This window comes from Drosophila teissieri, chromosome 2L, assembly GCF_016746235.2.
Source record: "Drosophila teissieri strain GT53w chromosome 2L, Prin_Dtei_1.1, whole genome shotgun sequence".
Classification (NCBI taxonomy): domain Eukaryota; kingdom Metazoa; phylum Arthropoda; class Insecta; order Diptera; family Drosophilidae; genus Drosophila; species Drosophila teissieri.
In genome coordinates, this window is record NC_053029.1 from 25,907,212 (window position 1) to 25,979,300 (window position 72,089).

Genomic DNA, 72,089 nt, shown 5'->3' on the forward strand with positions numbered 1-72,089 from the left:
GGCTTGTTTCTCATACTATGTAGGTAGGGCAATACATTATATAAAAACCATCATGCGTCAACATGTGTTTGTGGATATTTTGGTGACGATGATGCTACCCTTTGCCGAATACTATCAACAAGACTATGACTTCAAGTACACCAGCGGGAAAGCCAAGGATTAGTTCCAAAATAAATATGTTCCTGTTTTGGAGTGGCCTGCACAGTCCCCAGGCCGTAATCCCATCAAAAATCCTTGGTCAGATATGAGAAAAGCAGTTGTAGCTTCAAAGCCAACTAACAACGAATAACTTTGGACTATAATAAAGGAGTCCTGGAGCAAAATATCCCTAAAACTGTGCCAGGACCTAGTTGATTCCAGGCCAAAACGTTGCGCTCCTGTTATTGGTAATAAAGGATACACTACCAAATATTAAATTACTGGGATGGGTGTGGTTTTAATACGCAAACATTTGTTATTAGTGAATTTGTTACTATCAAGTTTAAAATTGAACACCAATGTTTAAATTTTTCATGAAGTGGTGCTAACTTGAAAGGAGCACACATGCATAGATCAACTGCGGTCGATTTCGAGAAAGTAACGGTACAAAGCTGGATATTGGTCCAGATAAACAATGAAAGCCTAGATAGCGGAGACGTCTAAGAATAACGGCGCAAGAACGCCTATATAACCAGGCACTGCAAGCGGGACAGGACGCCGTCTCTAGGTAAGTACGCACTATTTTGATACATGGGCTGCTGGTATAAGTCCGAATGAACTGAGCAGGCGTACAGCCGCGACCGGCCAGGACAGTGCTAGCCCAGTATCTGTTTCCCATAGTCTGAGAACGGTAACGCTTTCCTCGCCACCTTTTTTTTATTTAGGTTTATTTATTAGATCTCCTTTACAATGGGACTAACAATAAGTATGTTGAAAATTAAATAAATTCTTAACTAACAGAAAACAATTTGGGGTCTAGTACTTATTGCTGAGCTTAATAATGTATTGTGTTGTAGGCGAGATTTGTTAGAAACGCTGGTTAGACCCCTGACCGAATATTTAGGATGCTCTTCATCCTATTCCGGTGTGGTAGTTCGCTGCCCATTCAGACTTACAATCCGATGTAGACAGCTTTCAAAAATAGTGCCGTGATAATCTAAATTTCTCCAAGTGTAAAGTTATGACCTTTTGTCGATTGGCGATCTTGGGTTTCTTCTGGTCCCAATACATGAATTTTCAGACCATATTTCGCCTATTGTCTAAAAAGTCCACAGTGGAAAAAGGAATTTGATTATCCTTACATTACTGAAAACTTATTAGTTTCGCATCCTAAAGCAATCATTAAAAACTTCTTTAACACAAAATTAGATCTTATTTTTTTTTTTTTGCTGACGTAGTGTTTTGTTTATTTAATAGAAATTTGCAAGACAAATAATAAAAATTAATTGAATAATTAATAATTAAAATTAATCGAAAATAATTTCAAAAGTGTGAGCCTTGTTTACTTAGTGGGCGTGACAACAATAGAATCTGCATAGCTGCATACTAGAGGGCTGCATAACACCATTCTCTTTGTTTGCATTTAGAGTACTCATTCGTTTTAGTAAGTATTCAGAATACATACCATTCAGTTGTCGCGATCTCTTTGCGTTCACTTCGTATGGGTTCGGAGTTTTGGGCACCCGAACGAAACGAAGTCAATGAATGCGCGCAAAGACTAAATGAAGCCAATGAATGTTCAATAGAAATTCAGAGTACTCTGAATTCTTTATGTTGTCATTGTGTAAAATGAGTTCGGACAGCGCGGAGGTAAGTCAAAGTTTTCTGTGTTTGTATATTATTTAATAACAGACAAACGTTCTGCCATTTCGCTTAACTCGGAAAATATTAATAAAATTATGTTTTTACACAATAACATTTAAAATATATATATATATATATATTTATATATATATTATATATATATATATTTATAAGATAAGAATATAATGTATTATCAGTTATGTAATAATATTAAAACACGAATTTAGCATCTTTTATTGAAACTCACACACACAGACACATACGCAGACAAGACATTCGAATCACCCATTCACTTTACTCGGTCTTAACTTCATTCGTTTCAGAATGTGCCGTTTGAATTGAATAAATTGAAGTCGGCAACGCGCGTTGACTTCACTTCATTCATTTGCAAACGCGCCGAATTCACTTTGTCCGTTCAACACGAATGTCTCATTTGCCGGTTTGAATGGTGTTATGCAGCCCTCTACTCAGGTTCAACTTTATAGCTTTTATAGTTCCCGGACAGACAGACGGACATGGCCAGATAGACTCGACATCGGCCTCTACCTATAACATACTTTTCAACGAATGTTGTAAACCCTTTATAAAAAAATGAACAAAGTAGTTCTTTACTTCTTTTTTTTTGGATTCCTTTGAAAATTCATATTAATTAATGATTATCAAAAACATTTTGTTGTGACTGGAAATCGCATTTAATTAACTTAATTATTCCAAAATTAATATAATTAAAATTTACTACTCCGCACACGTATACCTTATAATTTAATTCATTTGCATACAATTTTATTTACCAATAGTATACCAAAAGATTTGGAATAAATGTATATCTTATTTGAAATGTGAATTCTTAAAATTTTTTTAATATTTGCTTTACAATTTTTTTTTGATAATATTAATAAATTAAAGTGTGCAAATATTTATTAATGTGAATATTTAGAATTTACCAAACATTTAAAAATCCAAAATTTTGTATCTATCCTTCGTTGTACTTGATTTTTTTTAATGTGAGAACAGAGTTGTACATTTTTAACATATAAAACAAGAGAGAACGCTTTAGTCGAGCTCCCCGACTATTTGATACCCGCTACTCAGCTAGTGAAAGTGCGAAGGAGTCTTCACTACTGACAGTTTTTGGCGGTTTGTGGGCGTTACAGTGGGCGTGGCAAAAAGTTTTTTGGCAAATCGTTAGAAATTTACAAGACTAATACAAAAATGAAAAAATATTAAAACATTTTTCAAAAGTGTGGGCGTGGCAGCATTGGGCGGCTTGTGGGCGTTAGAGTGGGCGTGGCAACATGAATCGACAAACTTGCGCTGCGTCTAGTGTATGCTTAGTCTCAACTTTCCACCTTCCACCGACGCTCATACGGACAGACAGACGGACAGACGGACGGACGGACAGACGGACGGACAGACGGACATGGCCATATTGACTCGGCTATTGATTCTGATCAAGAATATATATACTTTATATGGTCGGAAACGCTTCCTTCTGCCTGTTACATACTTTTCAACGAATCTAGTATACCCTTTTACTCTACGAGTAACGGGTATAAAAATCCTATTTTCCACACAAAAATCCAAATTTTACAAATTCGTTTGTACACAAATTTATGTCTTGCAGTAACCTCTAAATAGCAAAAAAGTATTAAAATTTGGTATCGTCCGTTTTATGGTATATTTAGAAATGTGGATTAGCTTAATCACTTAAACATCGAAGAAGGGCTTTCCCTGCTAGTCTTAATAAATCACATTAAATTATGATATAATTTATAATTTATGATTATTTCTTAAAAGCGGCCAGCTGGTCATAAATACTTATTTTTTTATAATTTAATGTCCTTAATTGAATTTGTAAAGAGTGACGTGATTCGAACGTCTTATTAATATAATTCAAAAAGGTTATATTGATTATGACTATTAAATCAAAAAGAGCGTATTTGGTTTGGTACAATCGAGTTATTTTTTTGGATTTTTGATCGTCTAAATAAATTTATTTTAATTTAAACAAAGCAACTGCCATTCAACAAAACTTACATGTTTGAATTCATTGTTTTGGTAAACTTTTTTATAGATCTTAAATATTACGACGTTAATATCCCAATATTATACACGTTTTTTACATCAGGTAGCCTAAATATTAGTTAATTTTGAAATAAATAAAAAAATTAATGCATTTTACGAACATCACACATAGTTTTAGTTCCTATCTTTAGAAAATATAATATTTAGGGCAATTTTTCAGTTTCACACTTAAGTGAAAATTGTAAGAATCGAAGGTTGTCTCATTTTAGCAAGCTTTTTGTGTAAAAGCCCTAATCTGAGATCTGAGAAAATTACGATAAAAGTTACACTAATGGAGCAATTGGTTTTACTATATACTTAAATTCTTAAAGCCTAAAGCGCATTTTCTGGTTGTCGTTCCTTAAATTTTAAAGTTTCTTCGAAAATCAATGATTTTAGAGCATCTCGAGAAATGTCATCATTTTCCATATTAATCCGAAATGGCACTTCAGCAACAGGCTGGAAAAAGATTAGAACAACCTTTTATTAATATATTTATAGAGAACAAATCAACAAAATTAAGTTATTTATTGTAAGCCTTTTTCAGGCAATGCGATTTTACTGATTATAATTAAATGTTTAATGATTAGTATTCTTTTTATTAATACAGTGAACTATTCAGCGGCGATTTTGTATGCAGATTAACACGAGCAAGTCAGAGGGGTGCAACGACCCGCCGAAATGCCATCCAAGACATCCAAGATGTGCCAACAATAACATCGACGACGCTGAGCCAGCCCAGTAACGCATTTCGCTTCAGCGAAAGCGATGTGCAAGGGTCAGCGTAGTGCGAGGCGGGCATGTGCGCGATGGGTGACCGTCGAAGGCATGGAACTCCAGACGGCACGAGGCGCTGACTAAGCGCTCTGCTGGGTCCGCTGCCTCCAACCGAAGCCTTGGCGGCCTTAATAAATTTGATATGTGTTCAGTTTGTAACATACCAGAATTCAGAGCAGTTTGCTCTAATAAAAGAACCATTTAATAATACAAACGTATTTGGTTTAATTTGCACAACGAAAAGAGCCCTTAGAGCGACGTTTGTAGTCGTGAATAGTCAGCAGTTTTATTGACGTGGGCACAGTTTCCTGGTGGAAAATTCAATATTCTCCGCTACAAAAAAAAATTCAACTAATGTAACTTCTATATCTTAGAACTTATTTTTGTATCACACATGGCACTAGCCAACAATATATTATTCAATAAATGTATAATATGAAAGAATTTAGGATTGAATAAGTCGGTGAATACATTTCAATGGGAAGTCGAAAAGGATGACATAACTTTTGACCATAGCTCGCAAATAACTCTCAACCGTCTTTCGTTTTGCTTATGTTTGTCTTTGTTTTGGCGTTCGGTTAGCTGTTCTTTGTTGGTTCTTGTTATGCTCACTCAACAACAACTCAGAGAGAACGATCCAACTGAACGCTCGCTCATTGACGGTCAGCAGAAGAGCGAAAAACGAAAGACTCATCGTAAACGGTCTTTTGTCTTCAGTGCCTTTAAAACAAAGCTTAGCAACAATTTTAACATATTTATTAGATGTAAACATAAGATTTATTATTTATTCAGTGTTAAACTTTACAACTAGTACAGCTTCGTCGCTCGCTTAAAATGTAATGAAGCGCTGAAAACGTCCATGCATAAGGTCGAAATTTTCTATGTCAGCATAGATTTGGACCAGTTTTTTAGATGCAGGCTCTTCTTTAGTTTCGGAGATTGTCTGTACGCCATCCAAATAGGCGGAAAACAGAGACTTTTCTTTGTCAGCACCGTCGGATGTGAGTTCCTCCTTTTGGTCTTGGATATAAACCTAGCATGATGGCGCACTTTGCGTTGGGGAATGCATCTTAAATAAAAACTAAATTAAAACATATTTTTCGCAATGTTAGTTTAGAACATTTGTGAGTTTTTGACATGGACAATATACGTTGTTTAAACATTTAATAACAATTAACAACAATAAAACAGGACCTTCACTTTAAACACACTTAGCCTTACTTGTTTAACCTCAAATAAACGATATGCTATTTTTTCTAGATTTAGCTTTGCTAAACATTTTTGCTGGTTATTTAAGGTGTAATTGACGCGTGGATCAATGTAGATTGCAGCTAACATCGCATCAATTTCAAGTAACTTACATTCTCGAATTTTGATCTGTCCTAGTAATTTTTTTTAATATAAATTTGGTTGTTCTCGCACTTTAGCTTAAGCTTCTTTCATATTATGAAGAGTTCGCTGTATACTAATTTTTTAATCTGCAACTTTAAGGTCGTATGTGTCCTTGAACGCGTCAATATATATCTCACTTCCAATCCCAGTCTGCATCAATACTAATGCTAGGGTGTACAGCAAGGAACTCTTTTTAAATCTAACAATTTTAATATCAATAAATATGTATAGTTCCATCACGTATTAACATCGAGACATGGTTTCTTTTTTTTTACCTCGTTCAACCAACGTCTGCTCAGAATGAATATTTAAAAAATTTTAAAATAATATTAAACAATTTTAAGTTTTCACATACCTATTCGTTTCTGTACGCAATAACTTACAAATTTCGCGACATGATTAAACTTTTTCGCTGATCTCATCTAGCTTGTTGATGTCGATTGCGCACAGATGAAGTGACTACGCAGCACACCTAACAAGGTGAATATTAAAGGTAAATATATGGTATCAAGTTTATCCATCATATTTTCACCGTTAATGCCATCGCCAAAAAGAGACTCCAAATAATCATTTAAAATTTAAATAGCTTTTGTCATGTTTTTTCCATTATCCGTAATGCTGTGGTTATAGTTTTATAGTTATAGTTTTCAATAACAGTCATTTAAAAAATATTTTGCAATTAAGATATTACCTAAAGACTTGATCGAGAGTTATTCCGTAGTCATTTATGATCTCCATAACTTTATCATTAATGTACATTCCAGTGTGCGAATGACGAAGCTGTATCATACATAAAGTCTTGATGACGATCTCAGCTTAAGACATAGTAGTTTGTATCATATGTAGATTCACGCCCAAAATAGCCGTATCCATTCTTGTAGCAACATCTATTTTCAGTGATACAAGCTTTTCCCTGACAAGCGCTTTTATATTGTCTTTAATGGTCTGCTCTTTCGAGAAGTTATGGGATTCATCGAAAGCGCGTTATAAATTAGGTTTAATATCTGTCGCTATCCAGAATTAAAAAAGGCTTTTCATCGGTGGTCACAATCTTTATAATCGAAAAAATGATTGATTGATTTTGTTGAATTTCATCGTCTTCAATCTCGAATTGATTATATACTTCCGCATGTTTTGCAATTAACTGCCGTTTTAAATTTGTTGCGTGAGAGCCTGCTAACTTCACACCGCAAACATTGCACATAGACATATTGTCTTCTGCATTAAATTGAAAAAAGTGCCCGTTTTTGTTGTGATCGCGACCCATTTTTGGCACAAAAATTAAAACACTCGAAACGCACCCAATTGGCAAAAGCAAGTGTGATTTACAAGTAGACTGATCATTCGCATATACACTCATACAAATGCAAAAGACTGTTATATCCTTCGCTCGATGCAAAACGGTCAGCGAGTAAGCAGAACAGAAGGGAAACACGAAATTGGATTTTGGTTGAGCAGAGACCGTTCGTTCAAGAGACACTGGTGAACGGCTCTTGTCAGACTTTTTGCTCAAGTGGTGCGCAAAAAACAGTTATTTGGTGACTGCAAGAAACGGTCAACTGTTTTATGCGAACTCTGCTTATGACGGACAATCTTGACAAAAGAAGATCGTAACGCGCGGTCTGCGACGATTCATTTGCCACACGGACGTGTGAAGAGGAGGGGATATGGCCGAAACATTTCTCGATCGTTTTATGATCAGGCGACAGCTAAGCTCTTGGGGGAGTGAGGACTGATGACTGACGAACGGTACTAAGCAAATTATTTTGCAATCACTTCAAATATTTAGTCCATCTGGTCCCTAAGCATCGGATACCTCATCCTCTGCCCAAGTCCTTTTCCAGGACGAGAGCACTAATATGCCTTACAATGATCTTTATCTAAATGGGAGATAATATTCTTGTTATCATCCGTATAAATATTCATAGGTTAGAAGGCAAGGACAGAAAAAGTTCGGAGTCCGGGCTGGACTCCGGTGAAATGATAACCACTTTACATTACCACATATTGTAACCGGAAGAAACGCCTTTCCACTATGCATACTCCCGCCATAAATGAATCTAAACCCTCAAATTTATTGGTCCATAAAGGGTCTAAACCGCCATTGATTAACATTCTAATCCCACCAGGATAGCCATGGCTACTTTATTGGTTTCTTAAACTTCTGTTTCCCCTGTTACTACGACATACTGATTAGTACAGATCAATATGTTTAACCTCGTAAAATGACTTTTGACTTTGAATGTCATCAATTTGTTCTTTCAAAAATCCGTTAATCTATAGAGCAAGCCAACACAATAAAAACCGAAATACGAACGGCATCCCAATTTCTGGAATACTGCACTCCGATATTCCTTGACGGTGCACTGGACTTCTGCCTAGTCTGATTTTCCAATTCTATTCGTTCTTTACACGGCAGATATTAAACGAGCATTTACATTTAAGCAAAGGCACTTGTTGTAAATACCAAGTTTTTAACATCACTTTTTAATTTATAGTCATTTATTTAATCATTATTTATTTTCACAAACAAAATTTATCTTCTTCTTTCCATTGATCTTTCTATCCTATCGATCCTTCTCGATATGTAGTGGTGGTGGTATTGGCATAGTCACGAATCGGTCAAGCCGTGTGTAATCGATATACACGTGGGTGTAATACAAAATAATATATAAAGAAAAATGAATCAAGCGCTACCATGCTTCGCCCATATGGGGCGCCCACGGTCAAGAGAGTAGTCCAAAAAAATCTACTCCTGTGTAGATAAATGGCCTCTCTCATAAATTGCAACCCTGGAAAATGGCAGGATTGCCATTTGCGGTGGTTCCGGGACGGCGGAATTGTTTTGACATTTCTGACAAGATTTTCAGACCGATTTATATACGACACGCAATTTAGGAATGAAATAATAGCTTCGTATTAAATTATGATGGTTTCTTTTGTGGAAATACCTATAATAGCTTCGTATTAAATTAATGGTCCCTTCGTGAAGCATATGATGGTTTTTTTCTTCCTGATGTGATGGCGCTTTGGCAAAACAATTTGATTTCAGTTTTTGTTTATGGAATCTAACTGTCCTTGGGTGCGTAATACTTCGAAATCATTATTGTAAACGTTTAGTACGATTAGACAGCTCGGCAATACGATTTTTCGAATCTCTCTACGCTCGCTATCAGAAACTGGGCGTTCAGTGTGGGGTCTGGCCATTGGATCTTTGGTTGTCGAAGAAACAGTGGTCCATTAACCCATTCGGAGACGTTGGGTTTAGAGATGACCTTTGTAGCCGAGTCTGCTATGTGTAGTTCCATGCGTGGAATAGAAAGTGGTTTATGCGGGGCCACTTTGCTTTTTGCTACAACCTGCGATACCGTAATTTCGTCGCCCTTTTTTATGCGAAAATAGCAATATGCATATCCGAACTCGCTGGGGTCCACAAAAGTTTTTTAGTTCAATAGTGTCAGCTATATGTCGTGGAACTTGAATTGTTGCGATTTGGGAAAGCAGGACTTTCCTTTTCAGCCAGAACACAAGCTGACTTGCCGGTCATCTCAGCCTATTCCTGTATGCCAGATTTCATTTTAAGGCCAATGGTGAAGCAGGAAGAATCCTAAAGAGTTAAATATAGACATCAAGATTTGCAGAACCTCTCGTTTCGCTGGGGGTACTGCTTCGGAGAGAACGTTTCTATTCAATCGCACAAATCTAAAAAAATATTTAAACCTGTCAGTTTTCGGTTCCCAAGGCAAACCGAGGATTTTCTCCGGCAGTGTATGTCTCTATCGCTCACCTTTGGTCGCTAAGCTGTCTATGTCATTGACGTAGTGTGCTTCTGAAATGGCTTCAAATGCTGGTGGACTTATTAGTTTGTGTTCCTTCGCATTCTTATCTTGAACATAGTGTACAATGAATTGAGCACGGTATATTCCAAAGGTCACTGATTTCATCAGAAATATTCTTGGAGCTTGTGTTTCCTATTTGAACCAAATATAACGCATCTGCTTCTATGATTATAATTTTATGGAACATTTCAGCAATGTCTCCGCAAAGAGCAACTTAACTTCAATAGGTCAGAACCAGTGAACATGAAATTGTTGAAGGACTTTCGATAAGATTTAGTTGCTTCATCACATACATCACGAGTTGACGCTAAAAGTTCTCTTCTATGGCCAGAGACTCAAATATTGAAGCGAACTGAGTTTCTTTCCATCCTAGTGATTTAATTGGTCCATTGATTGTAATTGGTCCTGCATGCATAATGGATCCATAGTGCCTTGTATTCTGAAACGCTTAAAGAACGCGTCGTCCATGAGTGGATCCCACTTCCAAGAAAGCGTAAGTGTCGTCAGTAATACAGTCGTTTCGAACCTTAATGGGCACGATTCAAAAATATTTTAAACCGTTAGCGGACTTGATTCGGTTAGAAGTTACTATGTTGCTACTTTGGCTACCGTTATGAAGTAAAGGATTATGACTCGATTCACATCCTCCAACGCCACACGCCTTACTTGAAAGACATCATCTTCCGTGTGTTTCTAGGCACTTAAATCACAAGCGATTATCGCGAGCAACTAGTTGCTTTCCTTTATAGGTAAGATTTTACTTTTTACACTGTGAGAATTGATGCCGTGTACTTTGGCAGACAGGGCAGGACGTGTTTGGTGACTGTTCGTTCGATTCGATGTGTGAGTGTGCTCGTTATTTGGCTTTGCATATGAAGTTGAAACTACAGTGGTGGCTGCTTCGGCGATTGTATACAGCTGAATCGCTAAACGCCAATACGCTTGATACGGGTCCATATTTTTGGAGCATTGCCCAGTTCGGCTTGAATAGGTTTGGAAGCTTGTCGACTAGCTCTCTTGCAAGCATGGGGTTGCTTAAATGGGCATCGAGATGACAGGCCTGCGCAGTAGCATAGATGTTGCGAACTGCAAAAGCATAGTCAATTAACGAGTCCTTTCCTTGTTCACTAATGTCCTTCTAGCTATTCCGATCATTCGATCTAAAATTTGGGCAGGGCGGCCAAAAAATGTCCTTAGTATGCTGATAACCTCGGGAAACATTAATGGCAGTAAGAGCTTGTCTCCAACTAGGGCGTATGCTATTCCCTTCACTCTGTGCGGCTGAACCCTGCATTTAATTGTCTAATTTAATTGTCTCAGTAATATTGTTTTCTTAAGAAAACAACTATTTATTAATTTTGCCAATTTTATTATTATAATTCATGGACAATGCTCGGACTCACAGCTTTTTCGGAGAAAACGCGCTTTCTAATACTCGGATGAGTTTTCAGAATAACTGTTTCATTATTTGTGTATACGAGTATTGATGAACAAACGTGTCAAACAACGGGTCTTGATCTTATGAGTTGCGGAACTTAATTGTTCTAGACGCTTTTTATTTTCAAAACTATTTAAAAAAACTATTTTCAAAAATATTTACATTTTTTTCACACATGAGAAACCTAATTGTTCTAGACGCCTATACATATATTCTCCTCAGGAATTCCCGAGGAATACCTCGGGAATATCGAAAAATAAACAAGGTTTTTTTCCTAGGAATACTAAGGAAGTTCCTGGGGTATTTTGAAGATAAATGCAGGGAAAGACCTGGGAATACCTTGGGATTACCTCAGGACTTTCTAAGGATTTCCTTATAGTTTCCTCAGGAATTCCTCAAGATTTTTCTCAGGGGGTTCCTCAGGAAAACGCCTTGCGCTTTTCTTTAAATTTCCTCAGGATAATACATGTAAATACCTTTTAAAAATACGGGAAAATCTCCCAAAAAATTTAAATTTAATTTTTATTTATTCTTAATTTAAATCAATTGTTTTTCTGTTGTGAAATTACAGATATACAGATATAGGTTGTTCAAAAATCATGAGAGCGGATCCCTGTCAAGCGCTGCTAGGACGCGCAGGACAGGACGGCCTCGCAGATGCGCACTGCTATTTTTATGAACAGCTGTAAACAGCACTTTTTGGTTTAAATTAATTATATAACAAAAATTAACAACATTTTTAATATAAAATTGATTTGCTTTTGTTAAAAATAATCACAAAGTTGAAACAAAATGAAGTTTGTGAACATTCATTTACTTTTTGATATATAAAATTAAGTTTAAAGTTGCAGCTCATAAGCACTGCTATTTTTATGAACACAGCTGTACATACCAATCAAAACTGGAAAAAATGTTGGGAATGCTTTTAAAGCCTTTTCCTTTTGAGGCCGTCTATGTTATAGGCGCACAAGAGGTGTTCCGCCATATTTATCAATATGAATCACCTGATTTTTATACTTAACTTTATGAAAGTTTTAAAAAGCACTTCACTCGTGCCACAATCGAATGCAAATGCAAAGGGAATGGGAAGAAGGAAAACGAATTCGAAAATTCTGACAGGCGTATGATACGGTATTTTCGACAATTAAGATATATTGTATTTCGAATTACATAGGCAAATAATTAAACGCGGACGCTTTAGCGTTGTCTATAGCTACCGTTTAAATCATCAAATCAACAAACATAAATTAAATATACACTTAAAAAAAAGGAGAATGGTCTAGTCGAGTTCCGCTATTATCAGATACCCGTTACTCTGGTAGTGAGTGCAAACGAGAAATTTGAACATTTTCTGGAATATCAGTAAAAATTGGGGAAAAAATAATAAAATAAAAAGAAATAATAATCAAAATTTGGGCGTTTTAGTTTTGGGCTGTTTGTGGGCATTGGAGTAGGCGTAGCAATAAACATTTTGGCAAATTGGTAGAAATTTACATGTTTTGATATTTTTTAATGTTAGTCTTGAAAATTGTTCTATTGATTTGCCAAAAATCTTTTTGCCACGCGTTTACCAAAATTTTTTTTAAAGAATGTTCCAGCCGTCCGTTAAATTCCAAGCTCCAGCTCCAAGCAACACTTTTTAATTTATAGTCATATATTTAATCATTATTAAAATGTCACAAAACAAAATTTCTAAGAGCTTTTTAAATATCTTATTCTTTCCATTTCGAATGCACTACAACTATCCGAGCGATCCTTATCCAAATGTAGTGGTGGCCGTCCATTGGCGTAGTCACGATTCGGTCAAACCGATGTGTGATCGATATACACATAAGATTAATACAAAATATTAAATAAAGAAAAATGGCTGAACTTTGCTGGTAGCAGCCACTATCCTGAGAACTATCTGGGGCAAAATAGTATGATCGAAACGACAGGATTCATCTACATTCCATCTAACCCGTGTTCCTAACCCAACCAGCCTATAACGCAAAGATGAACCAGCTCAGCAATAATTATTAGAGCCTCTCAAGTTTTTACGTCAACATTACTATTAGATAAGGTTAGATACATGTCGACGAGAAACTTCTTAAACTCATTTTCTAAATGGCTTCTGCAGAGACCTAGATGTGTTTGTTCGCCATGGCTCATATTCCCGGCCAGTAGTATCGGTCTGATACATGGTTTTCTAGTAGTGGCATTAAGCAGTCGTCCCTTATAGACTTCGCGGTGATCTGCCTTAAGTCCAGGCACAGTTTCCACTTTCCTATTTTCATCTTTAATGTACAAGCTGATCCTTTTTATATCCCAAGGTCTTTATTACGGTATGCATGTAGCTATTAAATAGTTCACCAAACCCGAAGTTCGTCTGCTAGCTCGGCAAAGGAAACCAGCAGTTGCCGGTTCAAGTAAAACTCTAAAAAAAAACGTAATTCATTCCAAAAAATAAAGATGGCTTAAATTATGAATATATATATACTGTAATTGTATATTATATGTTTATAGCCTACATAGATTCTCGTTTATATCATCAACTATCAAAAAATGATTTGAGACACTTCAGAGAAAAGAAATTTAAAAATAAATAAATTTTTTGCAGATTAAATGTAGTACCTCATCTCCAGGATCATAATACTGCTCTAAATAGGGATGTGCAAGAGCTTCCTCGACAGGAATCCGTTTATGGGGGTTAAATGTTAACATTTTTCCAAGAAGGTCTAAAGCCAACGCATCAGCATTTGGAAAAAGTTTCGCCCAAGGTACATTTGGCTTAAATGGTAAAGACTCCAAATAGTTCCGTGCCTAAAGTCCGAAAAATTGTTAGCTATTTTGAACAACAAATTTATTTTATACTTGCCTTTTCATTAATAATACATTCTAAATCGTCCCGGGACGGTGACCCCAACACGCCAAGAATATGGTTAAGTTGATCCAGATAATGTTTTCCAGGGAATATTGGCCGATTACTTAACATTTCAGCCAAAATGCAGCCAACGGACCACATGTCAATTGATTTAGTGTATCCTTTTGAGTTAAGCATAATTTCAGGTGCCCTATACCATCGAGTGGCAACGTATTCCGTGAGAAATCCAGTATGGTCATGCTCGGGATCTGCAATACGAGCCAATCCAAAGTCGCAAATCTATAAAATAAGTGCAACAAAAATATTTAAGTTTTTTTTTCTTGTTTTGAAAGTCTAGTCTTCCAGTATAAGTTTAAGGAAAATTAAGCATCTAAATATAATTTTTAGTTATACGGTAGCATGGAAGAATAATTAATATATGGTGAATGTTGACCCATTTTTCAACCCGTTACTCGTACAACTCAAGGGTATACCAGATTTATTGTAAATATGTGATTAGAATCCTATATCTTCATTAGTCGAGTCGATCTGCCCGTCCTTATGAATATCAAGAATGTTAGAATCATGCATTTAAGTTTATTTTAAAAGATTTTCATGTCCACATTTTTAGGTCAATCGATAGAAATGGTCAATAATTTATATCGATTGAGCTAAAAATGTTTTTGTTTGTTGTGAATGCAGGAAATTAATTCGGAAACGAAACGGTGAATAGGCAACTGATCTATTTATTCCTTACCTACTTATCGTTTACGCTTAACTAATCTAATCTAATCGCCTTGGCGAATTCGCCCGTATTTCGCCTGGAGAAACACATAACATATTTAATTTACAGCGCTCAGTGCGATAACAGGAACTTATCCTGTGGAATACAAATCGATTATTTATATAACTATAATAATAATAACTATTAATAGCTATTTTAGCTTTCCCGCTAATTTAGCGTTTATCAAAAAATTGTCACTGTTTTGTATGGTTCTTTAAATGGTTCAGGGATATATATATATATATTGCTAAATTGGAGCTATTGGTCTGTTCTTATTACTAACAAAGTGCTAAAAAATGAAGTGTCAATCGATGCATATTTTTGACAAGAGTTCATAAGAAAACCACTGGAAATGTTTATTTCTTCGTACAAGGTACAATTAGATTTATATTTATTTCACTTGAAGCTATAGAAAAGTTGTGGACAGGTAGAAGAAATATAATCTTGCTGGAAATGTGCGGCCTTATGAACATCCGCATCTCCGGAAAAAAATTTAGATATAGTACAAATTACGAGATAGACAATTAAGCACCGCAAGTTTGTTTCAGAAAATTGCAAAGTCCAGTACTCACAGAAACCTGTATACATGGAACAGAAACCTTCTTAACTGAAAATATTTGCTTAGTCAGCATTTAGCTATTTTAAATGTTGTAGTGTATTGAGTAATAAAATCGTAAGCATTAACTGTGACCGCCGCCGACCAACCTTGGAAGCATTTGGTTGCCTACTACCAGATCTCCCATTGCCTCTAACATGCTATAAATGAGTTACAGATATCTAATAGTTTAAGAACTCTACTATAGCGTTCTTACCTTATTTTATTTTTATAGGACTGCATTTTTGCTAGTTACTAAGTAAATTATGTTCAGCTGCTTACACTTTTTTCCAAACTTAAATAGCTTTTTAAAAATATTTTAATTCTAAACCATTTAATAACACATTATTATATTCTTCATGCAGCCTGTAGCGTTAGTACTATTTCGGACTAATATGGAAAATATAAAGAATGGTTAGGAATTAAGGCTTTATGGATTTGCGGACGCTTTGGAAAAAAACATTTGCAACAGTAGAGTATGCTAAAATCGAAAACAATTTCCAAATTTAAGGTTCGGCAACGCATTTGGTTCTACCATCACTTTTGCATGGATTAAACAGATGACATTTGGAAATTAACGAATATCGAATATCCTGCAGATTTCGGGTGTAGAGTAATTAGGCGTCCAATTGATTAATAGTAATTTTTGGTGGAAGAGTCCGAAATAAGAGAACGCTATAGTCGAGTTCCTTCACTATCTGATACCCGTTACTCAGCTGGTGGAAGTGCGAAGAAGAGACTTTAGCACTGACAGTCTTTGGCGGTTTGTGGGCGTTAGAGTGGGCGTGGCAAAATTTTTGGGAAAACCAATATAAATTTGCAAAACTAATACAAAAATGAAAAAATATCAAAACATTTTTCAAAAGTGTGGGCGTGGCAGCTTTGGGCGGTTTGTGGGCGTTAGAGTGGGCGTGGCAAAAAGTTGTTGGCAAATCGATAGAAATTTACAAGACTATTACAAAAATAAAAAAATATTAAAACCTTTTTCAAAAGTGTGGGCGTGGCAGTTTTTGGCGGTTTGTGCGCGTTAGAGTGGGCGTGGCAACATGATTCGACAAACTTGCGCTGCGTCTATGTCTCTGGAGTCTGTATGCTTAGTCTCAACTTTCTAGGTTTTGTAGTTCCTGAGATCTCAGCGTTCATACGGACGGACAGACAGACTGACGGACCAAAAGACTGACGGACGAACAGACGGACATGGTTTTAATTATTGCAATCGTCTTACAACTGAATGTTTTAAGATGTCTGCTTACTGTAGGTTTTATTCCATCCTATGCGTCATATTCACCAATGCCTTAGTGTGTGATCTGTTCCGTAGGTAAGCAGCAGTATACACGGCTTCAGCCCAATACATTTCATCCAATGCTGCATTTACTATTATGCTGCAAGCAATTTTAATTAAAGTGCGGTTCATCCTCTCTGCCACTCCATTCTGTTGCGGTGTATTTCGAACAGTCAACTGCCTAAGAATTCCATTTTCTTTCAAAAAATTTTAGAACGCGTTATTAACATAATCATTTCCGTTATAACTTCGCAATATTTTAATTGTTTTTTCCGTTTGGCACTCAGCCATTTTCTTAAACGATTTAAAAATGTTTATGACTTCCGATTAATCTTTTTACTTTTAAAACACAGTGTACAGTATATGTTTTTTAAGATTTTTGTTTAATTTTAATTATGCACGTAGTTGTGTTAACTTGTGTTAAGTGCCCATACCGTTTATGCCATTTTATAAGTTTTTTTGATCACCGTTGCCATAGCATAACATGTAATTATCTTCTTTTGCTTTACACAAAAATAAAAATTATTCACCTTTATTGCCCTCTGCAAGTTTTCGTTGCTTTTATTTTTTACTAGCGCACAGTTCTATAAATAGCACTTTACAGCTTTGCTAAGTGATATAATATTACACTCTAATTGCGGAACATGTAGTACATCTTTAGAAGTTATAGCACATTTGTGTGTTTTCAATATTATGTTTCCACGACCTTCATCATTAACATATTTGTTGCCAGCGAGATTTATTTTATTAGTTATACATATACTTCGAACCGATCAAATAATTCCCGCCGCAGACATATGTGAGCCGTCGCTTCACTATCTAAACACCATATATTTTCATTAAGTGAAGGGAAAAACAAGATTTAGCATTCTCGTCTTTATATTTGTCTTCTCCTCTTTTAAGCCTACAATCACTTTAAAGGTGACACTTTTGGACCGTTGCCTATTTTTTAGCCCTCTTTTACTGTAATTTTTATTCGATTCAGCGCTCTAATTCTTTTTCACAAAATAGTTTTTCGAATGCGCAATAAAGGCTTGTACAGTCCCGTGGTCTTCAGCTGTCACATTTTTTTCGGCGCTCACTTTTTTTGAGCATCTTTTTTTCCAAACTTTTTAGACAATGGCACTTTTCTCACAGGTCCCGACGGCTGATGAATATCTTTTAATTGTATCCAGGTCTCCTTGGCAGATTAACATTTTGTGATGTTTGTAAGCTCACTTGTTTTAACCGATAGCGTAATTGCTGCTATGGCCTTTTCTTCTTTTAGTTTGTAATTCTTGTAATGCACCAATTCACTTTTCATCTGCACACACCACGAATCATAATTTGACTCACCCAATTTGTCTTTATATGTATGTAAGACTCATTTAAAAAAATATATATTTAGTTTAGAGACACAGAAATGATCGACTTCTCAAACATATGAGGACTATTTCGGACATATTTTCTGCAAAGGGTTTTGGGTCCATATCCTACTGAGCTTAAAATAGATAAAAGTACGCCTCACAATAAAAATAATTATGTTTCCATTTAGACTCAATGAACAGAAGAAAAACTTTTATTTGAACAGCTATGTATGTATATCCTCTAATATGTATTACATTAAGTTCATATACTAATTAGGGTTGACTAAAGTAGTTTAGGATTTATGTATTGCGGGTGCTAACACTACATGTATAAACATATATTTTTTTCAGGTCTGCAGATGACACGGTAACTAACCAAAGAGTAGCAATAAAGAAAATATCGCCGTTTGAACAGCAAACCTATTGCCAAAGGACTCTCAGGGAAATAACCATATTGACCAGATTTAAACATGAAAACGTACATAAGTACACATAAAACAAGAGAGAACGCTATAGTCGAGTTTCCGACTATCTGATACCCGTTATTCAGCTAGTGAAAGTGCGAGAAATTTTAACATTGACAGTTTTTACGGGTTTGTGGGTGTTAGAGTGGGCGTAGCAAAAAGTTTTTTTGCAAATCGGGAGATATTTACAAAACTAACAACAATTTTAAAAAATATCAAAACATTTTTCAAGTGTGGGCGTGGACGTTTTAGGCGGTTTGTGGGTTTTGCAAAAAACTGTTTGGCAAATCAATACAAATTTATAAGACTAATAAAAAAATTTCAAACCATTTTTCAAAACTGTAGGAGGGGCAGTTTTCAGCGGTTTGTGGGCGTTAGAGTGAGAATGAAGTGGAATCTTTATGATTAATCTTAACATCTTAACTTTCTAGCATTTATAGTTCCTGGGACCTCGTCCTTCATACGGATGGACATGGCCAGATTGACTGGGCTTTATTTATTTATATATTATATTTATATATTTATATATTTATTTATATATATGTACATGTATTTTATTATTTGCAAACGCTTTCTTTAACCTCTTACATACTTTTCAGCAAATCTAGTATACCGTATTACTTCACAAGCAATTGTACAAAAATCACAATCCTCAAACATGTGGAGTCCTATGCATTCATAACATCATATTTTTTTAAATCCTTCTGATTGGTCCCTTTCCTTCGTCGTACGTTCTGCTTACTGAATGCTGTTCCAAGAAAAGTTGTTTATATATCCATAGCTATTTTATCTACCCAATACCCAAAGTGTTTTACACTCCTAAAAATGCTTACCCGAAATCGCCCTAAAAATAACACTTCTTGCCTGTACATTCAGAAAACATCCCCAACAAGGAGCCATTACCAACATTCGCTCAATTTTTTCTTTGTTTTATGGTAGGTTGACTTTGAGTAGGACATTTTATGAAATGTATGTCAAATTTTCTTGCATTGGGGTTATTTACATTAAATTTAAAATGTTTCTAAATTGAGGGTAGTTTGAAAGTCCTGAAAAAAATGTTTTCTATATTATTCCCAAAAAAAACAAATTATTTTTTTTTTATATTTTTTAAGATTTATTTTTTGTTTTTAGCTTTAGCTTTAATTATATAAATAAAAATATATATTACACTAAAATATTTAATCATTAGGTTTACTTAACAATATAACTTATATTTTGTATTATTTTATATTTTTGTTATTGTTGGGGAAAATTGCAAAAGATGTCACGATGATAGAAAGCTGTAAAAGTGACGAGACATACATACATGCGATGCTCGTTTTACGAATACTACAACAAGAGATAACGCTATAGTCGAGTTCCCCGACTATCTGAAACCCGTTACTCAGCTAGTGGAAGTTCGAAGGAGACTCTTCAACAGTAACAGTTTTTGCGGTTGGTGGGCGTTAGAGTGGGCGTGACAAAAAGTTTTTTTTTGCAATCGATAAAAAGTTACAATACTAATAACAAATGAAAAAAAAATAAACACCTTTTTCAAATGTGTGGGCGTGGCAACTTTGGGCGTTAGAGTGGGCATGGCAAAAAGTTTTTTGGCAAATCGATGGAAATTTAGAATACTAATAAAACTTTCAAGCTTTTATAGTTCCTGAGATCTCGACGTTCATACGGACGGACATGGCCAGATCGACTCGGCTATTGATCCTGATCAAGAATATATATACGCTTCCTTGTGCCTGTTACATACTTTTCAACGAATCTAGTACACCCTCTTACTCTACGAGTAACGGGTATAAAAACAGGATATTACTTACATTTTTTGCCGTTTTTCCCCAAATGTTCATAGTAGATGGTCCCACTTCAACGAATTAATCGTTAAGAAGCTAAAATAAAGGTTAAGAATATGAAAACTTAACTTATTATATTTAACATACTATTATTCTTACATAAATAATCTTATTATTGATTTATTATTGATATACACCAAATTTAAAGAATACATATACTTACCAGAAGAAATGTTAAGGAAGGCTTTGCCTCCCCATCGTCCAAGTCTGTTGTAGTGTAATTGTTGTCACAACAATTAATGCGCAATGAACATTCACGAAAGTTTCACGAAAATGGAGAACGTGTTTATTGCTCTCTCTAAATGCTCTTCCTTTTTTATAAAAGTATTATTAAATTAAGAAATAAAAAATGTTCATGGCGCGTGTCTTGAATTTATATTCCGTATCCTAGCTTTTAGGGTGCGTTGTCCTGACTTTATGGTACTTTTTTTTTTAAAATAGATAATCGTCCTTAGTTTTAGGGCTTTATTTTTTTTAGGCTGATTTTCAAATAATGTTTTCAATGGGTGTAGAGTAAGATGCAAAAGTTGACCAATTCGAGTAGGCAATTTACTTATACGATCGCTAAATAGTACAGAACTTTGCAGATGAAGCGGGACGTTAGAAACATTTAAAATAGGTTTCTTTCTGAGATTTGCTATATTTCAGAGACACTTTGTAGTTGACTCCTTTGTATTTGACTAGCCCTGAATGTCCGTACTTAAATTATATGCGCCATATATGTTCCACATTAACTAGGTTTATTAACATTGCGGCCACTTTTTCCTTGGCGGCACTCTTCACTGTACTCGAAATAAATTATCTAAGTGTTGTTGCAACAAACATACTAAGAAATATTGGCCAATCTTGTGGCTGCTCGTAGAAAACGACATAAATTATTCTTTCTCTTTGATTATCACCTAATCCGATTGCCCATGTCCTTTGCTGGTCGAGTTTGCAGCGCCTGGGCGGCGCCAGATGTCGGTACTCCGCCTGGATACAGTCCTCTGTGTGAGGGTGCAAACTTAGTGATTTCGCCCTGTGCGGAACCAGCTAGCCACCTAGCAACGTCGAGATGCAAGCCTCCGCGAAAAGCGTCACTATGAGTCAATACGTGACAAGTATAAATGCTAGAAAGTTAAGATTAAGCAAGAAAATTCCAAAGACATAGACACAACGCAAGATTAAGCAAGAAGATCCCAAAGACATAGACGCAACGCAAGTTTGTTGACACATGTCCACAAACCGCCCAAAACTGCCAAACCCACAGTTTGTTTTTAAATATTTTTATTTTGTTATTCGTCTTGTAAATTTCCATCGATTTGCACAAAAACTTTTTGCAAAAAAAACTTTTATACCCGTTACTCGTAGAGTGAAAGGGTATACTTGATTCGTTGATAAGCATGTAACAGGCAGAAGGAAGCGTTTCCGACCATATAAAGTATATATATTCTAGATTCGTTGCAAATTATGTAACAGGTAGGAGAAAGCGGTAACAACCCTATAAAGTATGATCAGGATCACTGTCTGTCCGTTCTTATGAAAGTCGAGATCCCAGGAACTATAAAAGCCAGAAAGCTGAGATTTAGCATGCAGATGTGGCCACTCCAATGCCTAGAAACCGCCCAGGAACAGCCACTCCCACACCTATGAAAACAATTTCTATGGGTATTATAAAAACATGTTGGCCACGCCCAATCGAACTCTTATAAACAGCCCAAAACTGCCAAGTGAAAACTTTTGCAAAATGTTCTAATTTTTTTCGTTTTATTATTTGTTTTGCACCCATTGTATTGTACCCAAATTTCTATACCAATTTCTAAGCCAAAAACTGTCACGCCCACACTTTTGAAAAATTGGTTTCGTTTTACGAATTGTCTATGCCACAAGCTGTCGCGCCTACACTTCTAAAAAAAATTTTAAAAAAAATTTAAAAAAAATTAAAATTAAAAATTTTGTTTCATTTTATAATTTTAATCCCAATTTTTATCGATACGTCAGAAAAATGTTTAAATTTAAAAATAGAAGAGAATGACTCTTAAATACCTTGAACACCACAAATTTTGAATGCACGCTTGTGGAACAACCTTTAACAACCTAGCTGTTTCGTCTATTACAAATATGAACTCTATCAAATTGCTCGAAGTCTAAAGTAACTTCACACTCCAATCCAACCGTGTCCATTATGGGATTTGCTGGAAGTGAGAGTATTTGCCTGCTAGCATTAACTACTGCTTAATACTGAATATGATTCCCGCAAACCTGTATTATGTGATTACTATTTCTAAATTGGTTTAAAAAGAGGGAAGTGTAAACTGCATGGTATTTCACCTAACAAATCAAGACATTGGTTCTGTCTCACCAAATTCTCGCGTTCGTCCATGTTTATTTAATTAGCTCACGATATTTTTCGAATGAAAGACTCCACATTAAATGTTTATTTCCTCTCTTAGATATCAGTCTTTTTCTTGCTTAAATTCAAAACGATTTACACAAAATGTTGTATTAACTACACCATTTACCAGCTGCTTAGCGCTCTACATTAATATTTTTTATAGTATAATAATAATAGTTATTTACATACTTTTAAGTCGCACGTCTTGTTTAACAGTAAATTACTTGGCTTTAGGTCCCGATGCAAGACGTTTGCTGAATGGATGTACTTAAGTCCACGCAATATCTGATATAAGAAGTAACAGATGTGATCATTACTTAGCCTCTGAAATGAAAGCAAATACGGTTTTCATTAATACGAGGTAAAATAAATATATATATCTAAATAAAGCAAAAAACAAGAAAAAAAAGCTTTAGTCGAGTGCGGAGTAGATATTTAAAAATTTGTTTGGCATATCGATAGAAATTGGAAAGGAAACTAATGGAATTAAAGTAATCAAAATAATTTTTAATATTTATTTATTTATTTATATGGAAACACAGAACCTTGTCTGGCTCTTACAAATATATATTACGCTTATATCCTATTTAAAAAAAAATGTACAAGGTCTTTTTTAAACTTAAGTCATTTAGCTCTCCAACTAAAGCGAATTCATTAACCCCAAAAGATAAAAACTATTAATGTTTCCGTTCAATATATTAACAAACAGCAGCCCAGTTATTGAACGCCGATCCTCCACTGTCTGCGATATAATGGACCGAAATCAGATAATTGCAGGGACTGGAGTGCAAATTTTATAAATTTTTTCTGAAGCCGTTCAAGTCTATTGACATGCACAATTGGGCTCCAAATAATGGAAGCATATTCCACCTCAAAACGGGCAAAGGCAGAGTACACAGATAGACACTAGTAAGGATCTCTAAACTGCATTCATATAATTCATATGCATATAATTCAAATGCGCAGAAAACTGAAATTTCCTATAAAAAAAGTAACTTCCAGAACCAAAATCTCATCTAACAAGGACACAGATTCAATCATTATGGAGTAAGAATAAGCACTTCTTGACAAGCATTTGCTAGTTTGCACCAACATTGCATTTATATCTAAAGGCTGTTCATTTGTAGTGCACCATTTGCCAATTCGGTCCAAATCACACTGAAGCAAGAAGATGGGTCTAATAGTGTTAATTGTCATATAGCATTTGAGATCATCTGCGTACAGCAGGTAATTAGAGAATAATAAGCACGAACAAATATCATTGATACAAACAATGAAAAGCAAAGGGCCCAGAGAACTACCTTGGGGAAGTCCAGAAGAAGCTTACGGGTCGGTAACAACTCCACCAATCTCGACATAATAAGTCCTTTTTACTATATGATGTTATCCAATTTAAAACGGAAGAATGAATACCAAGCTTGGAAAGTTTGGTCCGTAAAGCGAAATGACAAACTTTGTTAACGGCTTTTGTTTTGTGTACACACCTTATTAACATGAGAATGGACTTTAAAGGCAACTTCAACATCACAGAATGTTTTTGTCAGTATACTTAACACACGTAATTCTTATAAATTAATAGACTTAGAAATTAATAGACTTAGAATATCAACCAATTTCGAACTATAGGGTTGTTCAAACTAACAAAGAAACAAGGGGCCAAACCGTCATGTCACAATTGTCTAAAAATGTTTCCCCACAATTTAGAACGCAGTTGGAAATGCTGTGTGGTAAATAAACAGATATATTTGGTCTGACAACAGAACCAGTATCGGCAACCAATTTATATAAGCATAAACTGAGATTGAAATATGACAAACCAGTCTACATAAAAAACAAGAGAGGACGCTATAGTCAAGTTCCCCGACTATCTCATACCCGTTACTCAGCTAGAATCTGTATGCTTTATCTCAACCTTCTAGCTATTATAGTTCCTGAGATTTCGACGTTCATACGGACAGACGGAAATGGCCAGATCGACTCGCGCTATTGAGCCGGACCAAAAATATATATACTTTATATGGTCGGAAACGCTTCCTTCTGCCTGTTACATACTTGTCAACGAATCTAGTATACCCTTTTACTCTACGAGTAACGTGTATAATTATAGAAATCATCATAGTCAGAAAGAGGAAATTCAAGCACTTGATGTCAGGTTTTCACAAAAATGGACTAGAGGAAAGTTTAAGAAATATATGTACCTTCATTTTCAACAACAAACGGTTCATACCATTTAAAGCGATTACCATTTTGTCAAAAATAGCGCCTAATTCCTTTCAAAGAATGATGACTATCCCATTTTCTGGTCTCGACCCTATACAAGCATTCGTCTATATGGATGATCTAACGGTCATAAATTGTTCCGAAAAGCTTATAATTAAGAACTTATCAGAGGTTTTTGACAAATGCAGGAAATACAATCTAAAATTACATCCTTACAAATGTTCATTTTTCATGCGTGAAGTCAACTTTTTTGGGACATAAATGCACGGATAGAGGAATATTCCCAGATGACAAGAAGAAGTTTGACATGATCCAAAATTATCCAGTTCCACATAACGCAGGCGTATTGTTGCATTTTGTAACTACTGCAGGAGATTTATTAAAAACTTCGTCGACTATTCACGGCACATAACTAGATTATGTAAAAAGAAAGTTCCCTTTGAATGGACAGAAGACTGTCAAAAGCATTTTTACTTTTAAAATAGGAACTTATAGAACCTACTATCTTGCAATACCCTGATTTTAGTAAGGACTTTTGTATTACAACAGATGCAAGCAAAACGGCAAGTGTCGAAGTTTTATCTCAAAACCATAATGGCCACCAACTTCCAGTTGCATACGCATCTACAAAGGGTGAAAGCAATAAAAGTACGACCGAACAGGAGTTAGCAGCAATACATTGGGCAATAACCCACTTTAGACCCTATATGTACGGTGAACATTTTACAATTAAAACAGATCATAGACAAGTCACATACTTGTTTTCAACGACTAACTCGTATGCGACTTGAATTGGAGGAATATTATTTTACAGTTGAGTATCTGAGAGGTAAGGAAAATTATGTTGCTGATGCGTTATAAAGAATAACCATCCAAGAAAGACATTACTGGTAATATAATGAAAGTCACTACACGATTACAAAGTAGACAATAATCCTGCGCAGGAGAAACAAATAAATCCGAGTTGTATACGCAATCTATAGAAAAGGCTTCAATGCCCAACGTATACCAAGTCATCAAGAATGACGAGGTACGTAATGTAGTGACCTTGCTTGATGATTTATATCATAGCTCGCAAATAACTGTCAACCGTTTTTCGTTTCGCGGTCTGCACTCGAACACAACCGAAATAGACGACGCGCGAGTGCTCTCGCTCTGAACAGAACTTTCGTTTCTCTTTGTTTTGGTTTTCGGTCAACTGTTCTCAGTCGCGTGGTTCTTGTTATGCTCACTCAAGAACAACTCAGAGAGAGCGAGCCAGCTGAACGCTCGCTCGTTGAGGGTCAGCAGAAGACCGAAAAAACGAAAGACTCATCGTAAACGGTCTTTTGTCTTCCGTGCCTTTTAAACAAAGCTTAGCAAAATTTTTTTTTTTTTGGCACAAAAATTAAAACACTCCAAACGCACCGAATCCACAAGCACGTGTGACTTACAAGTTGACTGATAATTCGCATATACATACACAAATGCAAATGCAAAAGACTTTTATTTTCTTCGCTCGTTGCAAAACGGTCAGCGAATAAGCAGAGCAATAGGGAAACACGAAATTGGTTTTTGGTTGAGCACAGACCATTCGTTCAAGAGACACTGGTGAACGGTTCTTGTCTGATTTTTTGCGCAAGTGGTGCGCATAAAACAGTTATTTGGTGACTGCATGAAACGGTCAACTGTTATTTGCGAGCCCTGATTTATATACAAATGGAGTTCTCGATCTATATACTTAACTTAACTTAAATTGACACCGTGGGAAAATATCTTTGAATACGTTTCAATTGATAATTTTAAAATAATGGTCAAAAAATTATTTAAAAAAATTAAGAGTAGCGTTACTCAACCCCGTGACCTTAATAAATAATGAAAAAGAAGCAATTTTGTGTACGCTACATGATGATCTATTTTAAAATGCCCGTATGATCTCCTACAAGCATTTCAAAAACCTTGGCCAAGGTCAAAAGGCAGTATTATTGGAAAGGCATGTCTAAACAAATAACAGACTACATCAAGAAATGTCAAAAAGCTAAAATAACTAAGCATACAAAGACCCAAATGATTATAACTCAAACCCCTAACGTGCTTCGACAGAGTGATACTGGATATCGCAAGCCATTACCATCTCCAAAGTTAATTGGAGACTTAACAGTCTCTAATTGACGACGACAACGTGGCACACACACGCGACACACAAAAGTTTTGATTGACACCTAACAATCATATTTTCCTGGCAGTATGGATAATGGAAAGCATTCATCAGATGCTGGGTGCAGATTTAAAGACTAAATAAGAAGTACAAAGGCATAATCATCCGGCAAAGCGGGAGCGCCCCAAACTCGACTTGAATACCAAGCAATCCGATGTGGGCTAAATTAATTATTCTGCAGCAATATCCATTCGCATTATCCCATGACCAAACATATCCAGTGTGTGTTTTGGGCCTCGAAAGCAAACCAATTAATCACTCACAGCAGTTCCTATGTGCGATACAATTGAACCGTTGAACCAAATTCACATTGAAGATATTTTTCGATCTGATAGCTTCATTGTTGAAGAGGCTGCCGAGCACTTGACTCTATACCAAAGTCGGATAATGGCAATGATCAATCACCCTCATTTGTCACTTGACTAAATATTTAGTTGCCATACCAATACCAAACAAAAGAGCAAGTACAGTCGCTAAAGTCATAGAAGTTTAAATAAATAAATACTATCTTATATATCGGATGATAAAACTGATTGGGTTTCAGTATTTCGTCTATTGTTTTAATACAACCACCTCTATGGTACATAATTGTTGTCCATATAAGTTGGTTTTTGGAAGAACTAATAACTTACACAAAAATTTTAATAGTAATAAATTTAATAGCATAGAATCGATTTATACTATAGATGATTATGCGAAGGAAAGTAAATTTAGGTTGGAAGTAGCATATAAGTGAGCTAGAACTATGCTTGAAGAGCATAATAGAATGAATATGAAAAATTATGATTTAAATACAAAAACAAGAGAGAACGCTATAGTCGAGTTCCCCGACTATCTGATACCCGTTACTCAGCTAGTTGAAGTGCGAAGGAGAAATTTCAACACTGACAGTTTTTGGTGGTTTGTGGGCGATAGAGGGGCGTGGCAAGAAGGTTTTTGGCAAATCGATGGAAATTTACAAGACTAATACAAAAAGGAAAAAAATCGCAAAACTTTTTTCGAAAGTGTGGCAGCTTTGGGCGGTTTGTGGGCTTTAGAGTGGGGCAACATGAATCGACAAACTTGCGCTGCGTCTATGTCTCTGGAGTCTTTATGCTTAATCTCCCTTTTATAGTTCCTGAGATCTCGACGTTCATACGAACAGACGGACATGGCCCGATCGACAGTACTATTGATCCTGATCAAGAATATATATACTTTAAATGGTCGGAAGCGCTTCCTTCTGCCTGTTACATACTTTTTAACGAATCTTGTATACCCTTTTACTCAACGAGTAACGGGTATAAAAATTGCTTCTTGTCTTTATGAAATACGATAGCCATATTCTTTATTTTACCTGACTTTTTTAAGCCTTGCCCTCTGAAAACAAGCAGGGGCGTGGCAGTGCCTTTCCTCAGTTCAACTCAAATGGGGTACGGAAGTTCTGCAGATCACTAGATCACACCATACCTGCCATGATGTCAATTTCACTAACGTCGATTGCTCAGACGCACCACCTTTGGCCAAGACTGCATATCTAAGTAAGCTAAAGACAACAAAGAACTGCTTTGCAACCCCTAACAAAGATCTTCATTACAACACGTCTGTGGTTGTTACTATCAGGACTCTGGATATTTTAGGATCTGCTAAAAAATGGTATAGTTAAGCAATCAGTCTTGCCGTACAATTACGCAATATGAGTCGAAGAAGCGGGTAATCGGAATTTGCGTTGTCTTCTTAACGAACAATCTCATACCTGACTGGGTTCTGAAGAGCATTCACAATGCCAACATAAGGGTATTTATAAAATAAAGAACGTTTTTTTTAAAAAGAGCATGCGATTTTTCGAGTCCAACCAAATGCAAAAATAATCTTCTACAAACCTGGCACAGAAAATTTGGTCGCTGTTGCGTTATCCAGACAATAGCTCAATGCCATAGAGGAGCAAGGGATGGAATCCTGTGTATCCACAATTCACAATAAATATGCAATAGAAACCACAGACAAACCCCTAAATTGCTTCCAAAATCAAATTATATTGGAAGAGGCACAGTCCAATGGGAAGCTCACCGCTATATAACTTGCGAATAAAAAACGACATCTAATCGATTTTTGAAGCAAAGAGTCTTCGCTGCCACAATTATCCCGAAGCGTGTAATTGTGACCTGCACCCACTAGCCATGAAGCAAGTGGTTCGAAATTTGCCTGCTGCAAAATTCCGGCCCTGTAAAAATTGGGTTACACATATAATTGCAGTCGAAGAAAAAAGGAGATGCTTACAATCGAGCAGAATTGGGCTCATAGGTCGAACGCGTAGGCGAAGGGTAGAACCCACGAACTCAATGAAGAAGAATTAAAGAGCGATGATAGTCACAGTAAGTAACCGAAAACCCGACGATCAATCTTAAAGAACCTAGACGCTGAAAGACGAGGGAGTCTACAAAGCTGAGGCCGTAACTGTGAGATGCACACAGTGGAAAAGACAATTCCCTGGCGTGATGATAAAGGAATTGGGGAGTCCTTGGTTGGTGTGGTGTCCTCTGATTAAAGCGATCATATCCGAGGTGCGCTTCGAGGTGTTTTGCAATGGTGGCTCTGGTTCGATGAGGCAGGGCGACGCACAGCACACGGCGAAGTCAATATCGGGAGCCCGAAACACCTCTTAAAGAAAACTGCCGATTAAATCTGAAACCTTGAGTAATGGTCGGGTAATCACACAAAAACACGAAAATTCCAACTCTGAGCTAGCCGGTCAGAAACTTGTAGGGGGCAAAACGTGGAAAAACAGTTCCTTACGCCTTGTAGAAAAGAGCTTCCATGCTCATAGAGAGCGTTAAAGGACATAAATACAAATGTTTTCAGATTTAGTGTTTGATAAATGCCAAAGACATGGCCTTAAATATTAAACTGCCAAACATATCCGATATAACTACTATGGGTTTCTAACAAATTATAATTAAATATCCTTACCTGTGTTTTAAGTAATTTATATAAATCAGTCTCCATTAAACACTGTACAATATAAACATCTCTCATTTGGTCTATGCTATCAACCCGAAGAATATCACGAATATCAATAATCTGAAATGAAACAAGTATACATTTTAAACACACCAAATAAATAAAATTAAAATAAAAACAAGAGAGAACGCTATAGTCGAGTTCCCCGACTATCTGATACCCGTTACTCAGCTAGTGGAAGTGCGAAGGAGAATCTTCAACACTGACAGTTTTTTTCGGTTTGAGGGCGTTGGAGTGGGTGTGGCAAAAAGTTTTTTGGCAAATCGATAGAAATTTACAAGACTAATACAAAAATGAAAAAATATCAGAACATTTTTTAAAAGTGTGGGCGTGGCAGTTTTATGCGGTTAGTGGGCGTAAGAGTGGGCGTGGCAACATGAATCGACAAACTTGCGCTGCGTCTATGTCCCTGGAGTCTGTATGCTTAATCTCAACTAGCTTTGGTAGTTCCTGAGATCTCGACGTTCATACGGACAGACGGACGGACATGGCCAGATCGACTCGGCTACTGATCCTGATCAAGAATATATATACTTTATATGGTCGGAAACGCTTCCTTCTGCCTGTTACATACTTTTCAACGAATCTAGTATACCCTTTTACTCTACGAGTAACGGGTATAAAAAAATGTCGATAAATGAAACTAACTTTGTCAATCTTGCGTTTGTAGGATTAAAGACAAATCAGAAATAGCTTGGTGCTTTATCATTACCGAGCCATTTGCCTTCACTTATGATTCCGATTCTTCTTTTATAAGGGGAAATATTTTATAATTTTGTTGATGCGCTCACTGCAGTATCTCAAAATGACGATGAACTTATTGTGAGCGGTTTATAGTTTGCCCACCAATTACTTTATTTTTGCCCACGTCCAGTTTTAAAGATATGAAATTTCAAACAATTTTCGAAAATGAACATTTTCTCTATTTTGCATTTTTTTTTTAAATTCCCACATTTGCCGCCCCATTAAAATTAAAAAAAAAGTTTTAGTTGTAAAGGTGGATAAGTCGGTCGGTCCTTTTCAGAAACGATCAGTCAAGTCGGACAGTCGTTGAAAGTAGAATACAATACCAATAATATCAATAAACTAAAACCAATATTTAAATAAATATTACATATATATAATTTGAAATTGAATTAATAATGTTTAATATTGGCATAAATAAAAAAAACTTTTCAGAGGCGAGTATCCGCCTTGTTTTTGATATGCAAAGACAAGAGCCCTCAGAGCGACGTTTGTAGTCGTGAATAACCGACAGGTTTTGTTGACGTGTGCCCCGGTGGTCCGGTGGTGAATTCGATATTTTCCGCTAAAACAATTGTTGTCTTCATAAAGCTTTTAAATACTAGCCTTTAATTTTTGTATTACACATGGCACTAGCCAACAATATATTAATCAATAAATTTATGCTTTTCATTTAACTAAAACAAAATGAATAGGTAAACATTTTCAAAAGGGGTGCTGACGCGGGAAGTGGAGTAGGTCAGAAATTATGACATAACGTTTGACGGACAGCCTTGACAACAATCCCTTGACTACGATTCCCGTATTGCGCGGCCCGCGACGATCCATCTAGCATGCGGACGAATGAATGTTAAGGTGCTTAAAAATCTAAAGGTTGGGCAAACAATGTTATTGCGATTTAAAAACAAACTTCAAAAGTCAACTTTTTGATTTTCAAACATTTTTGAAATTCCATATTTTCAAAAATTGCCGTGGGCAAACATAGGCGATTATCCGCCTTGTTTTTGATATGCAAAGACAAGAGCCCTCAGAGCGACGTTTGTAGTCGTGAATAACCGACAGGTTTTGTTGACGTGTGCCCCGTTGTCCGGTGGTGAATTCGATATTTTCCGCTAAAACAATTGTTGTCTTCATAAAGCTTTTAAATACTAGCCTTTAATTTTTGTATTACCCATGGCACTAGCCAACAATATATTAATCAATAAATTTATGCTTTTCATTTAACTAAAACAAAATGAATAGGTAAACATTTTCAAAAGGGGTGCTGACGCGGGAAGTGGAGTAGGTCAGAAATTATGACATAACGTTTGACGGACAGCCTTGACAACGATCCCTTGACTACGATTCCCGTATTGCGCGGCCCGCGACGATCCATCTGGCATGCGGACGAATGAATGTTAAGGTGCTTAAAAATCTAAAGGTTGGGCAAACAATGTTATTGCGATTTAAAAACAAACTTCAAAAGTCAACTTTTTGATTTTCAAACATTTTTGAAATTCCATATTTTCAAAAATTGCCGTGGGCAAACATAGGAGAGTATCCGCCTTGTTTTTGATATGCAAAGACAAGAGCCCTCAGAGCGACGTTTGTAGTCGTGAATAACCGACAGGTTTTGTTGACGTGTGCCCCGTTGTCCGGTGGTGAATTCGATATTTTCCGTTAAAACAATTGTCTTCATAAAGCTTTTAAATACTAGCCTTTAATTTTTGTATTACCCATGGCACTAGCCAACAATATATTAATCAATAAATTTATGCTTTTCATTTAACTAAAACAAAATGAATAGGTAAACATTTTCAAAAGGGGTGCTGACGCGGGAAGTGGAGTAGGTCAGAAATTATGACATAACGTTTGACGGACAGCCTTGACAACGATCCCTTGACTACGATTCCCGTATTGCGCGGCCCGCGACGATCCATCTGGCATGCGGACGAATGAATGTTAAGGTGCTTAAAAATCTAAAGGTTGGGCAAACAATGTTATTGCGATTTAAAAACAAACTTCAAAAGTCAACTTTTTGATTTTCAAACATTTTTGAAATTCCATATTTTCAAAAATTGCCGTGGGCAAACATAGGCGAGTATCCGCCTTGTTTTTGATATGCAAAGACAAGAGCCCTCAGAGCGACGTTTGTAGTCGTGAATAACCGACCGGTTTTGTTGACGTGTGCCCCGTTGTCCGGTGGTGAATTCGATATTTTCCGATAAAACAATTGTTGTCTTCTTAAAGCTTTTAAATACTAGCCTTTAATTTTTGTATTACACATGGCACTAGCCAACAATATACTAATCAATAAATTTATGCTTTTCATTTAACTAAAACAAAATGAGTAGGTAAACATTTTCAAAAGGGGTGCTGACGCGGGAAGTGGAGTAGGTCAGAAATTATGACATAACGTTTGACGGACAGCCTTGACAACAATCCCTTGACTAAGATTCCCGTATTGCGCGGCCCGCGACGATTCATCTGGCATGCGGACGAATGAATGTGGCCGAAACATTGCCCGATCATTTTACGATCAAGCTACAGCTTGGCTTGTGGGGCAGAGAGGATGTCTGACAAACGTTACGAATGTAATTATTTTTACAGGCACTTCGAATATGTATTTCGTTATGTTGGAGAGGTGAAAGGCTTACTAAGATCCCACGATCCAAATACGACGAGCTTACGCTGGCAACCTGATGCCTGAACATCGGATGGCCCTACCTCGACCCGTCCTTATCCAGGACACGGGCACTAATACGGTTTTTAAAGGTGGGCAATCGATAATTCTATAGGGTGGGCAAACGATACCAATTATTTTTATAGGGTGGGCAAACGCTTTTTAATGAAAATACGCCTAATGGGTTATGGGTTATATTTTCCAACCTAAAACTTTTTTCAAAAATCTAAAGGGTGGGCAAACGTGGGCAAACAATGTTATAGCGATTTAAACAAAATTCAAAAATCAACTTTTTGATATTCCAAAATTTTTGAAATTCCATATCCTTAAAAATCGAAAGGTTGGGCAAACAATGTTATTGCGATTTAAAAACAAACTTCAAAAGTCAACTTTTTGATTTTCAAACATTTTTGAAATTCCATATCTTCAAAAATTGCCGTGGGCAAACATAGGCAATCAATTCCAGTTTTCAAATTACAAAAATTCGATTTTACTGAACCCAGCTTCTTTGCGCTGAATTGTGCACGTGACAGCTTTTTGCATCTTTAGGGCACAGTTTGAAAACAACTGTGCAAACCTGTTGGAGCAGTAGTTATACCCGTTACTCGTAGAGTAAAAGGGTATACTAGATTCGTTGAAAAGTATGTAACAGGCAGAAGGAAGCGTTTCCGACCATATAAAGTATATATATTCTTGATCAGGATCAATAGCCGAGTCGATCTGGCCATGTCCGTCTGTCCGTCCGTCTGTCCGTCTGTCCGTCCGTCCGTCTGTCTGTCCGTATGAACGTCGAGATCTCAGGAACTACAAAAGGTAGACAGTTGAGATTAAGCATACTGACTCCTGAGACATAGACGCAGCGCAAGTTTGTCGATTCATGTTGCCACGCCCACTCTAACGCCCACAAACCGCCCAAAACTGCCACGCCCACACTTTTGAAAAATGTTTTGATATTTTTTCATTTTTGTATTAGTCTTATAAATTTCTATCGATTTGCCAAAAAACTTTTTGCCACGCCCACTCTAGCGCCCACAAACCGCCCAAAGCTGCTACGCCCACACTTTTGAAAAATGTTTTGATATTTTTTCATTTTTGTATTAGTCTTCTAAATTTCTATCGCTTTGCCAAAAAACTTTTTGCCACGCCCACTCTAGCGCCCACAAACCGCCAAAAACTGTCAGTGCTGAAGACTCCTTCGCACTTTCACTAGCTGAGTAACGGGTATCAGATAGTCGGGGAACTCGACTATAGCGTTCTCTCTTGTTTAAGTTTTCATTGTTAAATATAAATTATATATTATATAAGCTTAGTTATTGTTAAAGATGAATTCGAAATGAAATGTAAACAAACTAAATGTAAACAAATGAAATGTAAAAACCTTATCAGTGCGCTCAAGCTAGCGCACAGTCGAGTGGTTTAGATCAACCTGATAAGCTTTCGCCCTTCGTCGTATTAGAATGTTCGGATGCTGCTCGCTAAAAAGAGTCGTAAAACTGTTGTCGAAGCTGCTGGTTGCGCCCGCGCAATAAAGACTTGGGAACGAACCTCATCTTCTTCTTCGCCATTCGCAGTGGAAAAACCCCAGCTAGGCTGCTAGTCGCCAGTCCCGCTTTTAACAAATTTTCTTCGGGAAAACTCTCCCGATTTTTAAAAAAATTCTCAAAACCCTTGTTCAGAACTAGAGCTTGGGGATTCAGTTGCTTGTAACACAACAGTCCAAATAATAAATGGCATACCTACGTATTTCCATGTGGAATGCCAACGCCCTTTCATGGCATAAACTTCAAAAACCGCAATTCCTAAATGCAAATCACATCCACGCCAAGCTACTGGTTGAAACGGGCCTCACTGGGAGAGATAACTTCCTTAAAAGAGGTTATACCTTCTCCCGAACAGATTATCCGGATGGTAAAGCCCACGGCGGAACCGCATCAAACACCTCTTTCACAAAAGGTTTGCAACAAATTACTTGCAAGCCCCGTCCATAAAACTGCAGTCAGTAAACGGCAACCTTTGCAATGTCGTTGTCTACTGTCCACCTCGCTTTACTATCTCTGAAGGTCAGTTCATGGACTTCTATAACACACTGGTGGATCACTTCATATCTGCAGAAGACTACAATGCCAAACACACGCCCTGGGGATTACGCCTCGTGACTCCCAAGGGAAGGCAACTGTATAATGCACTTATAAAAGGAGCAATAAACTTCTCCAGGTAGCCCCACATATTGGCCTGCAGACCCCAGAAAGATCTTAGATCATGGCGATCTAATAAGCGCCATGGCCCTACCGGATCTCTCACCCGACTTTGTTAATAACCCTTTTTCAAAGCTCAGAACTTACGGACCACCCCTATAGGCTGACGTCGCACAACACTAACTGGATGAAATACAGAAAGTATGTGAGATCCCACATTGAGCTAACTCCTCAACTAAATATAGAAGCGGACATCGCTCTACCGCTCTACTGCTCTACCGCCGCTCTGGCAGAGGTACTCGTTACAGCAGCCAGGATCTCAACACCAAAACGGAAGGAAGTGGAAATTAGCAAAAGTCAAAACCAGCCGGCGAATTGAACAGCGGGTTCTGGAAAAGAGGCGTCTGCGATGGGCGTGGCAATCCAGCAGATCGCCATGCCCAAAGCAACGGTTTATAAGGCAAACTAAACCGGGCGGCTCTGAAGCAAGAAGCTTAAAATGCACAACTAAAAATATTCTGAAAAACTCTCGCCAACTAGTACAATGCATCCCTTGTGGAGGGCTTATCAGAATCTAAGCTCTCCGATTGAAACCGTCGCCCTGGTTAGAAATTCTTCAGGTTGCTGGGCCCGCAGCGACAAAGAAAGATCCGAAACATTTGCTTTAATTCTTAGGGACGTCTTTCAGCCGAACGACTCAGCAAATGCTTATGTTCTTCCCCAAATCCACACCGATTTGGAATCTACACCACTTCATCATTCATTATAATGATACCGAAGCCCGGAAAAGATCACACGATTCCGTCATCCTACAGACCAATAAGTTTATTATCATGCCTGAACAAACTATTCGAAAAATGTCAAAAATGACAAACGAAACTATCGAGAAAGTTAACAGAATAATATTGCACCGCGATATTCCTCGATGTATCTCAAGCATTCGACCGCGTCTGGCTCGAAGGACTGCATAAAATTAAAACACACTTGCATGGGTACATTCTTAAACTTTTCGAATCTTACCTCTACAACAGAGCCTTGGTAGTGAGGTGCAATACAACAATATCCGACAACTACACTATGGAGGCTGGACTCCCACAAGGCAGCGCACTTGGGCCAACTCTATTCGTCTTCTACACAGCGCATATTCCCACGAGATCCCAAGGTCCTGCGAGCTAGGGCACCATGGTATATTCGAAACCAAAACATCCACAGGGACCTTGGCATTCTCGGAGTAAAAGATTAAATAGGCAAGCAAAAAGGGTCCTACAAAAAAAAACTCTCTGCACACCCAAATCCCCTCGCAAGGGTCTGATTAGGGTTTCCAACCGAACCCGCTGCAACGTGCCGACCTCCAACCCAGCCATAATTTGTCAGGGCCATTTCTACTGTTCCAGTCTACATGATGCTAGTTATAAGATTTGATACACTTATTGTTAGTCTCAAAAATTAGAAGATTCAATAAATAAAGCATAGTAAAAGAAAAAAATACAAAAATAGGCATTTTAGTAATTAAATATAAAGAACACCTATTTAATTTCTGCGGAAGGAAAACACCGACAAAAATTGCCTATCAATTCTGCCGTCTGGACCGATTTCAAAATACGGAGGAACACAAGTAAGAAATTAAAATTTCAAATGTCTTTGTGTTTTTTTTTAATAACTAGGTGTTACAAAATATCTCAATTTAATTTTTTTATTAAATTTAATATGTTAAGTTAAGAAAAACAACAAAAAAGAATTAAAAAATATTTTTATACCCGACCATATAAAGTATATATATTCTTGATCAGGATCAATAGCCGAGTCGATCTGCCATGTCTGTCTGTCCGTCTGTCCATATGAACGTCGAGATCTCAGGAACTACAAAAGCTAGAAAGTTGGGATTAAGCATACAGACTCCAGAGGCATAGACGCAGCCCAAAGCTGCCACGCCCACACTTTTGTAAAATGTTTTGATATTTTCTCATTTTTTTTGTTAGTAATGTAAATTTTTATCGATCTGCAGAAAAACTTTTTGCAACGCCCACAAACCGCCAAAAACTGTCAGTGTTGAAAATCCTCCTTCGCACTTTCACTAACTGAGTAACGGGTATCAGATAGTCGGGGATCTCGACTATAGCGTTCTCTCTTGTTTTATGTGTACTTACGTTTTCATGTTTAAATCTGGTCAATATGGTTATTTCCCTGAGAGTCCTTTGGCAATAGGTTTGATGTTCAAACGGCGATATTTTCTTTATTGCAACTCTTTGGTTAGTTACCGTGTCATCTGCAGACCTGAAAAAAATATATGTTTATACATGTAGTGTTAGCATCCGCAATACATAAATACTAAACCACTTTAGTCAACCCTAATTAGTATATTAGTAATACATATTAGAGGATATACATAGCTGTTCAAATAAAAGTTTTTCTTCTGTTCATTGAGTCTAAATGGAAACATAATTATTTTTATTGTGAGGCGTACTTTTATCTATTTTAAGCTCAGTAGGATATGGACCCAAAACCCTTTGCAGAAAATATGTCCGAAATAGTCCTCATATGTTTGAGAAGTCGATCATTTCTGTGTGTCTCTAAACTAAATATATATTTTTTTAAATGAGTCTTACATACATATAAAGACAAATTGGGTGAGTCAAATTATGATTCGTGGTGTGTGCAGATGAAAAGTGAATTGGTGCATTACAAGAATTACAAACTAAAAAAAGAAAAGGCCATAGCAGCAATTACGCTAGCGCTTAAAACAAGTGAGCTTACAAACATCACAAAATGTTAATCTGCCAAGGAGACCTGGATACAATTAAAAGATATTCATCAGCCGTCGGGACCTGTGAGAAAAGCGCCATTGTCTAAAAAGTTTGGAAAAAAAGATGCTCAAAAAAAGTGAGCGCCGAAAAAAATGTGACAGCTGAAGACCACGGGACTGTACAAGCCTTTATTGCGCATTCGAAAAACTATTTTGTGAAAAAGAATTAGAGCGCTGAATCGAATAAAAATTACAGTAAAAGAGGGCTAAAAAATAGGCAACGGTCCAAAAGTGTCACCTTTAAAGTGATTGTAGGCTTAAAAGAGGAGAAGACAAATATAAAGACGAGAATGCTAAATCTTGTTTTTCCCTTCACTTAATGAAAATATATGGTGTTTAGATAGTGAAACGACGGCTCACATATGTCTGCGGCGGGAATTATTTGATCGGTTCGAAGTATATGTATAACTAATAAAATAAATCTCGCTGGCAACAAATATGTTAATGATGAAGGTCGTGGAAACATAATACTGAAAACACACAAATGTGATATAACTTCTAAAGATGTACTGCATGTTCCGCAATTAGAGTGTAATATTATATCACTTAGCAAAGCTGTAAAGTGCTATTTATAGAACTGTGCGCTAGTAAAAAATAAAAGCAACGAAAACTTGCAGAGGGCAATAAAGGTGAATAATTTTTATTTTTGTGTAAAGCAAAAGAAGATAATTACATGTTATGCTATGGCAACGGTGATCAAAAAAACTTTTAAAATGGCATAAACGGTATGGGCACTTAAAAGTTAACACATAATTAACATAACATAATTAAAATTAAACAAAAATCTTAAAAAACATATACTGTACACTGTGTTTTAAAAGTAAAAAGATTAATCGGAAGTCATAAACATTTTTAAATCGTTTAAGAAAATGGCTGAGTGCCAAACGGAAAAAACAATTAAAATATTGCGAAGTTATAACGGAAATGATTATGTTAATAACGCGTTCTAAAATTTTTTGAAAGAAAATGGAATTCTTAGGCAGTTGACTGTTCGAAATACACCGCAACAGAATGGAGTGGCAGAGAGGATGAACCGCACTTTAATTAAAATTGCTTGCAGCATAATAGTAAATGCAGCATTGGATGAAATGTTTTGGGCTGAAGCCGTGTATACTGCTGCTTACCTACGGAACAGATCACACACTAAGGCATTGGTGAATATGACGCATAGCATGGAATAAAACCTACAGTAAGCAGACATCTTAAAACTTTCAGTTGTAAGACGATTGCAATAAATAAAACCGAACAAAAGAAATTCCGTTCAATCGGAAGATAACTGATGATGGTTGGATACTCTGGCATATCGCCTGTACGATAAAGTGGTCAATAATGAGCACCCCGTTCGTTTTATTGATATATTTTAAACTCAATATGAAGTTTTGTTATTTTAAAATCTTTGAAGACAAGAATGGAGTCTACGCTTATTGAAACAGTATTGAAACATTTCTGTAAAAGCATAGAATAAGAACACTTCACGATCGATAACTACTAACTATGATTTGTTTTCTATTACGGCGGAATATTATAAAGCCTTCCCGTTTTGAAAATTTATATTATCAAAAAGCTGGTGGTCACCGAATTAGAACGATATATAATCAAAACATCGGAACTATAATAACAATATAACTATTTTCCGACTGTTCCTATTTCAGCTACATGATGAAGAATACCGATTTTGAAAGTAAAGCCAATGAAAGCATTTAATTCTGAAGACATATGCGTCTACAGAAACAATGCGATAGGAACGTGTTTTAGGCTTCTTAGCTTTCATAACGGCGACGGTAGATAAGGATGTAAGCAGCGGGTCTATTGATAAAACAAACTAAAATTAAAAATAAATTTATGATTTGGAACGCTCAACGAATCTAGTATACTAGAAACGTAATAATAAGAGAAACCATTTTTGGAGAAATCACTATGGAAAGCGTACTTTTTCTCAAATTTTATAAACAAACATTTCTATTATACTAGAGTACTAGATTCGTTGAAAACTATGTAAGAGTAAGCGTTTCCGACCATTTAAAATGATTATATTCTTGATTAAGATCACGACCCGAGTCGAACTGGTCATGTCCGTCCTCGATCTAAAAGCTAAAATGTTAAGACTAAGCATGCAGCTTCCAGACATACAGACGCAGCGCAAGTCTATTTCCAAATGCTGCCACGCCCAATCCAACGTCCACAAACCGCCCAAAACGTTTACGTCCACATTTATAAAATGTGTATTGTTATTTTTTTATGTCTTGTAAATTTCTATCGATTTTTCAAAAAACTCTTTGCCACGCCCATTCTACGTTAAATCTTTTAGAAATTTTTTTAATTAATTCGATTATAACATTCTCTCTTGTTTTTAACATCGTTAAGATATTTCTTTAACAATAATCATTTATACATACAACAATAATGACACTTTTTAAGCAAATGGTAAATGTGACAAATATGCTTAGGAAAGTTGGCACTAGAGTCAGCATCTTAAAGACAGACTATAGGAGACGCTAACCGCTGCCAGAAATATAATATAATACAATACCCTACAAATCGGCGTAAACGAACGGCCAAGGAAGTCATTCCTTGGTTGTCCATGATTTTCAAGGCGTGTCTTCTCCAGAATATATTTCCATAATATGGGTTGGATGAGGGTGGTCATCATTTCCAAGAACGGGAAGTAGTTTGCTTAAAAAGGGACCAATCGGTTAAGTTTTTCTCTGACAGCTTTTCTTGAGGCGGAGCCTTATTTCTTATTACTTAGATTAGATTAGGTACCGGAATATTGATAGACCAATACGTATAACTCTCCTTCGCAATACCGGATTTGTGAAGCGTCTTTCAGACGGAGATCTAAGCAATCTCGCATGCTACGAAGCTGATCTCAGGCTGTGGTCACTTTTGTGGAAAGTCTATGCCTATGCCACACTCAATAACCGCTTACATAGGCAGATAAGTGTGCGAAACGAGGATCAGCATTACTGCTGTCAACGTTTGTCAGCAAAGTTTCCAAACCTCTACTGCACTTCCTCGCCGTCTTGGGTAAGGAAACTAAAACAATGCCAAGTGCGTGGCGCCGACGGATGCATCATTTTTGATTTCAAACTGAAAAGATCAGCCGAACCCCTTACTTTAACAAGAACACCACTACCTTTGAGAGACCAAAATTGAGCCAGAAGCCGCAGATCTCCTATACTTAAGTCAAGCAGTTCTTAAAAGCACTCTCTTTTTTCGTATGGTGTCTCTACCCAATCTGGGCTTCTTTATGGAATGGGCGAACTGGTTCAGAAATGGGCTTCCTAGGCTATGTATTAATTTCATACTCTTTCTAGAAAAAATAATGAAATAAAAAAAATTATTAAAATTATGGACTTTTTGCTATGTATGGGCATTGCCAAACAACGATTTCTTTTAATACTTTTTACAGATTACGCATATCAATGTATTTTTTTTAAAGGGAATTCCTGTTACGTTATATTTCCAAGAAAAATAATTAAAATCAAACTTAAGTACAAAATTAACACTACTAATTCGAAAGCTGCGGAGAATTACGATTATCTTAAAAGAACAGAACAAAACTAACCAAAGGAACAGAACTACTATTTGTTTATAGAACTTATGAAATATATTTAACATGTTAAATTATTGAAAATTAATGATTGCTTAACAATAATGGCACGTGGTGAGCATATTTGCAACGAAAGAGTATTAATTAGAGATTATTATAAAAGATAAGCAAGCAATTAAATTTGTATAAATCTGTGAATGGGGTGACATTTTCCAGAAAACTGGGAACATTGAAAATAATATTGCAAATGGAGGCAGAGCATCAGCAATAAAACCCCACGACTAAAGGAAACTGCCCCAAAATGTTAGGGCTGATCGTTTCAGAGTGGTTGCAGGATATTGAAAAAACTGTCAGGCGACAGTTGGATATGGAGATATCGTTTGGAAAACGATGTCTGGATGGACATATAGGCAATGGGAACCACCATGTCATACGATAGAGCTAATTGGATGTTTGTGTCGGTTGCAGCAAACCAACACGAGTTGTGGCAACGAATCCAGCAAGAATGGAAAGGTATTCCGAAGAAAATTATTCAAAATCTGGTGGAAAGTATGCCAAAGCGAATAAAAAGCGTCATTAGAAATAAGGGTCTTTGGACTAAGTACTAAAAGATAAGCTTTTGTTGAAAAATTCAAGTTGAGCATAATTGAGTACATGCGAGTTAATTTAAATTTTATTTTTTTCCTAACGAAAAGAATTACATTATTGTTATTTTTTTTTTTAAGAATTTGTAATAAAATAATCACAGAATCAACAGTAAAAATTTGGGTTCATTTGCTTAACTAATACCTTTTTTTATTTAGGCCAACAGTCAAAAGTTGCAAACATGTACTCATACTTGCACGCCACTGTATATTCTTAATCAGGATCAATAGCCGAGTTCCACTTTGTGAAATAGGATAAGCATGCACAACTACAAAGGAATAAAGAGCACACTTTCTACGAGCCCAGAACACGAAACACACCTCAAACACCTAAACAAACCTTCGAACCAAATTCTGGCTCTATTATCTACAAATTTGAAATCAAAGTTATCAGAAATATAACAATTTTAAAAAGTGATATGTTACAGTTTGGCAGTTTTTAAACAATTTTCAGTAATGCGTCCACAGCTCTTTTGGTTTTTAAGTTCACATATAAAAAATAAATTGTAAATATGTTTTAATGCTTTTTATATTATTAATTGTCTTGTCAATTTTTATCTATACTCCATTCATAATTGGGTTTTATATACTCTACTTCGCCCTTTCTCTATCTAAGTAATGGACATCTGATATTCAAGTTAAGCTTACAAATTATTAAAATCAAATATCTATGAAATGTAAAAACCGTTGTTCCTTTTTAAATTGAATGTTTACTTAATTAACTGACGTAAGGAATAATATTTCGTACTATTGTAATTAAATTTAAGATTCCAAATATGTTTCCATTAAATTTTATTTGTTGACCGCAGTCTATTTAATTCAATTCTAGATTCTGTCAGAAAGAACTCATTGAACAGTTCACAAAATGAAAACGACTATGATCTGTTCGAGATGATAGCAAGTTCTGAAACGATAATTTTTAGCACTGAAATAGAAGGTAAATTAAGAACCCATCGAGTTTATTTGATTAATCAGCTTACAGATCTGATGCACAGGTCTCTAGACTTAGGGGTTCCGGTTTTTTTGATTGTAATTTAGCAAAACAAATGTTTTAACATATTCTAACAAAGATTAATTGATTCCAACAATATTAAATAACGTTTTAGTATTTAAAAACTAAAATTTGTAGTTTAAAACGTCGTCCATCCTTGTTTTGAGAATATATTTTGAAAATTTTAAATTTATTTCCAAGTCCAATTTCTTAAATTCTTACTTTTACACTTTCACCGTTTTTATACCCGTTACTCGTAGAGTAAAAGGGTATACTAGATTCGTTGAAAAGTATATAACAGGCAGAAGGAAGCGTTTCCGACCATATAAAGTATATATATTCTTGATCAGGATCAGTAGCCGAGTCGATCTGGCCATGTCTGTCTGTCCGTCTGTCCATATGAACGTCGAGATCTCAGGAACTACCAAAGCTAGTTGAGATTAAGCATACAGACTCCAGGGACATAGACGCAGCGCAAGTTTGTCGATTCATGTTGCCACGCCCACTCTTACGCCCACAAACCGCCTAAAACTGCCACGCCCACACTTTTGAAAAAGGTTTTGAAATTTTTTCATTTTTGTATTAGTCTTGTAAATTTCTATCGATTTGCCAAACAACTTTTTGCCACGCCCACTCTAACGCCTACAAGCCGCCAAAAGCTGTCAGTGTTAAAGACTGTTTGTGTTAAAGTCCCGGTCGAGTGTTACAAGTACTGCTGACTGCTTTTGCTCGATTAGGCAAGGAGGAATTTCGGCAGACTTGGTTTTTAATTTAAAATTCTCCAAAAAATCTCCTTGAAAATTAAGTTCATAAAAGAAATGACTGCGTGAAGACAGAAATAATAAATTACAAAATTTGAAAATTATCCGAAATGTTAGGAGAAAAACTTTTGCAGTTTAGTCACAGCTTAGAACTGCAGATGATTGATGACATTCACTGAATTTTCGAAAACAACATTGATTAAAAAATATATTTATAAAGGACTATAAAGAAACCAAATGGATTACATGATACAAAAAAATAAAAACAAGAGATGAAGGTTTGGAATATTATTATAAGACCGTGTGTTTCGCTAGTGCGCACCACTGATATAGGGCGAGTTCCAAAACTATGAATATGAAAAAAGGAACAATAAGGAACGGATGTTTTATAGATTACAAGTCTACAAAACTATTTTTTTGTTCTTGATAAATTGCCTACAGAACACACTTTTACATTTGTAGGCTGAAAATCATTAATAGGTACTTACACAACCATTCCATAAGCTCCTTCACCTATATAGGCGAGTTTAATATACCTAGGACCCACTTCAAATATTTGTCCCCTTATAACTTCAGCATTCGATTGAGGAACTTCCATAGATCCCGTACCGTTAACCACTGATCCGTTCGAATTAAATTCCTCCATCTCAAACGATTCTTCTGGAAAAGTTGAAATACTAAATATGTTATAATACAAAATACACCGTATCTGGAAAATTCGCAATGTATGTATGCGTAGGTTGTGGAAACACTCTTGCAATTGAATATTTTCAGTTAACTTTATGTTATCCAAATAAACAAAAATACGCAAATCGAAAGTATTTTAATATGGTGTACCTAAAGTTTTTAAATTCAGTGATGAATATATAAATCAACTTCTCATTCACTCTAAAGACAAACGAGTAAATATGATTTATCAAAATCGACGGTGTGAATCATAAAAAACTTGTTAAGTTAACGACACTAGACAGAGGAGGATTTGATTATAATCCAATCCCACAAAGCACATCAAATGTAGATATTTCGGACTTTTGGCAGAATGGTAGCAATAATTTCACGAAGAATATACAACATTTGCCTTAATCTTTAACATTAATCACTGCGTTAAGGTGTTTTTTTTTGGTTAATAATCAGTATAAAAGAAAGAAACCGCTCTTAAGATACGGTTTGATAGACTTTCTAACAAATTTTGTTTCATATCTTGAGTTGGAGGTCATTAAAACTTGTTGACTTATTTTTATATTCCTTATTTTAACCATTTTTGCCTTCCATTATAAATAAACAAGAAATCAGGCATACGTAAAAACAAAAGAGATCGCCACAGTCGAGTTTCTGGTTAGCTAGGAAAAATACGAGGAAAAACGTTAAAAAATCTTTTAAAATTTTGACAGAATTTCGAGATAAGAACAAATCAAAAATTAAGACCTTTTTGAAAACAACTGTTTGCAGTTTGTGGGCGTTCAAGTAAACGTCTTTAATAAAGAAGAGAAAACGCTATAGTCGAGTTCCCTGACTATCAGAAACCCGTTGCTCAGTTTGTGATAGTGCGAACAAGCATATGGATTACAAAAGGGAAAACAAAAATTAAATGAAAATAAAATATATATATATACCGCAATCGTAAACCTATAAAAACCTATACACAGTCGGTACTAGCCCATTACTTCGCTTAACCCAATACCGCAATCGTAAACCTATAAACACCACACTAAAAACAAAATAAGAAAATTAACATTAAAAATTTGCAAAAAAAAAGACTAATCTGCTAAACGAGGGCGGATCATTTTGCCCTTATTCTATGATCTTGTTTATGCCTTTTCTTTTCAGCCGCTCTTGGTCTTCTCTCCCCTTATTGTGATAGCCAGAATCTCCGCCAGCTGATTCTCACCAAACAAACGATTCCGTACCCCTTTATATCGTAGTTTATACCTTACTTTCCCAGTAGGGTAATAACATTACCGGAATCAATAGTTCGTTCCTGGAATTCTTTTTGGTATGCTTAGTGTTGTTGGTGTTTTTGTCTCTCTGCGGACCCTATCACTGAACGCTTGTTGCGCGCATCCCCTACTTTTTAGGATGTAATGGTGTCTCTATAATACACTTTTAATTCCAAACATCGTCTTGACGGAGCCGCAATGCTCAGATGAGTTGCCCGATTATGAAAGTTTCAAAATATTATTGCCGTTCTGCTTCAGCTTTGACGGCGCAATCGGCATCTTTTACTGTCCCCGTATTCCTTTCTTTACTCGGCACTTCACAAATCTAGTCGACTCTTTCCATTCTGGTTTCACGTCTTCGTTTTTTGTATTTTCCTTATGTGTTACAGGTGACAAAGCTTCTAACAAGACTTTTTAATTTATAGTCAATTATTTATACTTCAAAAATATAATAATATAATTGTCGCCAGAAGCCAACTCCTTATGGTTTATTAACAGAAAAATGAAATTCCGTAGATACCTAATAATAAACTTTTTTTTTATGCCTATTGTAACAAACTGTACTTAAGTAAACAACGCACAATTCGGATGATCAACTTATGTATTACACTTCAATGTGATTGCTTCCAAAGTCAAACTAAAACTACGATGTAAGTATGTATAACAAAAGAGTAAAGTAAGGTAAAGGGCGAGAGCGCGAGAGAGAAAGAGCTGGCTGTCGATCTTCGCTCAGCATCGTGGTGCTGGTTCCTACATTCCTTCCTTCCTCACCAGCTTCACCTTCAGGGCATCCATGTTGTGTGGCTCGTTCTCTTCCGGGTTTGGGAAGCTTGGTGGTGTTTCAGGATCCAGAGACTGACCCGCATCAAGCATAGGTAAGGGGTCAATGTAGGACGCATCGGACTGTGTACTCTGTTGGGGAAACTTTTTACGATGTCTTACATTTCTCATAATGGCTTAGCCCTCCCCTAGAACTTTCACTATTTCCTTTCCTCTCCACCATTTCATATTCGGTAGGGTCGAAGTTAGGAGTGAGCTTGTGGGGAAAAACTAAATTTTTAAGGACCACTTTGACTCCTACTCTGATATCTGTTTCTCTTGCTCCCCTTCTTTTGTCTGCAAATTCCTTTCCCTTTTGCTTAACTATACAGTTACTGTAGTTGGGTACCGCGTTTTTAATTATCAAGACTATGCTGTGCTCGCCCTTGATATCGTAACACACTGATGGTGCCTGTTCACACAGCCGTGATAAACTGACAGATATATTTTTTCCCGGCTATGTATATAACTTATTTATACGCCTGGGGGCGCAATAGCCATCTTTCGATTCGTGCCAACGGTTTTGAGTTTGGTTTATGGTCGGTCACTAATTCAAACTCCCATTCGAGTAATTAAAAATAATATCTCTCTACTGCCCAAACCAAGGCCAAACTTTCTTTCTCAGTTTCTCCACATCGGTTAAGCTTCGACTAGCAAATTCAATTATTTTTGGGTCGTGATCATTGTTAAATTGTAATAATACTGTGTTCCCAAAGCTACAGGGCTAGCATCTGCGTTATCGCAAGATGAAAAGAGTTTCTCGAGTCGTCTTTGAAAAATTTCAGGCGCCGCGTTTTTGCCAAACATCAATCGCTTGTATCGAGGTGTGATGAAAGTAGTAATCGGTCTACTTGCTTCGTCCAGTTCCAACTGGTGATAAGCGTTCTTTAGATCCAGTCGTGATCACAAGTTTAACAATGTCCATGCGGTGTTCTTCTTCTAACTTAGCATTCACCTTGTCTTCCAACGCCACCGGAATTAGTCTCATTGGTTGTTTTAAGGAGTCAAAATCCGGAACTATTGTTAACTTAACGCTAACGCATTTCCAGTTTGTGAACGGCGCTATGATTTTAATGTGGTTAACCGGTATCCCCATTCGGAGGACATTTAACTTTGTAGCCGTTTCCCTCCCAAGCAATGACTGCCGAAAAATGATGCAATACACATATAACATTTAAAATTTCGTCCAAGGCATATCAACTAAACTGAGTATGCGCATTCTTTATTTTCAAAACCAAACAATCGTCTTGCGAGATCAGGTTGAACCGGGAACCGGAATCAATTATTAGTGAAACGATTATTAATGAAACGCCACCAATTCGGCATTTAATCAATTCTTCATGTTTCTCGTCACTGTATATTTTTAAACAATTTTCCCGCTTTATCTCGTTGCCCTCTTCGTTTCAATCTTCAATTGCGCTTGGGATTCTGACCGTTCAATTGTGTGTATGGGCGTTTTAGAATCGTTCGGCACTTGCTGGCAAAATGACCCAACCGAGAGCATCGATTTCACTTAATCTGCCGGGCCGGACACGTGGGACTATCTTCTATATGGCCTGACCGCCCACACCTTCCACACTCTTATGCAGTTTCCAACTAGAAATTTTATTGACGGTGTCTGGTAAGTGTTTCGGCAACATCAGATGGAATGTTTGTTCTTTCTTTAACAGTTTCTTTTTATGTTCCGAGTTATCCCAAGTTTCAATAAGTTTGTCCTTTAGATATATTTCTTCTATCTCAGCTTTTGTGGAACCAAACTGGCATTTATGGAGTTGCTAAAGCAGCCGTAGTACAAATTTCCCCACTGATTCGCCTTCGTCAGAAGATAGTGTCTCTCAATCGTCGAATTTTGTTTCGGTGAAAAGTACAATGTTAATTTCTCGACCAATATGGAGAAAACGTCATTATAAGCATCTTCGTTATATTCAACTATAGCACCCGGTTGTACGTATGCAACCGTCTGCAGTTGCGTGCCACCCAAGTGTAATAATTTCTCTTCTGAGTTACTGAGTTGACGCCTTCCACCTTCCACAAACAAAGATTAATTCAAGGCTTTTGTCAAGCAATTTGTATTTTAATTTTCTCTTTGCTCAAACCCACTGCTTGCCTCTGACCATTGCCAGTTAGAATTTTGTTTGTTTGTTTTTTATATTTTTAACCCTTGTTAAATAACTGTACCGGCACACAGTGGCGCATTAGATACTTTCGGTGAATAACAATCATAACTCTTGAACCAGTTGAGATATTTTCATAATTTTTTTTTTAAATGAAAGGTAATTTTAGTACCTAAATAAATTTAAAAAAAAGGTGATTTTTTTTATTTTGTCAATTTTTCATATATTATTACCTTTTTGTTCAAAATAATAAATACATTTTTTTAATTTTACTTTATTTAATATTTTTGAAGAATAATTAATCATTATACATTCATTTAAAATCATTACAAAGTCAGGGATTGAAAAACAAGCCGCCAATACAGGAAAAAATGTACGCCCGCCATACGATTTCGTACTGCGCAGCGACTGCGCTTGTAGCAGAATTTGCACTAGGCCGCGCGTTTTTCACGCTGAGTTGAGAGTATCTTTTGCCTGGGAAATTCGGGGAGGGACGTGGGGGGACCTGATCTCTTTTGATTATGATAAAGAACATATTCAGGAACAACACCTTATACGCCAAACCCAGAATCCGTTAGAATCCCATTTTTTGTTTTCCATCAAAGTTAAAAATTAGGTGAAAATTAGTACTCCGGTGAAACAATAATGCCTGCACGTGCAAAGAATATTATACATTTATTCCACCTTGGTTTTACCGAGATTTGATGACCCTTTCCATAGAGACAATAACCAAGCCGGTCGGTTACATATTTTACCTAAAAATCGACCGCAAACTCCAAATGTTCTACAAAAAATACCTGCTTTTTTGCAACCCAAAAAAGGTTCAACTTTGAACACGTGTAACTTCTAAAATACTGAACCGATTTGAATTATTTTTTGTATTCAACCCTTTTGAACTATTACCTGACGAATGCGATATCCCACGTATCCGTTGTCATCAACAATTTGCTTAAAATGCAGTATCTGTATCTAATGCGCACCTGTGCGGCAATTTGAGTTTGACCGCTGTCAAATAATATAGTTATTCCTTATTGAACATTTGTTTAATGTGTATTTTATTTTCATCTTTTTTTTTTTTTTTTAATTAACTAAGTTCTGTCAATCTGCGTCTATGACCAGTGTCATATAGAATTTTATGTTAAAATATACATGTATATACACGTCTGTATGGCACTTTTTAAATTTTGGCTTGTAAGTATTTGAAGCTCCACAGCCATAACAAAAAACTCGTTTCTCGGAAAGGCAATATTGACATCGATGCCCATCCTTTCGACAGTTCCAACACACCAAGGAAAGTGCGTCGACCTCTAGCTCAGCTTCCAGCTCTGAACCGTTTCGACTGCTGGACTCATCGAATAGTTCCAAAACTTCGCGTCTGAACGGAGATCCTTTCGTATAACCATGCGACTGTTTCACGTCTTCTAAAAAAGTTGCGCGTCTGCGACAAATATCCCTCAAATCTTGTACGGTTGAAACCTCGACATTTAATATCTCGAGACGCAAATTCGTTTTAAAAATCCCAACAAGCTCACGAGTGGGCAACGGCAATTCTAATTGATCAACTAAAACGTTCACGCTGTCATAGAAGCTATCAAAGGATTCTTTGGGCTTTTGCTTCCTATTTCGGATTAACTCTTCAATGTCCACATCATCCCGCTTTTCGCGAAATTGTAACCGAAGGGCTAAGCACAAGCTGTCCCACCGAACCTCCGTTACTGACTTGTGATATCGCCAGTAGTATACATTTGCTTTGCCTTCGAAAGTGTTTGATGAGTCAACGATTCGACCCTATAAATGAAATCGTCTATGGACATCCCAGATCCGTTGTACTTGATCTTCCACCCGTTCAGGATGTGTACGACCTTGTCTGGTCTCACTCCGTTTTCTATCGCTGTGCTTCTCTGCGAAAAAGGTAAAGCTGCATTTGGCCTATTCGGGTGTGCACTTGGAAACTGTTCCGCAACCCTACGCGTTTCGTCCCTTTCTTCACCTACCGGTGGAGAAGTAAACCTTTCTTCCTCATTGTTATCAACGTTGGACAGAGTTGACATCGTTCTTTGAACGCATTCAACCACTGCTGATTGTAAAGATTCTGACATTTTCTTGGACAAAGCAGCGAGCATCCTTCACTCCATCGCGACGAGTGTCATCGCTGTGACTGCGGCGGCCGGATCGCTGTTGGCACTCCGGGAATTCCCTGACTAACTAGGAATGTCGTCTGTAGAGATACTACTATCAGTCGGACGACTTTTAGATTTCGACCGAGTTTGTGCACCTTTTGACTCTGCTCCTGGTCTATAACTGGTTTGACATGGGGTAACGACATATGTCCTCGCGACATATCTCATCCGAAATTAAATCGACATACCTCCTAGCGGACATATCTCCTCCGATCTCAAAAAACTTCGGGAGGAGATATGTCGTTTTGAAAACGACACAACTCACCCAGCTTATTATCGGCGGAGATGTGTCGTTTTTGGAGATACATCATCTTAAAAACGACACAGCAGAAAAATTTCAGATAGATTGCGGATGAATAAAACGAATTGCTATTACATTGTTTAAATTTATTTAGTTATATATATATACATTTTTTATAGCCTCTTCGACTTCCTGTTGGCAGGTCGGGCATTTGGGATTAGTTTCAATTCCATTTTGTTCGTGGTTATCGACAAGTTGGTCCCAGCATGTACTACATATGTTGACATGGTTACAGGGGCGAAGCATTACAGATTTCGGATTCATTAAGCATACATTACAAGGATTTTGTTGTATAAATAACGAATCCGAGAGTTGGCTTAAATTTGATGAACTTGATGACGATGATGTGGAAGAGTTTAGGTCGGAACACATTCCAGAAAAAAGATCTTGTTTTGAAAATGTTTCATTTAGACCGACAGTCCGTGCCAAGAACACCTGAATATCGATTTCGCCTTTCTCGAACATCTCCATACAGTTCATAATTTTTTGAGCACGGTCCTGCATAATAAAAAATTATTGTTATAATATTTTTGTTTAATATTTAATTTATTTCTATATTTACTTACTCGAAGCTGCTTTGGTTGCGTATGATTGCCTATACCACCGTTTTGAAAAAGCAGAGCGAACTCCCGACTTTTTTCATATTCGGCGTCTATGATGCATTCAACAAATTTAAAAAAGTGCCCTTTTGCTCGTATTTTGTTGCCCAAATTCAAATTGTATGCCTGTGGTCCGCGTCGAACGTTTAAAAACTGAAATATTTTTAGGTCCTTCCTACAAAAAAAATAAACAAATAATAAATGATGAAAATATATCGAAAAATTAATACAGCAATAATTTTATTGTATTTTAAAATACCTTTATAAGCCACTGTTTTTTATAATATTTTAAAAAGGGCGAAAAGTTCTCCTTGCTTAGAGCAGCTGCTTGTATTTCGAGAAGATTAAATGCTTCGACAATTTTGGTATCCGGTAATAGCGGCAAGTACAAGAATTTCATAAATAGAAGATAAGCCGGTTTATTGCATTTAAGCATTTTTTCTAGACCATATGTTTTTCTTGCATGCTTGAGTAAAATGGAACCAGCAAGAATAAAAATTCATGGAAGGATGCAAGTTTTTTAAGGCGTTCCGCATCGCTGTTTCGTAGTCGGAAATAAATGATGCCCCTTTTAAGCAACAAATATTTGAATCTACATAGGTGAATAAATGCTGATAACAGAGCTCCGTTTTGCGCGTCATTAAGACAAATAAGAATGGGGTGATCTACATAATAATAAAAACAAATTAATTTTGACATTAAATTAAACTGAAGTAAAACACATACCTTCTGCATATGCTTTATGTAAATAATAAGTAGTTGCTTAAAATCTCCAAACGGGCATACTTTGAATGTAGCATCAATTAAAAAATGCCGACTCTGCTCCTCAATATTTGCTTGCATCAAAGTAATGACCTTGTCCGACGAAAATATGCAATATGCAAATGATCCAGACGTGTAAAGTTTTTTAAAAAAAAACATTCGGAGAACTTCCCTCATGATGTTTTCATCTTTAAATGCTTCAAGTACGTCCACTGCGGAAGTTGGAGATTTGGGTAGAAAGGGTTGCCTCTTTCTTTGCAGAGTGCGTTTGACAGTGTCGTAATTGACTTCGATCTCCGCTTGTCCTTCCGTTTTTCTAATTAGAGAACAAAAAAGGATTTGTATTATGAATGCACTTGTGTATTTCTGTATTGTGTACTTTTTAAGAGTATTTACACACTCAACATAAAAAAATATCACAAATATCACCTCCGAAATATCACAAAAATATCCTCTTGTTCGAAGAACCGTTAAGGCTGTACATGATAACCCAGCAAACAAAGAGCGGATGGATCCGAAAAATGTCCAATAAAGATATTAAAAACGGACGTAGAATCGGAGTTTCCGCCTAATTATCGAAACCTGACCCGAAAACGGGCGCTACCGATCGTCGGCGGAGACTGGTGGCGGTGGCCCGCTTTATATAGGGCTCTGGCTGGCCTAGTGTGCCCGCTTATTTGTCGTTATTTTCGCCGCCTTAGTGTGCCCACTCCCTCGGTGGAACAGTGTGCCCACTCCCTCGGTGGAACAGTGTGCCCACATCTGCTTGGCTCTGGCGCGCGTGCGCGTATTGTTTAAATTTGAAGTTTATTTTATGATTATGTTTGAAGTTCAGTTTATTTCATTACTTTAATTTACTTCAATATGTATTCATTTTACTCCATCATTTTACTTTTATATAAATTATAAATTATATATTATTATTATTATTATTATTATTATTATTAGTAACTATAATAAAAATAAATAATAACAATTTAAAGTAAAATAAATAAAATAAATAAAGTAAAGTAAATAGCTCCGCGCGGAGCTATGTCGTTTTTAATTCGGAGGAGATATGTCGTTTTGAAAGCGTCATATATCCTCTCGGAGAGGAGGGAGATATGAAGCTTTCAAAACGACATATCTCCTCCGAAATAAAAGCGACATAGCTCCTACACGAAAATGTACTGGGAGGAGATATGTCGCGAGGACATATGTCGCTATGCCCTTGACATACTGGACAGCAATCGCTCTTCCTAAAGTGTGTCTCGATGCACCTCCTGTGAAACACATGTTTGCACACGGTTTCGAACTTTTCTTCTACGTCTATTTCCAGTTTGCATATTGCACAAACAATCTCCGGGACTTCCAGTAAAGCTCTATCTGGCGATCGGTCTAACCCCATCTTGCCGATTTAAAGAGAATTAACCTATACGATAAGAAATATCTGAATGAAATAATAAACGAACTGAATTCGTAACAACTTATTAACTTGCTTTACGTATGTGGTGTTTAAGCTGAACTCTATGCTAGATGTTTCCGCGGCGTAGGCTTTATTATTATTATTGTTACTGAATTTCTCATAAAAAATATAGATTATAGAATACCAAAGTAGACTTCCTAAGTTTCCATTTCAGGATTTAAAAAATCTAAGTAGGGAGTGAGCGAGATTTCCCTCCACTATTTTCAACGGACTACGGGCTGTTCGAAAACCAACCCTCTAGTGCTCCGATTCCTCTTGTAAAAATAATGTACCCCCCTGAGATGAAAGGAAATTAAAACCTTTTGTTGGTCAGTCGTGGATAGTTCAGTCTTTTGGGTTGACTTGCATCTCTATATTCCAACGCTTGAGTTACTAGAGAATATTTTAATTTCGACAGTGAAGTTAAGGCAACGGGGTGCTAGTTCAGAAAAAGGCCAGAAAACCCTCCTGCGATTGGTGCTTTCTGTAATTCCTCCGACTGAGATTCTTTTCCCTCGCGGCTCTGATAAACGGGGCCCAAGAAGCAAGCTGCTGTTATGTCTTCTTGGTTTCCAACCGTTTAGAGATTTTTTTTGAAAAAGTTGAAATTTTAAGAAAGGTATAGAAAAGATTTTCGAATCTGGCTATCGATGAGTCTTATCGAGTGTCTACTGTACTCGAAAGGCCACACTAGTTTGAGCGCCACTTACTATTTAATTAATAAATAATTATTACTGTAACGTGTAACGACGGGTGCTGTGCTAAGACTCCGAGAATCGATACTTGCGGGGGCACGCTATAGGCCTTGCTCGTCGGCTTGGGGGGTGTTGTTCTTGCCTGCATCGATTCAAGCACGGCCACCCTTTATTATTAAATAGTTCGAAAATTGAGCGTGCTGCGACAAAAGAATGAGCAATACATAACTGGTAATAGAGAACAGACGATTCGCGAATACAGTTTAAGAAATAGGAAAGATGACGAGATATTGAGAGATGCGAACCCACGGCTGTTATTAGGGTCGCGTTGTGCGCTCCCATCCTATGATCACGCGCCTTAGAGCTCGGCTCTGGTGACCCCTTTGAATTTTCCTACGCACACGAATACATCAGCTGAGTTCAGGTCACTTTAAATTTAAACATCCATGATTTATTCTTATTGTCTTTGTCCTATGGTGATAAGCTCTATACTAATTCTTAGAATAAGGAGAGACTGGAACATTATCCTCCAGTAATTAATAGAATTAAAGAACTAGAATTTGGACAATTGGACTAAAGTTTACTTCAATGTTTATCCTCGTATTGATATTGGCACTCGCCACATTATAATTTACTAAAATTCCCTTTTATTAGTGTTATCGACTTTAGTCGTATACAAAAATTAGACTCTATTAATTCAATGCTTATGAGAATTTCGACTCTACACAATTTCATTAGTTTACTCTTAAATTCTTAATGGGCACACGCCACATTATTATTCACTAAAATTTCTTTTGTTAAAGTTTTCGACTTAAGTCGTATTCAAAATTTAGACTCTTTTAATTCAATACTTTAAACTAAAATCGTTCAACTCTAATCGGAGTAACTTCATCATTCATCGTTACGTTAGTCGCGGAAAGTTATCTTTAAGAGACGTCGGAAAATTCTTACTTTGGTTTCAACAACTCACTGTTCAATTTCATATCCAACGACGAAGATCGATCTTCCGATGGTATAATCTGAAAGAAATGAGAGATCACGCGAGTCATTTGCTCAGTATAGGAATTTCCCTAAGAACTCTCTTATTAGCCATGTAGTTGGAACTCTTGCCTTGACCTATGCAATTAAAGATATTACTTTGAACGGACAACTTAAATGATAGCAACTAAAATGTAAACTTAATAAATTTTTAGGCAGATATATATACGTAGGAATTCAATCAAGGACAGGCGTCATGTCCATTTGTTGTTGTCCTGGCGACCGAATTTATCAGGTCCCACTAAATAGATACAGCTCTGCTGACCGACACGGAAAGCCCTTCTCTGCTAGTCTTAAAGACTCACTGGCATTTAAATCATCAAATTATCGGAGGTATACGGCTCGAATAAAATACTGTATTTTCTGGATAAAGTTCCTGTTCTACAGGAGTCTAGTGAACGAAAATGTGGCTAACAGGAATCTCCTGGTCAAATATTATAGGCGCACACGCGACTCTATGGCGGAGACATGGGTGCTCCCTAATGGCTGGTAGCGAGAAGACCTCACGAGGTTAAAACCGGCTTTGGAGCTGCGGGTCACAGAGGCACCTCCTCAGTAGAAACTCCTCACGGCACGTTGGTGATCCCTCGAGGAGACGACTCCGAATGAAGAAGAAACTGGTCACAATTTTAATCGTCCATGGTGATCCTCTTGAAACTCCTTACAGGTCTTCTAGTCTTCCTGCAGGGGTGGCGTCCACAGAAGCACCCCTCAGGGACTCTATCGCCGAGCGCCCGATGCAGAGCGTCTCGACAAGGTTTCTCCCCAAAACAATAAATCCGCTGCCTTGCGCAGCCACAACCACGCTCCAGTGGCACAATGCTGAGAATACTGGCAGAAATGCCTCGCTTTAGCAACTTTTGGCTTTGACTGGGATCCTCACGCAGTCGATCCGACAGCACTGCTGCCTTACACAGCCACCCACTGGCGAAGACGATGGCAGAGAAGCCTCCCACAACAACCTAAGAACAATTTCCATTAATTTCAGATTCCTGATTGGCCAAGTAAATTTTGTTACTTTGCCATTTGACTATAAAACGAGAGAATTCTCACCGATGTAATCGCTATCGCTTCCTTCAAATGCCCTGCTGCACACGCAGGCAGAGGAACTGGTGACTCCACACCAGACCACGAGGCGTTGTTAACTCCTTCGGCTTTGACTTTCGGAGATGCACACGTCTGTATTCCAACTCCCCAAGAAAAGAATAGGCCGAGATCGGCAAATGGCCGGCGGAACTTCGTGGCAAAGTAAACAGTGACAGGAGCCACGATTAACAACACTAATTTTTGACTATCGATAGTACTATTGATATCTAAATATTTCTATTCATATTATATTACAATATGCCGGTAACACTATTAGATGGCAACACCATTACCAGTTACCATACCAATATGGGGCCTCGTGGTGTAGTGGATAGTGTAACTACCTGCTAACCACGGGGTCGTGGGTTCAAACCCCACCCATGACGAGAGCATGGCCATACAAAAACTTCCTCTCTGAAATGCTTTTCTAACTTGTAGAAAGTATTCTTCCACATAACTGCCTATTACAACAATCTTCGGCAACTTCCACTTGCCACACCATCCCACCCCCCTCCTCATTACATGGGAGAAAAACGGGGGCCCCCACATAGTACCAAGCGCACCCTGTGTTTTTCTGCGAACAGCAACAACACCCAGCAGGGCGATCGCGTTACCAGACTGCTCGCTTTTCTACGAATAACAACACAACACCGTAGGCGCCACTCCCCGATGGCGACAGGTGGCAGCCCCACCACTGGGATAAGCCGCATCTGGCCAATAACCAGATCGGTCGAAAAACTTACAACGATTACTGAAACTAATACGAGAAATTCAAACATAAACGGAACCCCAAATTCGATGACGACCATAGGCATTTCAAAACGGACACGAATTGGACAATGGAACGTTAGAACTCTAAGAGAACCATCTAGGTTAGCACAGTTCGAGGCGGAGATGGAGAAACTCCACATTGCAATAGCTGGAATCAGCGAGATGAGGTGGACTGGCAGTGGGGAAACAACAACACCAGATAGCAATCTAGTCCTACACAGTGGCAACAGTGACGGCAGCAGATATGGAGTGGGAATTTTCGTGTCCAAGCGCATAAAGAAGGCACTGGTTTCCTGGGAACCCATTTCTGATAGAATCATGACCGCCAGGTTCAGATGTAGAGCTAGATATATAAACATCACTCAATGCTATGCCCCGACGGAAGACGCAAACGACGACACCAAGGACGACTTACAGCAACCCTCAACAAGTTACGGCAAGGTGACATTAACATCCTCATGGGTGACTTCAATGCAAAAATTGGCCCCAACAACACCGGACTAAGATCTGTCATGGGCCAGCATGGAACTGGGACTCGCAACGATAACGGAGAGAGATTAGTGGAACTCTGCCAGCTATTCCAACTGGTCATCGGTGGCACATTATTCCCACACAAAGATGTCCACAAATACTCCTGGACATCTCCAAGTGGTAATACGCGCAACCAGATCGACCACATATGCATTAGCAGGAAATGGAGACACTCGCTACTGGACGTACGGAACAAAAGGGGAGCAGCCATAGACAGTGATCATGAGTTGGTCATTGGAGAACTTTCAATAAAGCTCAACCGCAACCACTCAAGAAACACCGGCAACAGTCAACACCGGCGTGCGCCCCCCCTTAACCTGCACCTCCTTAGCGACTCTACTCTGAAGACGAGAATGACGTCCACGCTGCGAGAACAGCTGATCCCCCTAGAAGACCACCCATGGGAGTACACCTGCAGGCAACTAAGGACCACGGCGGAGGAAATACTTGGCCTGCAACAACGCGGAAGAACTGACTGGATATCTGAAGGGACCTGGGACCTAATCAGAAGAAGGAACCACCTGAAGCCTCTGGCGGACCAGCTCACGCAGTACCGTGAGGAGTATCGCGGACTATGCAGAGCGGTGAAAAAGTCGGCCAGAAAGGACAAAAGAGCACAGCTGGATAGACTTGCGGCAGACGCAGAACGAGCAGCCGGCGAGAACAACATGCGCTCGCTATACCAGCAGATATCACGGATCACAGGAACCCAGCACAGACAGAACAAACCAGTCAGAGATCTAGAAGGTAACCTCTTATCCAATGATGACGCACAAATCCGAAGATGGCGCCAACACTTCATGGGAATTAGCCACACCACATCACCAAACGTGGCCATAGACTACAGGAGTGTTGTGCCGCCAAGTGGGAGTAGCAGGATACCCTCTGCACCCCCGAATGTAAGAGAAATCGTGAATGCAATAAAGAAGCTGAAGCACAACAGGGCAGCTGGCGAAGACAACATTCCAGCCGAATTGCTTCAAGTTGACACCCAACTAATGGCTGAAACATTGCATCCACACTTCTCACGCATATGGGAAGGCGAGACGGTGCCAGACTCCTGGAAAAACGGAATCATTGTGAAGCTTCCCAAAAAAGGCGACCTTAGTGACTGCAACAACTGGAGAGGGATAACACTGCTCAACACCAGCTACAAGATCTTAGCTACACTTCTGAACGAACGCCTCCAGGAAAAAATTGAGCCAACAATTCGAGACGAACAGGCAGGCTTCAGACCACACAGGAGTTGCGTAGACCAGGCAAATACACTACGCATAATAACCGAGCAAGCTGTGGAATGGAGAGCCCCGCTTTACCTCCTGTTTATCGACTTCAAGAAGGCATTCGACTCAGTTGAAAGAGCAGCAATATGGCGAGCACTTGCAAGAAAAGGAGTACCTGCAAACCTCATCGCCATCATCAAATCGATGTATGACGATGCCAACCTGGCGGTACTGCACAATGGAAAAACTAGTGCACCTTTCCAGACGAACACCGGAATTCGGCAAGGATGCCCGCTGTCACCACTCCTCTTCAACATCGTAGTCGACGAGTTAATGAGCGAAGTATGCTCTTCCAAGCGCGGAATCCCGTGGAACCTCACCAGACACCTTGAGGACTTGGACTACGCAGACGACATATGTCTCATATCGCACAGACTCGGCGACATACAGAGGAAAAGTGACGACCTCGTCAGGATAGCCAGCAGCGTAGGGCTCGAGATAAACATAGCGAAAACAAAAGCTATGCGCTTCAACCACTCCAACCAAGGAAACATCAACATAAATGGAACCCAATCGAGTTCATTACGAGTTTCCCATACCTTGGCACCATCATATCCAACAGTGGTGGAGTGGATGATGATGTCTCCAGTCGTCTTGGCAAAGCCCGCTCAGCATTTGGGAGACTATACCGCATATGGAGAGACCGAAAAATCAGCCGACGAACAAAGCTCAGGATCTACAATGCGTGTGTGAAATCCATACTGCTATACGGAAGTGAGACATGGCTCGCCACGAAGAAAATGACGCAGAAGCTACAGGCTTTCAGCAACAAATGCCTGAGAGTCATATGTGGGGTATTCTGGCCAAACAGAATAACCAACACAGAACTGTGGCGCGTTACAGACGAGTCCCCGATTCATATACAAATAAGGAAGAAAAAATGGATGTGGATTGGGCACGCTCTCAGAAGAAACCCGAGTAGCATTGTGAGGATGGCACTAGATTGGAACCCCCAAGGAAGCAGGCGAGTAGGAAGGCCAAGAGCAACCTGGAGAAGAACCGCTCACCAAGAACTAGCCCAAATAAACACTACATGGGAAAGTGCAAAACAGACAGCTCAAAATAGAGTTAGATGGAAAGCTCTCGTAGAAGCCCTAAATTCCCGAGTGGAATAGAAGGAATTAAAAAAAAAAAAAAAAAAATACCAATATCGATATTTATTGGCGGTTATTTTAACTGCCGCGGCAGGCCGTTACAAGTACCCCTTAATTAAATCCTTGTATTGTGCATTGAATTCGGAACGATGCTGTAGTTTTCTTTCAAGAGATAAGAATCTGTGCAGAACTATCTGGTAACACTTCCCCAATAGATCTAAATTAAATTTGACTGGCAATCGAAATAATTGCCCAGTAGAAAAGCGAGGGAAATGCTTAACAAAATCAGCTTCACAGTCTTGCTTGTCCTTATAAGCACAGACAATGGGTTTGGAGCAACCTTCGAATTCTAAAAACCCATGAAGAATCTTCTCAAGACTATCCAGTTGGGTTTCCTCATTAGGGTGAAAGAACAATGCGAGACGATATTAGGGCCTAGGCATTAGAGTGACTGCAGCCTCCGGAAACAACCCAACCTAACAGTGTCTATTGAATGAAATTCAGCTGCAAATGTCGCTGTTGAAGCTGGGCTGACGTTCGGTTATATTGGAGGCAATAACAGCAGTTATGGAAGTCAAGTATTCAAAAGTTCGATATCGTATGGCAATATTAACTGATGAATCATCTGTCTCGAAACCAACATCGCCTTTTCCGGTAACACAACCGGGAGATTTTGTCTTATTATGGCGGTTTAATTTGTATTTAAGTTTAAGGCAAATGTCGCAATCTCTTATTACCTTCATAATAATATCTTTCATGCGGGGGAGATAGATGTCTCTTTTTAAATAGTAAAAAGTTTCCTCAATATCTATGTGGTTGCCGAATTAATGTTTTTTGGCCTTCTGAATAATTTGAAACGAAAGATAAAAGCCAGTTACTGAAGAAAATGTTTATATGAACATTTTATGAGTAAGAAAGTAGTATCTGGTGCAAATATTGCACATTCGTATAATGTTTGAAATGGAGTCAAAAGTAAATGAGGGTTCTAACATTAATCATCTTGTTTTGTAGGTGAACGGTGTCGTTACTTGTGCGGAAAACATAATTCCAATGCGGAACACTAAGATTTCATAACATACTAATTGATTGTGGTAGTCTTTGAATTTCTGGGCAAAAAGATATGGCAAAGAGTAATTTACCAAATAAAAAAATAAAAAATAATTTACCAAATAGTTTCGATGCCTTTCCATAATACCGACCCTATAACGTAGTTACTTGCATCGGTGATCAATGTAAATAGTTTGGTAAAGTAAGTAGTAAGTCTTGAATTCGCCGTTTATTACTATTGCTTTTTTTCCTTTTAGTTGTTTTGCTATAGGTATTTGCGTGAAATCTTTAATTAAACCTATGGTGTTATTCGGATAATCCTAAAAATAGTATGATTTCCCTGATGGCTTGGGGCAAGGAAAATGTTTGACAGCTTTTATTTTAGTTAAATGTGGCTCCTGTTGACTCCTTCCTGAATCACGATCTGCCCCAAAAGTTTCATTTCTTTCCTCAAAAAAGTAAAACAGGCTGAATTTTCAAACGTAACAAAAAGAGTTTTTTGCTTTTTGCCGGTTCATGATAATTGGTTTGTTGGTGTGTACTGTTGTAATCATTTTTATGATGGTAAAAACTAGTTTTTTTATTGTAGAATCGTTTGGCAAAGTCTTGATTTTTCCAAAGTACCATCGTTTTATTGTTTTTTTCTGGTGTAGAGTAGTTTTGATTAGTCAGTTTGACATAATTTCAGTTCAATCGAATGTCGAAGAGGATCAAAGTTTCGTTTTTAGCCATATCTGTGATTTTGTTGCAAACTGCTCTCAGAAGATGTTGTCCGTATGGTGTATTTTCCACTGATCAGATAAAAAACAACAGAATCTGATGAGAAACAAAAGGGAAACAACACACTGATCGCGGACAGACCCAAAATCAACCTCTCACCTTCGCGGTGCTAAGCAGAGCCTCTGGTGTTCGAGAAGAGGCGGAAAACCTCCAGCAGTTAACTCCTAGAAGAAATCTGTGGCCAATTTTGTGCTTCACGTTTTGTCACGGGGGGCACTGCTCCCAACGGTGACGACCTAGTTTAGAGGAGCACCGAATGTCAAGGTTTCCAACCAAAATCGGAATCACGGTAAAAGGAGTTGAAACCTTGCAGGCAATGGCGACGGGCGTGCAAGCTGGCGAAGGTGTTGTGGTGGACAGTTTGTCGTTTCATCGTTTATTATCATGAGTAATAGTTGTAGGATCACAGGCGTTGTTTGCCACATTACGTCAAAGGTTCTTGCTGATTTGCCGCACGTTTCTTGCAAGCGTCATCAATAAATGTCTAATGTTTTAGAATGAAGCCTAATGGAAAGCCTGCCAGCAAATCGAGTGCATCCTAATCGAGCATTTCATACTACAGGAGGGCCTTTGTCGGCCATTGTAGGCCACTTTGGTGGTTTATGGGAGGCTGCTGTTAAGTCGGCTAATTTTCGATTCTACAGAGTCGTCGTTGCATCCACTTTATCCAGTGAAGATTTATGAACTCTTGATCGGGTGACCTTGATGCAACAATACACTTGGCAAAGATGGAGCTGCCAGTATTTGTCCCCACTGCAAGAAATGAGCAAGTGGCGCGTCAATACGTCCAACATCAATTCTGGAAGCATAGTTTTGCTGAAGGAGAATATTATTCCACCGTTGAGATATCAGCTAGGGTGCATCCAGGAAGTTATACCGGTGGGGAAGGCGTCATCAGCGTAGCTATGGTCTGTACAGCTACTGGTCTAATCAAGGGAGCCGTCGGTAAGCTAGCCGTTCCGCCCATCGATTCCCATATAGTTGGAACTGTACCTCTTCCAACTTGGGTAGATTGCCAGCACCTAGACATTTGCGCATAGGTGTTTGTAGGAATATATTAATGTTACCGTAAAGATCTCGAATTTATATTTAATTAATCGATAACTAGTGAAGTTCCAGTCTATTAATCTGGAAGCACTGCCACTTGTGTCTATAATAAATATATTTAACATCTCCTAACCCGAGATCGTCCGAAATGCAACATACATACTAATTGTCGCCCAACCTGGGAAACGAATCAAATTCTGAATATCTTTATGAATACCTTCAATTCTCACCCATAACCTTGTTACTAGTGTAAATAGTATATTTATAGTTTTTATATCAAGGAATTGATAGAATTAGACAGAATTGAGTCAAACCATAGCGGTCATAATAGCCTCTTCAACCAGACAATATTTACATTACCATCAAAAGTAGATTCAGTATACACAAGTTAGAAAGACCTCATCGAGCTTACATTTCTTGAAAACTGTATTCGAACCATGTCCAACCTTTATTTGTATACCCGTTAATCGTAGAGTAAAAGCAAAGACATTATAATAACAAGATGCGTAACGGCCATACATTGGTTTTGCACTATGCAGCCACTTTTTTGGTGACGACCAAAATTGCTCTCTTTTCGCTCGCCTAAAATTGAGAGCGTAAAAATATAATATAAAAATAGACTTTTATTGCTTGCGTGAGTAAAAACAATTAAGGAGATAGTGTGTATGTTGTAGCATATCTATCCTTCCATATATCAAAGAATGGGTATGTCTTAACGTTTGTACATAGTCACATTGTGCCAGACTAAATAAAGACATACAAATACCCAAAATGACCAACAACAATAATATAAGCATTCCAGCGCCCAAGAAATATGATCGAACGCTTATACATAAGCCGATCGCGGAGCCTGGGAATGCTGAGCATGCACTTTGCAGCTCAAGTGGTCAAGCCATACATAAACATATGCATGCCTTCTGCATACATATGTATATGTATAAATGCAATTCAGAAATATATAGAGATAAGCAATATATGTGCGGGTTAGCTGAACCCAAAATCAGCTCAGAAGATTCATTCAAATAAAGAACCATGAAGTGACCGGATCGCTCTCTCTCTCTTTTGACAAAGATATATTATATTAATTACATGGCGATAATATATTAATTACATGGCGACCGTGACTTAAAGAACCAAACTGTGAGTGAAATTTTGATTTCTGGCAGTGTATGCAGCGCACCACCCGGAAGGGGAAGACCTCCGCCACAGCCGTCTACATCATAAACGGCAAATTAATAATTTGTACAATCCGGAAGAGAACCCGGACCGAAGTGATTTAATGTGTAAAAAAAAATACCGTGTAAATGAATGGCGGATGAGCCAGAATTCGAAAAAGCGGAGCCAAAAAGGCAGAAAGATTCGCCAACATTAAAAGAAGCTTTAGAAAACCCAACAGACGGACCACGCCCACTCACAATAGCTGAGTATCGGGCTCGACAGCAAAAGAAAATAATTAAAAAACATAAAAGAAGTGGCCGTCGGGTCAAGCTTCTCCAACAACGGCGGCTGGTCAAAGAAATGACCCAGCTCGCCAAAGATGAAGAGAACCGGCAACGCTACAAAGAGCGTTTGGAACAAATTGAAGAAAAACTTCGCACTGGTGCGAAGTAACGCAAACGGGCTGCAAATTTTGCCAATGCCCCAATTTGCCTAAACAAGGCAGCCGAAAAACGCTACAAAGAGCGCATCCAAGAAGACAAGTTTCCAAGTTTCGCAAGGTGCGAAATAACGCAAACGGGCTGCAAAATTTTGCCAATGCCCCAATTTGCCTTAGTTTTTAACTTCTAAATTCAAGCCGATGCGGGAAACCGCTGCTTGAAAAATACTAATCTCTGCTAGGCTTTTACTAACAAATGTGGTTGGATTTTTAATTTTTTTTTAAAATTTGTAATTAAATCTGTAAGCCAACCACATTAACTCACACACTAACTTTTTCACACTCAAAAAAAAAAGGTTTTGGTACAATGACAAGCGTAAAATAAAAAAAAAAAGAGAAAATTTTAATTTTATTTTCATTGATTTCGTAGAAGAAATAGAATATCTAATTTTTTTTTTTTCTTTTAATGAAGGGTTCCATTGAATATATAATTTAAAATGGGATGGTTTAGCTCTAGCAAGGAGGCAAGTGACAACACTGCCAATGTAGTAAATGAGGTAAAAATAATCGATCATAGGGAAGATATTGAATCCTTGCGACTTTTACTACTAATTATAACAGTAGTTCTAGTTATACAATTTTTGCTTACACTTTATGTTAAGCATAATAAAATTATAAAAAAAAGATATGTCAGCAGGGCCAACCATCTAGATCTGGTTTAAAAAAAAAAAAAGAAATGATCAAGAAGCTACAATCTAAGAATGGAATGGAGCGAAATAGCGAAACGCATTGACGACTTTCGCTATAGATTTGACAAATCTTACAAATGCATTAATAGAGATGCAGTAATTAAACCAGAGACCCTAAAAAGCCACACAGAAATTGTAGTAGGCGAATATAATAATATAGTTACTTTAGTAAATAACTATAAAAATAGATTCACACCTGAGCACTGCAACAAATGTCTAAGGGTAATAAAATCCCTTAATACAAGATTAAATAATATCAAAAACAGGAGACATATTGCAATTAACGTGCCAGAAAGCCTAGATCAATTGGTGGAATTCGATCCTGACCAGTTCAAAGGGCTAGATGAATCTATTCAAACAGGCGACGCTGAATCCGATAGTGACATTGAAACACTAGAGGAAAGCGATCAAATCGAATTTAAGCCTGAACCAATAACAATTTCCGAAATGGCTCAGACAGTAACAGAATTCATCAGGCTAGCCACATCTCTGATACCAGAGTTTGATGGTAGGCATGAAAATCTGCAAAGCTTCTTAGACGCTCTAGGTCTATTAGACAGCTTAAAGGGCGCTCATGAGACAACAGCCGTAAGCCTTATAAAAACAAAACTTAAAGGCCATGCTAGGAATCTCATCAGTAATGAGCAAACAATTAATGAAATTATTGCCCAACTGTCGACTGCAGTAAAAGGAGAATCGGTAGAAGTCATATCTGCCAAGCTCCTCAATCTGCAACAGAAAAACAAAACGGCCAACCAGTACACCCAAGAGGTGGAAAAACTGACGAAGGCCCTTGAAGGCGCCTATATCAGTGAAGGTATCAGCCAATCCATTGCAAATAAATACAGCACTACAGCAGCTGTAAAGGCCATGACACAAAATTGCTCCATCGATAAAGTTAAACTTATCATGCAAGCAGGCACATTCACAAACATGAATGAAGCCATCTCCAAATTTGTCAACTCTTGCACCGAGATAACAGGTCAAAGTAACACTGTTCTCCATTATCGACGAGGTGCAAATAACAATAATAGAGGAGGCCGAGGTTATAATCGTGACAGAAATAACTACCACAACAATTACAACCGAGGTAGCAGTTACAACAATAATAACTATAATTACCGTGGAGGAAGAGGTCTGATCAACCCCAAAAAAAAAAAAAAAAAATACATAAAAATACAAAAAAAAAATATATATTCTTCTAAGAAATTTAAACTTAAAACATAACGTAATTCAATTTAAAACTTTACTTGTCATTACACACAAATGCCTTTACCCTCGAGACAGAGCATTACTAATAATTAAGTATATAATAAGAAACAAATAAATTTCATTTCAATATATAATTAAAAAAAAAAAAAACACAATAAATTCACACTAAAACTAAATGACTACATGTATTACGTCATTTCTTTAAAAAGGGAGGTGTAGCATATCTACCCTTCCATATATCAAAGAATGGGTATGTCTTAACGTTTGTACATAGTCACATTGTGCCAGACTAAATAAAGACATACAAATACCCAAAATGACCAACAACAATAATATAAGCATTCCAGCGCCCAAGAAATATGATCGAACGCTTATACATAAGCCGATCGCGGAGCCTGGGAATGCTGAGCATGCACTTTGCAGCTCAAGTGGTCAAGCCATACATAAACATATGCATGCCTTCTGCATACATATGTATATGTATAAATGCAATTCAGAAATATATAGAGATAAGCAATATATGTGCGGTTTAGCTGAACCCAAAATCAGCTCAGAAGATTCATTCAAATAAAGAACCATGAAGTGACCGGATCGCTCTCTCTCTCTTTTGACAAAGATATATTATATTAATTACATGGCGATAATATATTAATTACAATGTACGACTTTAAATTTTTATAAACACAATTATAATCAAATACAACGAAATTAAAAAAAAAAGGAGTTCTACGTATAGTCAGCTTTAAGCAAACGTATTAAGTGAAAGAGAAAACGTATTAAAGGGAAAAACAAAAAAAATTTGGCGCGCTTCCCACCCATAGTTTCGCGCTTTTTTAAAAACAGCAAAATTAATTATAACAAAATAATTTAACTGAATCTTATTTGCATTTTAATAAATATAAATTACTAATTTGAGTAAATAACTATAGTAAATAATTAAAACGTATACAAAGTAAATTTAACTACTGTAATTTAAAACAATGAATTTCCAAAAAAAGAAATTAAATTTAAAAAATAAATATTTCATAAAAATAATTCATAGTAAAAAATTAATATTTTTAAAATACATAAAAATATGGAAACTGTTTGTTGCAAAATTAATTACTTGAAGCACGAAGTGCGGACATAAGCACCGAAGAATCATTGTCTTCTTATATTTTTCACACGTCGTACGCTGAATACTCTAATGACAATTTTAAAATTATTATGCATTATTATGTATGTACATAGATTATTATTTCTGTGTTAAATTTGAATAATTGTTATGTTAAGGCAATGCAAAACTAGAGTATCGGGTATCCGATAGTCGGTAAACTCGACTATATCGTTCTATCTTGTTCTTTATATATTTTTTTTCATCTAAAGAATATTTTTTTTTTATCATTATGCCTTCAGTAGCTTCCGATCATTGAAACTACACATTGCCGTCACAGATTTCTTAGCGAGTGTATTATAGTATGTGCACTTATTTAGTATTTACTGTACAACTATATATTCAATACATACGTTAGCATAATCAGCCGAGTTCAAGTGTACGCCTAATAGCGCGCTTGAGCTACATGCATTTATGCTGACATAACAGTCCCATGCATGAGCTACATGCATTAATGTTGACACAGCAGTCCCACGCTGAACCAGCTTATATACAATTTCGCGCATATAAGTTAAAAAAAAAAGATTAATTATTTTTAATAAAAAATGTTTTTTTATTTGAGCGGTCAAAGACCGTCCGTTTTATTTGATTATATTTTTAAGACAAAATGATTGTACCCTAATCAGGGCCTAAGAAAACGTTGTCGCTGTCGTCGGTCGCGGCAGAGGCCTCGTTGCTGAGAAATCGTGGAAGTGTCGGAGGCGCTGGGTCAGCGATTTTGGCAGGTGCATTTTGTGGAGCGGATGCTCGTGTAGTGGAGCGGACGCTCGAGTGGGGGAAACTTTTTTGATTCTTTCAGTCTCCTCCGGTGTTATTTGTATGATGGGTGCGCCTGGCCTCGTCAATACCACCTCGGTGTTGCCATATTCCATTATGTTTATCCTTAGAGTATCGTTGAAGAATTTTACCACATATGAGCCCACCAAATGCATCATTTCGTTGCTCCACCTCAGCGTGCCATTAAAGTTGTTGAGCATTAATATTCCATCGTCGACCTCTTCGATCGTCTTAGTATGATCTGCATTACCAAATCCGCACTGCGACTGTTCTCCTATCAAAAGCCAAACATAATGTCTTACTTAGGTCTACGATTTCGTTTTTATTACAAATCTTAATTTTATTAAAAGTTATACAATCTTTTATTATTCCAAACATTTCGTAATTTTGTATTAATACCTCTCTGAATTTAACATTGATGATTGTATTATTCCTTACAATTGGCTTGATTAAAATGTTTTCGTATTCTTTATTTTTTAGATATTGAATTTGTATTACATATAAAAGTGTTGTTCTATTATGCAAGACTGAAACGTCTGAAAAACTTAGCATTTCCTTTATGGATAACGACGATAAATTTCCATTTTCAAAAATTTTGTTTACCTCGTGAACTTTATGTTCTCCTAAAAGAAATGTATTTATTACGTTAATTTTCGCCCATTGAATGGCATACTTTATATTTACTATGTCTTCTTTGATGAGCCTAACTTGGTTTTAAAGATTAAGTGTTATCTCTTCCGCAAAGTGATAATTTGTTCTAATAAAATTATTTATGGAATTAGTGACACTAGACAATTCATCAAGTCTGACCCTGAATTGGTTACCGATTCCTACCGGTTTATTATTGTTTTCTAAATTAATGGCTCTAACGGGTCTACTGCGTTCTTAGAGCCAGTATTCTGCAAAAAGCGTCAGACATTTTTTAAGTTACTTTTATGTACTGTCCAGCCTGTCTCTGTTATTATAGTAGTTTCTTTATTTTCTTTAACTATTTCTTTTATGAATTTGGGTGATAGCTTTGAACCTAATCTGCCGTTAATTCTAACGTAAGCTTCGTCGCCTGTCTTGTATGTTTTAATAAGTTTTCTTTTACTGTTGTGATATTGTAGGTTCTGATTTTGTTTTTGCCTTAATCTCTCTATATTATCCAGCCTGATTTTTTCGTAGTCTTCGGGACTGACTGTTGATACTCTACCAAAGAAAACCTCGAGTGGTTTTTTTCCTGTGACCGAATGGATCGAGTAACACTCGTACACAGCTCTATCTAATAGTTCTTCTAAATTCCTAAGAACTCCATCCTTCTTACTACACCTCATTATTTCTACGAGTGTGGAATGGAATCTCTCGATTTGTCCATTGACAATACTCTTATAGGGTGGTACACGGAAAACTTCAATGTTAAGCTGACCTTTGAGCATAAACATGATTGAGGCGGAATTGTGAGCTTTTTCGTTGTCCATCACAACGTACTTGGGAACGCCAAAATAGAAGACAAGGTCTCTTAATGGAAGTCGAATGTCTTCTACCATTTTAGATTTAATTATTAGAGCTTGAGCTAATTTGGATAATTTGTCAATTGCAGTCCACACTAGCATCTTTCGGTAGAGTAGATGTATGGATAATATGACCTGGGTAATTCGGAAGCGGTGTCTTTTTTAATTCCGGGTTTGGGGGATGTCTGTCGTTCTTTCCCTCTTTGCAAATTCTGCATTGCCCAACTATCGTGTCTATTTTCCTTTTCATTTTTGGAAAATAAAATCCTTCGGACAGCTGAAGCTTATTTTCATGAGAACCCCTATGAGCTCTATTATGAACTTTTAAGATTTCCTCAACTTGGTCGGTCTAGTTTGCCAAATCTGTTACCTTTGATTGTGTGAAACGAATTCTATATCTCTTAAAAAGGGGTGGGTATATATCTTGAATTTTACCCATAATTGGTTCTGAGGCTTGTATGCCATTAATGACAGATGGGTTGAGTTATGTCTTGAGGAGTTTTATTAATTCGTCTTTGTGGTATTGTTCCCTGTGAATCTCGTGCCTATGGAAAGTAGGGAAGGGGATACTAAACTTCTAGTGGTCGGACTTCGAAGTAAAGAGAAATATTTGGTTTTTAGATACGTTTATGGGGACTTCCATGCTGGGAATTAAATCGTGAGTTGAACTCTCGGCACTATGCTGGGTTGAAGTTACTGAACTGATCTGGGTAGAGGGGGCTCGTGACAGAGCGTCTGCTATTACGTTCGTGTTTCCAGGTTTATTTTCCAACTCGTAGTCGTATTCTTCCAATGTCGCCTTCCACCTTTTGATTCTTGCATTACCATTCCAATTACTCAGGAATGGGTCAAGGGTTGGTGGTCGGTATAGATCCTGACCTTGGCTCTACCATAAAGATAGTTCCTAAGAGTCTTCAATCCCGATACTATGGCCAGCATCATTTTCTCGTTGGCTGCATAGTTTTCCTCCGCTCTTGTCAATGTCCT

The 72,089-nt window shown here is 37.3% G+C and overlaps 1 protein-coding gene and 1 long non-coding RNA gene across 3 annotated transcripts; both read right to left on the bottom strand.

Moving 5' to 3' along the window:
* Positions 1-3,721: 3,721 nt before the first annotated feature.
* On the bottom strand, positions 3,722-45,542 carry LOC122611884 (mitogen-activated protein kinase ERK-A). 2 transcript variants are annotated; one of them, XM_043785266.1, is made up of 8 exons: positions 45,431-45,542; positions 45,082-45,253; positions 37,989-38,115; positions 30,190-30,300; positions 23,013-23,147; positions 14,150-14,434; positions 13,906-14,094; positions 3,722-4,305 (listed from the first exon to the last, which is right to left on the bottom strand). In XM_043785266.1, exons 2-8 carry the CDS (start codon positions 45,237-45,239, stop codon positions 4,180-4,182), a joined length of 1,131 nt encoding a protein of 376 aa, XP_043641201.1. In that variant the 5' UTR covers positions 45,240-45,253; positions 45,431-45,542; the 3' UTR covers positions 3,722-4,179. The 2 variants fall into 2 exon arrangements, with proteins under 2 accessions (XP_043641201.1, XP_043641209.1); XM_043785274.1 differs by having other exon boundaries at positions 45,082-45,270; positions 45,431-45,486.
* Positions 45,543-52,096: 6,554 nt separating this feature from the next.
* On the bottom strand, positions 52,097-52,926 carry LOC122626764. The gene is made up of 3 exons (XR_006326733.1): positions 52,803-52,926; positions 52,511-52,718; positions 52,097-52,442 (listed from the first exon to the last, which is right to left on the bottom strand). It is a non-coding gene; the product is annotated as an uncharacterized LOC122626764 (long non-coding RNA).
* Positions 52,927-72,089: the final 19,163 nt, after the last annotated feature.

Excerpts from the sequence above, each read along its gene's own strand:
- LOC122611884 (XM_043785266.1), bottom strand. The coding sequence starts at position 45,239 with ATGGAGGAATTTAATTCGAACGGATCAGTGGTTAACGGTACGGGATCT. Across the intron at positions 23,148-30,189 it reads ATAAATTACTTAAAACACAG|AGGCTAAGTAATGATCACAT; the intron begins GTAAGGATATTT and ends CTTTCATTTCAG. Across the intron at positions 14,095-14,149 it reads AATGTATTATTAATGAAAAG|GCACGGAACTATTTGGAGTC; the intron begins GCAAGTATAAAA and ends TTCGGACTTTAG.